This window comes from Pinus tabuliformis, chromosome 7 (genome assembly GCF_031772625.1).
Source record: "Pinus tabuliformis cultivar Carrire ecotype Pingquan chromosome 7, CPIR1, whole genome shotgun sequence".
Lineage (NCBI taxonomy): Eukaryota > Viridiplantae > Streptophyta > Pinopsida > Pinales > Pinaceae > Pinus > Pinus tabuliformis.
The window spans coordinates 648,806,033-648,878,121 of NC_142293.1; the positions used below are offsets into that span (position 1 = coordinate 648,806,033).

General features: G+C 37.1%; 2 protein-coding genes across 2 annotated transcripts; both read right to left on the bottom strand.

Moving 5' to 3' along the window:
- Positions 1–17,102: 17,102 nt before the first annotated feature.
- LOC149249115 (uncharacterized) lies at positions 17,103–18,032 on the bottom strand. The gene has a single exon (XM_089451983.1). It carries the CDS (start codon positions 18,030–18,032, stop codon positions 17,103–17,105), a length of 930 nt encoding a protein of 309 aa, XP_089308109.1.
- Positions 18,033–18,811: 779 nt separating this feature from the next.
- On the bottom strand, positions 18,812–19,216 carry LOC149249116 (uncharacterized). Its single transcript, XM_089451989.1, has one exon. The coding sequence runs from the start codon at positions 19,214–19,216 to the stop codon at positions 18,812–18,814; it is 405 nt and encodes a 134-aa protein (XP_089308115.1).
- Between the last annotated feature and the right edge of the window lie 52,873 nt (positions 19,217–72,089).

Below are 72,089 nucleotides of genomic sequence, written 5' to 3' on the forward strand. Positions count from 1 at the left end.
GGTCATCCACATATAAAACAACAAAACAAATTTTACTCCCACTAACCTTCAGGTATATACATTGATCCATAATGTTTTCTACAAAACCAAAAGAAGAAATTACATTATGGAATTTCAAATACCATTGGCGGGATGCTTGTTTTAAACCATATAATGACTTCTTGAGCTTGCAAACCAATTGCTCACCATCACTAGAGGGGAATCCTTCAGGTTGTTTCATGTAAACCTCTTCCTCTAGATCTCCATTAATTCTATCTATGGAGATATGACCTAGTCTCCGGTGCCATAATTTAGAGGAATCTTCATTAATAACACATCTTTTAGTGCCAGTGTGAACATGCATTGAATCATATGTGACATTGTTTTGTAAATTAATGCAATAAAGACCATTAGACAAAATACCATTCCCAACATAATCAGGTTTATAGAATAGACTGAAAGATTTTTCTGAAAAGTTTAAGGAATATCCAAAAAGTACAAGCCTTGAAACTGAGATCAAGTTTCTAGAAAAACTTGAAACATAAAAGGTCTTTTCTAACTTCAAAACAAAGCCACTACTTAAAGTTAAATAACATGTTCCTATAGCTTCCACATGCGAGTCCATCTTGTTTCCTGATAAGATGCTTTGCTCACTTCCCACTGGCTTCCTTAGGTTTCGCAAACCCTTTGTCTGCAAGCCATTTCTGAAACTTGGCGCATTCCTTCTTCATGTGTCCCTTCTTCTTACAGAAAAAACAATTGGAAACCTTCTTGATATCGGCTTGGGGAGGTACTTTACCTTTCCCTTTCCGATTGGCTTGAGATTTGCCCTTTCCACGCATTGCCAGCATTGCACTCTCTCCCAGTTCCATCACCAGTCTTTCTTCCTCTTGAACACACATGGTCATAAGTTCATTAATTGACCATTTATCCTTATGTGTGTTGTATGAGATTTTGAAAGGTCCATATTGGTGCGGAAGGGTGTTCAGGATGTAGTGCACTAGGAAGGACTCCGATATTTCAACCTCGAGTTTCTTCAATTGAGCCACAATGTTCCTCATCTGCATGATGTGTTCGTGCACACCTTTCACACTGGTGAGCCTTAGGGATGAGAACTTTATGATTAGGGTGCTTGCTAGTGCCTTGTCTGAAGAGACGAATTGTTCAGCAATGGCCTTCAACAAGTCTCGGACCTTGTCATGCTGATCAATGGAACCTCGAATACCAGCTGAAATTTTAGTCTTAATTAACATCATGCTTAGATGATTGGATCGCTCCCATCGTTCACAAAGCGCGATGTCCGTTGCAGTGCTGGTATTGGTGAGTGCCGATGGTTCATCTTTCCTGATAGCATAATCTATGTCCATCCACCCTAGATGAAGGAGAATCCTCTCCTTCCAAATCTTGTAGTTATCTCCCTTAAGTTCGGGAATGTCACAACGAATTTCAGAGAAATTTGCAGGTTGTACTACTGCATCAAAATAGAGAATCACATGCTTATGTTAAAATTGAGGCTTAATAAACTTTTATGTTTTACCAATGTAAATCATGCTAAAAAGAATTGAATCAAATGACATAAAAATTGCCTGTGGGCTAAATTTTTAATTCAAACAGATTCAATAAAACTTTATGATAAAACTTATTAATTCATAACTCCTGTGGGTAGGTTATGAAATTTTATCCTAATTAATTACATAAATATAATAAAGATTCCTGTGGGATAAAATTTATTATATTCAGTGTAAATCATGTTAAAAAGAATTGAATCAAATGACATAAAAATTGCCCGTGGGCTAAATTTTTAATTCAAACATATTCAATAAAACTTTATGATAAAACTTATTAATTCATAACTCTTGTGGGTAGGTTATGAAATTTTATCCTAATTAATTACATAAATATAATAAAGATTCCTGTGGGATAAAATTCATTATATTCAGTGTAATTAATTACAATTTAATGTCTAAATAATCTTTATGTGATTTTATCAAACAAAATATATAATTTTATTTAATTAAAGATGCTGTGGCTATTCTCTAATTAATTAAAATTATATGGATCACTAGACATTATTTTGCTGCATAAACAAAACTTAACCAGAGATAAAAAAAATGTTTACTGAAAGGAGTAAGTCAAAATGACATTTTAATAAACTCCATATAACTGTAATATTTTTCCAGCAAAATCAAAATTAAGGTTAAAGCAGTCAGCATTACCGAAAATGACTACAAATTGATTGTTCAATTTATAAACTTAACCCGGAGATTGACTGAAGCAGCGTTGATCTACTTTGCACTTGCATAGCAAATGCAGTTCGAAGGCTAGCTGGCTTGACTTCAGGCTCCGTCCTTAAGTTTATAAAACAACAAAAATTGACCAACAAACAAGCTATTTTGGTCACAAGATAAAATTAAAATCAAATTTACATTCCTTAGTCTAACTGTCCCATAATTTATTTAAGACTAATTCTTAAATTAATTACAAAATGGGCTCTAAATAATTTGCAAACAAAACTGCAAATTTGAAATATATTTATATAAAATTTCATGTGAGCCTCCATAATTAAATAAAAATTGAACCAATATGGATTTCAACCTATTGTCATTACATTGGATATTCATTAGTAAATGAACTAATGTTCATTTCAGCATTATGGGAATTATTTGCAAGCAAATCCAATTAATAACAATTTATAATTGATGTAATTATAGGCCCTCCTTTCACGAATAACAATAGATCATAATGCCAACATTTGACCTGAGCATGTTTTTCTATCCAACAAAATCTTTACAGAAAACCAAAACAGTCAAATTTGTCCAAGATTTCCTAATCAAGGATTTTTGCATTCTAATTCCGAATGTTACTATTTATTATGTGAAAGAGTGCATAAAGTATTTCCTTTAACATGATTCTAATTCTGAATGCGGAGCCATAAAATACCAAAATTTAACATAAAGTATTTCCTTTCAGAATCTGGCACGTTTCTTTAATGTGTGGACATAATTAAAAATGCTGAAGCACTTTGGGATTATAAAATGTTACTTCAACAGTTATCTTCGCATCTAATGGCACAATTTTATACTCTACTGCCGTTTCACGACTATTTCTCCTCTCACAGTAAATATAAAAACAATAGCCATTTATATGAAGAAATTGCGTAAAAATGGCGGTTTGTCTATCGTTTCTCTTTAAAAATGACCATTTCTTGATTCTTCCCAAGTATATAATCATAATCGAACTTATGAAAACACATAATTACTCAAGTATAAATTTTCTTTTAATAAAACATAAAAATAGATCATGCGAGAGAATGGGACTAATAAATACAAAATGCATATTCATTCAGTTTAGCGGGATTCATGCATCATTAAACGTTGATTCTGTTGCCTCCCACAATATCATGAATTGATAAGCACTAACTTCATTAAGTTTATTAGTTTAATTACCATATTATTGTTGTTTGTTTGAGGTGCAATGTATTGATTGCAAATCCCGTTACCATGAGATCTAATCAACAATTTTATTGCAGGTAAGTGAATCCTGGTAAAAGGCATGAAAGAGATCCCCAAAGCAAATAATCGCGGAAAGATAATGAAATCTCAAATAAGTCAAATTTAATGGCACGACCGTAAAGATCAAAGCCAGATAAAAGAACCGAAAACGAAAAGTTACACATGATCCAGAAAGATATGGCCGATAAAACCATGAAATCCGGAACATCACGCCATTTCTTATGGCAACCCCGAAAATTAAAACTTTAGTTCTGCTATGAATTTAAATAGATCAAGTGAAATAGATCAAGCAGAAATACAAAGTTCCACTTACTCAACTTGATGGCACTGGACACTCTTAATAAGAATGCAGTGAGACAATGCGTTGGGTTGGTAGGCCTTCCCAACTACCACCGTTTCCTTGAATAAAACTTTAAAACTTTAATTCACACCGCAATTTATCATGAAATGCACAAATTAACTATCAACAACACGCTTTGCTATTCAGGGGTAGGCAAAAATAATTTGATGGTCACACCGAACCGTAAATGCCAAGGTTACCAGTGGACGTAACGGAGAGACAATACTTCCACGGCCTTTGATAAATCTATTTTATGGGAGCAGGAGGAACATGCACAGGATTGGGATGAGGATGGATGGATGTGGGTTCGATCCGGTAGAAGCCCACTTAATTTTGGGCAAAACAAAGCGAGCACTGTCTCTGTAGTTCTCCAAATGAACCGGAAGCCAGAGAAAGTTTGGAACACAGTATTTGACATGTGAGAATATCCAGTTACTAGATTCTTATCGTAAAATCTCTTTACGCATTTGGCCAAACATTCCTATGCACATAATACACAATGCAGTATTTTTACAGTAAGCTTTATTTTCCTCGAGTGATCAAATGCATGCATATAAACACAATCAAATGCGTATGTCAGAACTAAGGTGCTATGGCCAACTACAGCAAGGCAGAGGTAAAAGGGCTCTGATACCAAATGTTAGAAATTCTACAGTTTCAACAACGATTCTTCATGCGGAATAAACTCAAAGAATCATTAAATCTTAATGCCCAGGGATACGAGTTACCTCCAGCCATTGGTGATGTTTTGATGGAGGCCACAGTCCACTTGCTTCTTCTTCAACACTCCAGCTTCTATCCAAGCAAAAAGAAAAGAACACAAAATTCTGAAGGCACTTCCAAGCTCTGCTATCTCAGCTAGATGGTGTAAAACTGAAGGGGGTTGAGAGATGAGCTTGGGGACCAAACAGATGAACATATAGCTAAGCTTCCATCAAGCTTCTCATAGCTATGTGTTAGATGTCCACAAATCAAGGCAGAGAACTCGAATCAAAGTGATGGACCACTTTAGTAGCTCCTAATTACAAAATTAGTAATTGCAGTTGCCTTTTCTTAACTTAAGGAAACTACTGCAGTTGGTTTCCATAAGTTAAGGAAAGACTGCAACTCCATAATTGTAGGTAGCAATTTGTGCAAAATTAATGGAGCTAACACAGCAGGCCATTCCAACAGCTGTATTTTACTGAGTAACGGATAAATAGGACCTCCAACGGCTAGGTTTGACCTTGATCCCTCCCCGTGGGCCTTGGTCAAACCTAGCCGTTGGAGGTCCTATTTATCCGTTACTCAGTAAAATATAGCTGTTGGAATGGCCTGCTGTCCCTATTTAACTTATCGCTCAGATTGGATCTTCAACTTGTCCTGACGATGAACCACACTGGTTGGTTCGAAACACGTCGACAAATGATTTTTTATGTGATTTTGCCGAAATTATTCTCACAAACATATTATGGATCACAGAAGTCTAAATTATATAATAGTTTAATTTAATTTAGATATTAATATTTATTAAAGGTTAAAGTATGTATATAATATTGTAAGTATATAAAATGTAAAGATGAAAAAGGAAAAAAAATATCATTTTAAAGAAAAAGGGAAACAATCAAAAAGGAAAACAATCACTAAGTACTGAGATAGGTAACAATGAAGAAATGAAGAACCTTATTATGGAGGTTATTTGGTGAAGATATATTCCATCAATCAAAAGAGGTTAAAATAAATAAAATTATAATAAATTAAAGAATACATATTTTTCTTTTACTGTATTTTCTTTATCTAATCATTAAATATTGATATTATCTCATTTTTCAAAAAGTCAATTTGATAGAAAAATATTGCACTATGTAACATTCACAATACTAATAATTTAAGACGAGACTTCAAAATAAGCATAGATTCATTTATAGTGGATTTTTGGACTTATTGGAAAAAGCTCGTTTTTGGCTTCACACACACCATATGATCCAACATTGCACACATTTAAGCATAAAGCAAGAGCATTAAAGCTTGAAGCTTAAAGGTTGAGACTCACACAACATGTCCACACCCATGGGCCATTGGTATTATATATAAAATATTGACTCGCTTTCTTGTTTATGTAGGTGAAATAGTTGTTTTTCATTTGATTTTGAGAGTTTTATGTAGTTTCTTTAGTGTTGGTACACTAGTAATAGATCTCAGCTTTTATAAAATAGGTATATTTGTTAGTTTGATTAGAAAACAAATATATTTTGTGGTTGGATATGGAAATCTCAAATGTGTGGTTACCAAGGCTATGATGCTTTTGATACATTCAAACTTGAATCTGAAGACAATTGGGTTTGTGCATTTTATGTGTTAGCCGATCTACCAAAAAGCTCTACTTTTATTCCTTGTTAAAACATTATGAATTTCTTTAAAATCCACACTTACATATTATTACTACTTGAAATGTTAGAATCCTCCTAAATTCTTATTTAAAAGGATCTTCAATCTTATATTATTATTTATAACGTTCTCCTTAAGTCCAACTCATCAAATTGAAAGTTAAGATGGATTATTCATCTTCAAAATATATTATAGTAAATATGTTTGACGAGACTAGCTAAGATGGATTATTTCTGTTCAAAATATATTATAACCACACTACTTGAAAACTTTTAAAAAATGGTTTAGCATAATTTGTTAAACCTTTGAAATCATGTAAATAATGACTATATATAATTGTGCCAAATCATTGGCTAGTTTAGTATTAGGAATAAATACGGATAAATATGTTTGATATTTGTAAAGTAATATAAAACATTATCACCCGATGCAATGAGTGTTAAATGAACTATTCAAAAATCATGAGAAATTAGTTACTTATGACTACCTCTCATGGAAATGGTCATAAATCAATGATGCAATGAGTGTTAAGTGAACTATTAAAAAATCATGAGAAATTAGTTACTTAAGACTACCTCTCATGGAAATGGTCATAAATGAATGATGCAATGAGTGCTAAGTGAACTATTCAAAAATCATGAGAAATTAGTTAGTTACAACTACCTCTCATAGAAACGATCATAGATAAATGACTCACTTAAAGCAGTGGAATTCCAAAATCATATCTAATATAAAACATATACATTTATGAAATTACTTCATTAACTTTTATTTTATAATCAAATCATAATTAAAAAAATTACCACACAAAACTTATATTAACAAAAAAATTATATTTACGATTAAAAAAAAAATAATAATAAATAATATATGATATTTAAATGATGAATAAAAACATAAGGAAGAAAAAAATAAATAAAAAAAATGATAGATATAGAAAATACTTGTTGAAAAGAAAACCTATCATAACAATCAATTGAGAGATAGAAGCATCTAGCAAATTTATACCAACGCAAAAAAAAACAAAAAACAAAAGAGTTGAGTGCACCGATGGAAATATATCCTTTGTCAGACCGGCAGTGTAATTACTGCCGTGTAACAGTAGGGAGGAGGAATACGCATCAGCGTGTGACACGCTGCGCCCATTGTCGGTTCAGACGACTTTTTTTTCTTTTCGTTTGAGAGTGAATGACGACGGCGGCCATCACAGCTCCAACGGAAGAAGAAGATGGGAAAATTGTATAAAAATGGCAATAGAAGTCCGTCGGATCAGAAGTCGGGCCGGGCACCCATGTCACGGACGGATTTGTTTGATTAAGAAAATAAGCGCAGAGATTCTGAACGCATCATACACGCCTTGGCCTGTCTGCCGAGTGCGCCCCATCTCATCTCAGGAATCATTTACTTCCCTGTTTGGTTCGTAATTTGCTTTGCTTTTCTTTTGTTTTATGGTCGTTATCATGCATGAATAAAGGAATGAGTGATGGAGATAGGTAGGTAAGTAAATATTTTTCATTTCACGTCCAGTCTGTGCACTGATGGATACGAGTAGAGGGAGACCCACTGTCCCCCTAGCCTTTGAGGCCTGGCCTGTCACGAGAGTCATGGGCATCTGTTTTTTCTTTGAGGACGTACAGATCCCTCTGCATGATCCACTCCTGTTGAAGTTGTTCCGCAATGATATTAAAGAAAGACACGCGGGCCAAGATGGAAATTCATAGGCCATGGAGGAAAATGTAGAAGGTGTGATGAGGATAAAATCTTATCACAAGTGAACAAGAATTTCCATGATTTATATGGGTGATGTTATTTCTGTAAAAAAGTGAGGTTTACTAGTTATAAAGCAGATCTAAAGCAGATCTATTAGTTTTTTAAATTACAAAGTTATTAGTTCTAAATTTTATAGGTAAAAATCAAGTCATGCTTAGGGTAGGTTTGGCTCAAGACCTATGCAATCTTTTGGTGATTTTGATGACTTAAATGCCACTAAGTCGTGGATACTCAAGCCATAGGTCTCACTCAATGAACCTCTGACATATCCTTGTGTTCGTGACATATTAAACAATACCCTTAATTTGACTACATAAAATACCTCTTAAAATCATTTTATTTAATTTTCTAATAATACAAACCCAATATACCTTCCCAATTTAAAAACCCCCTACTCTCACTTAGGTATCCATTTTTCATTAACATCTTTGAGTTTCAGTTTTTATACCTACCAATATAAAAACCCTTTACTCCTATTATATGCTCAATATATTATGTCTTTTTTTAGTTCCATTTTTTATACCTACCAATATAAAACCCTTTACTCCTATTATATGCTCAATATATTATGTCTTTTTTTTAATTCCATTTTTATACCTATCAATATAAAAACCCTTTACTCCAATGATATGATCAATATATCATATCTTTTTTTTAGATCCATTTTTTATACTTATCAATATAAAAACCCTTTACCCTTATTATATGCTCAATATATTATGTCATTTTTTTGAAGCCTTGTGTTACATTTTAGGCTTGCTAGTCATCTCACAATTAACATAACTTATCAAACAAAAGGGAAAATAACATTGCATGAGATTTTTTTATTTGAATAAGAGTGTCTATGTGAGAATAAATTTTTGGAATATTTTTTTTTTTAAATAAAAAATTAGTGGACTAGTGATTTAATAGAGAGACTATATATTCTTTGTAGTTCAAGAGGCTAGTTTAAACTCTAAGTTTAATCTTTGAAATTATGATTTTTTAGATATGTGGTATTTAAAAGTCATAGTATTGGCCCATAATATTGCAATAAAAGGTACATGTTAAAGAACCTCCATGATAAAGTATGAGTTAATCCATGATTAAAAATCTTATTACATTTTTTAGTGTCTCTCTCTATATATATATATATATATTGAATTTAAATTATAACTATAATTTACTTAATTTTTATGAATTTTTTTAATTTTGATGATGATTAAGGTGTATTGAAGCCAATGTGATTTACCAGATTTTAAGAAAGTAAGAAATAAATTGAAAACATTATTTCTATCTTTAGAGAAGTGAGAGAAACATTCTCATCTCAGCATAATTTTGCTATTTTAATAAGTGAAAAATATTGATAGTGTGAGAAACATTTTGAAAATTAAAATAGATTTAATAAAAATTTAAAATAAAATGTTTTTCATCTTTAACTTTATACATCATTTATTTTTTAGTATTATTAAATTTATTTATATAATTAAAATATATTATTTTAATAAATATAATATTAATTTCATGTAAAAATATTAGATTGCCAACATTTAATGCAAATAAGAAAAAAGAATTTATATTAATAAAAGTATGAAGAGGAGTTATTATTTTTCCTCATAAATTGTCATTTTGATAGTTATTACAATTAAACTTATATTTATATTTAGAATCTCATGTTAGATTGAGGTTTGATTTTGAGTTATATTAGATAACTCCATTTTCCTTTTTTTTCAATTGAAGTTGTGTTTAGGGAAAAATATTAAGCGTGGACATTATATTTAACCATGTTATCAAAATTTTGGGGTCTAATTAATGTTAAATAATTTTTAGGGATTAATGTTAAATAATTTTTAAGAATTAATAAAAAGTGTAAATATTTTATTAAATATAAATCTAGAGGAATATAAGTGTCAAGTGGATTTGAATAATTATTTTGGACGTTTTAGAAGGTGAAAGTAACCATTATAACTTATATATATTTATATATAGTTTATATTAATGAAATAAATTTTATTATGGAGTTATTAAATTCCCAGTTTATTAGTGATATCAAAGCTTAATGTAGTTTTGATAACTCATGATCTTTGAAGATTCTTTGTCTTTTTATTCTATAATCTAAGTGCATCAATTATTCTTCTACCACTCTTCCTCTACAATATTCCCTCCAATCCTTGCCTATGCATTAAAACTTGGCATAGAGAAGCCATAAAATGCCTCCATATTTTCAGTATACACTTAGCTCATTTTATAAGGAAAAGTAAGATCATTTGGCTCATTTGGTTGTGTGAGAGATGTTTTTGAAAATTAAAATGGATTTGAGTAGCAAGGGCATGAGATTTGAGAAGCCAAACAAGAGTTTGATATGGTAATTATTAATATGTTCAAATACTCAGCAACATCTTTTAGTCTTGAAGATGTGTTCCTCTACAAGACAAGTGTTAGGGTTATTCATCATGAAAAAACCACATCATAGTAAATATTCAAGTATAACATTCATAAATATAGGGTCACATGTAGCTATCCTAAACCAACCCACTTAATTCTAAGCACATAAAACATTTATTAAGCCCTATATAATGAGTTATTATATCTTTATTGTTATATTATTTTGTAGTCCAAAAACTATCATTGTACCATTTCATTATAATTGTTTCCTTTATCCTATATATATACCAAAGACACTAAAACTTAAGATCATTTTATCTTGTATTTTTTATTGGATTCATTGTAAAAGGAGGTTCCCCCTAGAAGTGGAATGTATTCATTAGCATTTTGTCATTTTTAAGATGCTTCAATAATTACATTTTGACAATAGAACATATGAACCTAGGGGTTTTCCTCGTACAATCAAGAAATCATCTCATTTTTGCTGTAACTTTAATATTTTTAGGAATCCTCAAACAACAAAAAATTGAGAGGGCTAAGAAGAAATAATAAAGTGTATGTGCTCAAAATTTTAAATTTTGCTTAGATACTTTCAGATATTATCCTATGGAAGTTGGGAATTATGACTATCTTTAAAATTAGTTTTAGAGTCATCTTCGCATATTCACCATAAGTTCGTTGCTTGGAAGCTTCAAACTATGAAAGAATGAGTACATTGAGGAGAGATACTACAGTACTAGTGGACAATATTATAGATTTTTTTGTAATATTTGGAATTTAGGGTTTGTAACTAGTACTAAAAATCATTTTTTTGAATGAATCCTCTTGGTAGGTTCGTTGTAACCTTGTCATAAAGGATTTTCATACTGTGAAATTTTTAGGGATATAAAGAGACATACTCAAATATATTAAATAAAATTTTCATAATCATATTTGAAATTTTTGATACATGGTACATTATACAACATAACTCCTGGGAAAAAGCCAAAAATCAACAAGTTTTAATAAATTCACCATAACTTTCACTTGGAACATCAAATTTTGATAGTACCATTACAATTATAAAGAAGACATATCAAAATTCTACATGTGAAAATTCTGGACTAAGAAGGGTTCAAATTTTAGATTTATATCAGGACAAAGATCAATCATCTAAACAATCTCCAAATTAGGGTTAAAAAGGCATGTACCTTACAAGTGGAATAGCTTTTGATTATTGGTGATAGAAAATTTGTGATAAATATGAGTATTATTATTTTCTCATATGGCAAAGGGGTCAATAAAAAATACTCAAACAGGACATTTGAAGAAAGTGAATATTTAGGTGCTCCCAACTAAAGAATAAAGTTAATGAAACGGAATGCCAATATCATGTTAAAATAAATGGTTTATCATGTTCACAGAAAAACCTTAAAAGAAAAGTGATGGAAGAAAAATAAATAAATAAATATCCATGATTAAAAAATAAGGAAGAAATATATAAGTACAAACCATTATTTTAGAATCCCCCTAAAAGGGAGATGGTGATCCAAGGAAATCATGAACATAAGGAGAAGAATGGCATTGGGACTCAATAACATATGAGGAGTATTTTATCAAAATTGGAGAGCCCAAATATTGAATCACAAAATCATGTTCAAGCGTCACTTCTAGTTCCACAACATCAAAGGTTCAACTTGGCACCAAGAAACTACTTCTTTCTGAAGATATCTATTGAGGAAGCTTGATTGTAAAGATACTATAACATGGATATTCTAAATGGATCAATACTCTAATTTACACCAAATGTAAGTCATACATAAGGTATATATTGCATCATTTTATTTAGAATAAGTTCAAATTGTATGGTATGAATGGATTTGTGAAACAGGAAAGGATTATTTTTTATCTTGGTCCATTTTTATGAAGAAACTAATAGCACATTATAGGGATATTAAGAGAAATAAATTCTTTAGTCAATTAGTAAATCTATGTCAAAGAGGTCGAAATAGAAAAAACATTCAACAATTCTAAAAGTTTTTTTTTTTCTACGTAAAACTATATCTATTATATTAACAAGGAGATAGTAAATTTACATCATGACCGTAGTCAAGCACTCTGCTCCTGTGGGAGGCAGTTCTTTCCAGAACAGGCATATTTGAAAAATGTTTATTTTTGTTTCCCACGCAATGGAATAACCTCTTAAACATGAGACAAATCAAAAACTCAAAAAAGACCTGTGGGGAATGATCACTGAAACATGAGACAATACCAGAAACCCATGACTGAGTTGCCTTAAAACCATGCCCAGTGGAGAGGGGCATCCTACAAAAAGGAGAAGCGTGGATGGCTTTTCTATTCATCAATGGGCTCTTCAGTAATTCGACACCAGACCATATCAGCTGGTTCCTCTATCTGTGTCACATTCTAAGCTTCAGGACCCAGATCTACCATCATCGCCTCCCGTGCGCTGCTCCTTTGTTCGTTTGTTTCCCGCTAAGGAGTGTTCTCCGTAGCTAGCTGAAAAGATGAAGAGGGGTCCGGGATTGCCCTCGAATTTTCTGCCTGAGTCCTTAAATCAACAGCTAAACTTTCCTCCTGAAAAACCACTGTAAAATAGGCTGTGATCCTGGGCCTGTTTAGAGCACTGTCAAAGGTGAATATGGCGGAACCAGTGGCAGGAATCGGACCGGGTCGAGAGTCAGAGGCTCGAGATCTTCCTCTTCTACTGTGAGAAGAGAGCCCTCTCCTTGGAGGATGATTCAAGTCGCTGGAGGATGAATCCGTTGGGGCTCTTCTCGGTTGCCCCCTACGACTGCCCACTCTAGGTCTCAATCGAGGCATCCTGCAGATGACAGTGGCCCAGATCCAGAAATGTAGTTGTGGGGCAATACCCTGGATGCGGCGATGCCTCCTAATTGAGCCTCCTCTGCCTAGTTTGAGCTTATCCTCTAGGTTTGCCAAATCCCTGCGCGCGTGCAATATCCAAAACCAAGCATAGATATCAGTTGCTAATAAATAAGAATGGGAGGGCCAATTTGCAATACCTGAGCAGTACTCGGGGAGGGGAGTGACCAGCCTTGCAGAGAAGGCCAAGATTATCAGCACCGGGATCCAAATCCCACCCTTCTCTCTGAATTTCTTTACATGTGCTAAGGTATGCTGGCGGAGCGGCAGAACCACCGAACTATCCATCTTCCTCGACCCTTCTCTGGCTTCAAAGTTACCAGTCTTGTCTTGGGAGTCTCCTCTCATTACTGCTCCCTTGATGGCTTGAGCCTTCCACTGCACGCTGGTGCGTGCGCGACTTAATTCCCTCGCTGTGAGCCTGGCATTCCAGCTGATCCGGTGGTATAGCGTACCCTGAATGATGTTCATGAAAATGTGTCGTGCGCTGTGTGTTATTACCCTTCCACGTTTCCTATAAAGGTCAAGCAAGTGGCTTTTTGCCCCGCCCATCCACTGTCCTATCATCTTAGCTCTCAGTGCTAACACCTGCATCCGGGGGAGCAGCTTCCTTTTGGACCTGAAGTTTACATTCCTGTGCATGATCATGGTTTTGGATTATGTCAAGCGTCCCTGTAATAAGAGTGTGCTTATACTCCACCCCTAGGTTGGCTAAGAGGTCCGCAACCTTATTGCCTTCCCTTTTTACATGAGTGAAGATGATAGCTCGATTATTGTGAAGCCATTGTTCTAAGGCCTCCAATCTAGCTTCAAGTCTCCAGCTTTTGGCAATTTTCCTAGCATGAGTCCCATTGAGAATTTGCTTGGCCATGTTGATGAGGATGAGGGAGTCGCCTTCAACTTCCAGGGGTTGAAAGTTGTGGATTCTGGAAAGGAGAAGTCCTTGCCATAGTCCCTCCAGTTCTGCTGAGTTATTGGTGTCCCATCCTATGTTGCCATAGTAGATGAGGAGGGGCGAGCCTACATGATTTCTGAATATTCCCCCATATCCAGCATTTCCGGGATTGCCTTTTGATGCTCCATCAAAATTGAGCTTGATAGTGTGCTTTTGTGGTGGAGTCCAGGTATCCTTCTTTTCTTTGCTGCTTTCTGAGTGGGCTTGAGGTGGGTTTCCTTGTTGGAGTGGCAAATTCCAATTTGCCCAAATGGCCTTCTCATTTGCCAGAGTAGGAAAATCATCTGGCATCCAAGTGCGAAGCGCTAATGTCTCCTTAAGGTTCAAGCAGAAGTTGCTCCAGATGATCTCTATGGGGGTTGTTTGGTCTTTGAATATATGCTTGTTCCTTTCCTTCCAGATACACCAAGTGAGGAGCCCTGGTATTAATCTCCAAAGTTGATTGAGTACTTCACTTTTGTATGGATTCTGGTGCCATTGGCGAATTGAATCGATGATATCTTCTGATACCCTGCATCTTCTTTGGCATCGAAAGCTGGCTTTCTCCCACATTTGGTTAGCCAGGGTGCAGGAGTCCAGAAGGTGCTAAAGAGTTTCCTCCTGTGATTTACAATTAACACATATTGATGGCCCATGGTAATTTCTTCGCCTGAGTTTATCCCATGTTAGTATTTTCCGATGCCCCACCAACCATAGGAAAAGTGATACTTTGGGCCAGTTACCAGCTGACCAAATTCTCCCCCATATTGGATCTAGAGGTGATGTAGTCGAACTTATGATCTTGTGGGCTTCTGCGGTGGTGAAAGTTCCTTTTGGCAAGTAGCCCCAGCGTAGGATGTCTTTGTCCTCGGAGTATCTCACTTGGCGTTTTTGGAGCTCCCCTTCCAGTTCCTTAATTGTCCTTTGATCAGCTCTATTGATTATCAATTCGCTATGCTGCCATTTCCTTTATCCTTGATCTATTTCCTGAGTCCAATGGTGCCATATTTCTTCTTGATGCTGCTCATCCCCTGAGTGGCTTGGGAGTCGACTAAGGAGGCTGCTGAGTTTTGGCATCTGGTTCCAGGCATCCATCTAGAAACGTGCTATCCTGCCATTTCGAACCTCCCAAAAACTGTGTTGTTGAATCATTAGAAAGTGTTGTTTAGCTACATTCCAAATGAGTGAGCCTTTTGCATTGGGCGTTAGCCTGATGAGATCCTCCTGTGGCCTGTGATTGGCATATTTAGCTGTCCAGATGGCCGCCCATGGTTTGTTGGGGATGGTTAACCATTGCCACCAGATTTTTGCGCACATTATAGCATTACTGTGGCTGGGGTCTCTCAGACCAATGCCTCCTTGCTCCTTAGGCTGGCATACGGAAATCCATTTGGCCAAAGCCCATTTGTGGTTTGTGCCCATCGATCCTAGAGAAAGTTGCACTGTATATTCCTTATTCTTTTTATCACCCATTTAGGAGCTGCAAGGATTGAAAAAAGATAGAGCGACATTGCATGTAGAACAACCTTGATTAGTACTAGTCTGCTGGCTATATTCAGAGATCTATGTGTCTAGGAATTGAGCCGGTGGTCAAGTTTCTCAAGAAGCAAGCGCCAAGAGGAATGCTTGATAGCTGAGTCAATGAGATGGGCTCCAAGGTATTTGGAAGGGAGGGAGTCAATGGAGAAGCCCAGAATACGAGCGATGGCCCTCTGAACGACAGGAGGAGTGTGAAAGAAAAAGATATGAGATTTTGAATTATTAATACTAGTTCTTGAGGCCTCGGAGAAATCATTCAGCAGGGATTTGAACATAGAATCTTCTTGGACAGAGGGGTACCCGAACAGCATGTTGTCATCGACAAACTGCTGATGGGTTATAGCAGGGGTGTTATGGATGGAAAGACCTTTGATTTGCTGGGCAAGGCGAGCCTGAGTAATGTGGCGACCTAATCCTTCATCCATGAGAACAAAGAGGAAAGGCGATAGAGGATCGCCCTACCGAATACCTCTTGAGGGGCTGAAGGGGCGGGATGGAATGCCATTGACAAGGATGGAGAAGAAAGTAGAGGAAATGAGACTATGAATCCATTGAACCCATATTGGAGAGAAACCAAAAGCTAACAACATTTTTTTTATGTATATCCAATTTAGCTTATCAAAGGCTTTTGACAAGTCCAACTTGAGTATCATACCTACTTGCTTGGTGCGCTTGAGAGAGTGTATAACTTCATGCGAGAGGATGATGCCGTCTAGGATTTGTCTTCCTTCCACATAGCCGGATTGTTTAGGTGAGATGAGCAGGGGCAGTAGCGGCTTTAATCTATTGGCTATGACCTTTGAAATCACCTTGTAGATTACATTGCATAGAGCAATTGGTCGGAACTTGTCTGGGGTAATGTTGCTTTCTTCCTTTGGAATGAGCACAATAAAAGTAGAATTGAGAGAGGGCAGAAGCCAGTGCAGGGTGCGCGACTCCTCAACTACTTGCCAGACTTCATCTCTGATTAATTCCCAGAAGGCATGGAAGAAGGTGGTTGTGAATCCATCCGGGCCGGGGGCTTTACCTTCCTTGAGCTGATGCATTGTTGTGTCTACTTCCTGTTGTTGAACAGGGCGAAGAAGGAGCTTGTTGTGATCTTCAGTAATGATTTTTGGCACGTTTCGTGTGATTTTTTCAATGGCCGACCTTCTGTCTTTTTGGGGCTCTTGGTGAACCTGCCGAAAGTACCTTGTGAATTCTTGCTCAATCTCATCATGCTCTTCTACTCTTTCCCCCCCTGCTTCTGAATGAAAGGGATAGTGTTGTGCATTCTCTGCTGTACAATTGTTCTGTGGAAGAACTTGGTGTTTCTCTCCCCCTCCTTCAACCATCTTATCCTTGATTTTTGCTTCCATAATATTTCCTCCTGCTTTCTCCTCTCCTCCAGTTGGTAATGAATGTGTTTCTCCTATTCCAAAGTTTCTTCATTGTGTCCCTCTGTGATTATTTTCTGTTGGAGTTGTTCCATTTCCCTGTTTAGATTCTGTTGCACCTGAAAAATGTTTCCAAAGGTTTCTTGATTCCAGAGCTTAATATGAGTTTTGAGATACTTGAGTTTATGTTGAAACTGATACATTTTGGAGCCTTCAGGTGGATGAAAATTGTTTCGGGTATTTTTGATGAAGTCTTTGAATGTGGGATGGGTGAGCCAGAACGCCTCAAAGCGGAATGGTCTCTTATTGGCATTACCCAGTCTTTGCCACTGAAGGGCGATAGGCCAGTGGTCAGAGCCTGCATAAGGGAGAATTGCTGCTGTTATGTCCCCTCCTAAGTGGAATGCGTTATCAGTCAGAAGGAATCGATCTAGCTTGGAGGTGATTTGATGCCTTCTAATCCTTCGATTTCTCCATGTGTGTGTTCTATTACAAAACTGGAAATTGATAAGGGCATTGTTTTGAATGAACTCCTTGAAGTGCTCATTTTCCTGCTCCATCCTTGTTCGACCTCCTTGCTTTTCCTCTAATTTAGTTATCATGTTAAAGTCTCCTCCAATGATCCACAGGGGGTGGACTCTATGTAGACTTAGTGCTTCTATCATGTCAAATAAAGCCATTTTATTGCTCGCCTCCTGAGGGAAGTAGACATTTGTAAGATGTTCGTGAATGTTGGTACATAGAATATGAAAGCTAGCTTGGATGATGTGGTGGGATGCGTGTATGTCTGAGAGCACTATCGCTTGCGGATTCCATGCTATAGCGAGCCCGCCAGAAGCCCCAGAGGCATCCACTGCCACTGAGCTACTACCTATCCAAGCTCTGGAGAGTATGTTTCCCAGAGTATCACTGCTACACTTCGTTTCCTGAAGGAAACAAATTTGTGGCCTTTCCCGCTTTATCATGTTCTTAACCATTCTATGTTTTCCTGGGCTATTGAGCCCCCTTACATTCCATGATGTGAGCTTCATCTTTCACTATTAATGGTGGGTTTGTAATACTTGGTCAGCTTCACATATCTTCCTGAGTCAACCAGGACTTTCCCCAATGCAATTGTTCGTTGAAGGTCGGTTCTTCTCCCTCTCTTCTTGGAATCTTTTGGAGTGAGGCTACCGTCCCAGTAACTGCCCGGTTGGATGCCTAACTGATGCTGCTGGTACACCTTGGCTAGGATGACTTCCAGTGTGTTGAGTTGGTGCTCCGGTATCTTGTCAAACTCCTTCTTTTTGCATGCTGCTTCAAGCTCTAGGATATCAAGTCCTCCTAGGTCAAAGCTTTCCGTCTCTTCATCCATCACTTGTGGCTGATTCATATCTTCTAGGGCTGTGGCTGTACTCATGGTATGGATGGAGGGGGCATCCACCTCCATATCCTTTGTCTTTCCACTCAAGAACTTTCTGATTTCTTTAGGAGGCCCAAGGTTCTTTTCCAGTTGGCTGGGAGGGGAAGAGGAACCAGGGGGTGGAGGGATAACAGAGGCTGAGATGGGCGGGAGCCCTGAGTTTGAGTGCAGAGGGGGATCTTCAGAGGTGTTGGCTAGGATTTTGAAGCTGTTGTTGGTTGAAGGGAAGGATGCAGCTTCTGGCTGGGGTTTCTTCCCATTTGAGGGTTTTCTATGCGATCTTTTGCGATTAGTAACCTTGGTGAACCCGTCTTGGTTTTGCATGTCAGAGGGATTGGGGGGTTAGTGTTTGGCATTCAGAGGGCAATCCCTGAAGAGATGTCCAAGTGCATGGCATTTGTGACAACGAAAGGGAACATGTTCATAATCCAATGGTTGAGTCCATTCATAATCGTCGTGAGAGAGACTTACTGAGTCTGGTAAGGCCTTATCCAAGCGCATGAAGATGTAGATGCGAGCATAGGATGTGTATTTGCGTAGCTTCGTTTCTTTTGCTGCTTTTATGTATTCCCCCAGCCCATTTCCTATATCTCTTAGCGATTCTTCATCCCAATATTCCTCTGGCAGTGAGTACATCCTGATCCATACTGGTGCCCAGCTGAGATCCTCCTTGTCCGGGTTGAATCTTGCTGCCCATTCCCTTAGATAGAGGCCAGCTAAGTTGAAAAAATATGGCCCTTCGTCCATTACTCGGTTCCTATCCTCGATGCAGAAAAAGATATCGTAAAGAACCCTTTTGGTCCTAGCTGTAGTGTAACATGGCCCTTGGGTTTCCATTTGGCCGAGATCCATCCATGCAATGCTCTTTCTGTTGGCCAGAATCCGATAAATTTTCCAATGAGTGCATGGTCCCTCATATACTGGATTCTCCCATTGATTCTGTGACTGGGTAGTTCTATTCTAGGCCTTTCAGCTGCTATGGGTTTGCATGTGTTCGAGGTTACCTTTGGTACTTCTGTGTGCATTGTATCTCTTTCTGGTATCTCATTGTTTCTTCCTGATTGGTTGAGGGGCGCATTTGTTTTGTCTTGCAGAGGGGGTTCTCTATTAACCTCATCCTCATGTTCCAACCCTGAGAGCATCGATCCTATTTGCGCCGACGGATCTCTTTCAACTTCTGGGGAGGGCTTTGAGGCCCCCCCCTGAGATTTTCCCATGCCCGTCCTCGCTATACCAGAATCTTGTTGTTGATCTTCGCTAAACTGCTACTGCGGCGCTGCTATGACAGAGGACTCTACACCGTCGCAAGGTTTGCTCAAACCCTAGTTGCAGAGCATCGAACCTGCCACCGCCCCGGTTCCAAAAATTCCAAAAGTTAAGTCTAAGGGTAAAGAGTATTTCAAAGGATAAAATGTTAGACCTCTTTATGGGACTTTTAAAGGAAGACATCCAACATGAGGTGCATCTCTTTGAACGTAAATTTGTAGAGAATGTTTTCAATTTTTCAAGAAAAGTTGAAAGTAAAAATATGGCTATTAGAAAAGTGGTCCATAACAACTATGTAAACATAATTATCCCCCACTGAACCTCAATCAACCAAAAAGGTTGACACCTAAACAAATATATGAAATAAGAGAAAAGGGATTATGTTTCAATTGTGAAAATAATTATATTAAGGAGAATAAATGTGGTGATAATAAGTTATTTTACATAGAATGTGAAGAGAGAAAAGATCAATTATTAGAATTGTCACAAGCTAGAGCTAGAAGAGAGTACTCCAAGAATGCATTGCCATGTGTTGGCAAGAATTGGTACTCCACAAACCCTCAAGATGGTAGAATATATCAAAAAGAAAAAGGTAACAATGTCAACTGATTTAGGTAGTACCAATAACTTTATCAATTAAAATTAGCAAAACTTCTCAATTGCTTTGTATTTATAGCACCAAAATTTCAAGTAATGATTGTAGATTGAGGTACCATAAATTGTTAAGGGAAATGTTGAGCCTCAAACCTGCACCTTCCTATACACCCTCTCAGCCTTCCTTTTCCACTTATTGCATCCACCCAGCTGTTAAATCATTGCATTGTAGTTTAAAAAGAGCTCTTTACATGGTTTTCTTACTATGCTTATGACTGTTGTTTGGTTTAGTTTTTTTGTTCATGCAGCTGCGGAAACTTGTCAGTTTCTGCAGCCAGCACAGGATTCCGCAGCTATTTTGTTAAAAGCTGTGCTACAGGTGTCCTATGAAGAAATGAGCCACATGGGCAAGCTCCAGGTGACGGATACATGGAACGTGTCCCTTCAAATCAGCCAAATCATCCATGGAAGGTCACGGTCAACGAAGGTCAAAGGCAGAGCCAACCAAGGAGTTCAGCGGTGGCACGTCTCTGTTTTGAGCACGTGAACGTTACGTGGCACAGTCCTCAGCTCACGAAGACACCGGCACACCTGGAGATCACTTCTGTAACCTGAATCTAACAGCTACCACTCCAGAGATTTAATAGACATGATGACAGTTACGCTAGATCTCGGCTGAAGGGATCTACGTGTCTTTGGCAACACAGTCAATAGCGTAGGAGTTAGTTAGCTAGTTTCAGCATTTTGTCATTATAAATAACGCGTCGATGAATGCTGTAAAGGAGTTTTTTTTGATATGTAAATTCTGAATTGTTGTGTTATCACCCCACTGTTTATATATGTTGCTGTTTTAATATATGAGAAGACTTTTCTGAGTTTATTCGTGTGACTACTTGTTGACTGGCTGAAGTGGCAGAGGGCCCCTGCGCGCTGAAGCCTTGTAAAGTTTTCATTTGGTTTTATTATGTTCTTGTATCATTAGCTTGTACATAACACACTGTTTGATGTTTCTTAACTCACTGCTGTTTAGATTTTCACCTCTGTTTTCTTATAACTGTCAACTGATTAGTGCTTTTCTGCAGGTTTTCTTAGGCAGCCCGGGAAAATTTTCATCTTTTTGATAACTATTGACATATGAGATCATCTTGTCCTTCCTGCTAACTTTCATTTTCTGAAGTTTAATTTCAGCACTGTCTTTCTCAAGTTGTGATTTTCTTACTTATTTTTTTTTGTTATTTAGATATCATACTGCTCATCAATTTATGGTTTCTTTCTATAGTGAAGTGACTCTATTAGCAAGAAATCAGAATATTACTAACTGTAGTGTGATTTAGTTATCATATTGCTTAAACTTATTCATGATTGCTTCCCACAAGGTAGATTGAGCTGAAGGGTAAAGGATCAGAAGAGTTGAAGTAGTGTGATTAGTTTCCTTTCTGCAACTTAATTTCTTGCAATTTAGTTATCATATTGCTTAAACTTATTCATGGTTGCTTCCCACAAGGTAGATTGAGCTGAAGGGTAAAGGACCAGAAGTGTTAAAGTAGTGTGACTAGTTTCTTTTATGCAATTTAATTTCTTGCCATTTAGATAGCATATTGCTTGACTTATTCATGATTACTTCGCACAAGGTAGATTGAGCTGAAGGGTAAAGGATCTAAAGAGTTTAAGTAGTGTGAATTAGTTGCTTTGCTTTTGGTTTGAGTTGCTTTAAGTTCAGTTTTTACTTTCTTTTCATTCAGTAGCAAGGATACTGGGCCATTGTCATTAGTTCACTGTTTGATGCATTTACTTTCTCTTAAGAATTGATTTCAGTTTAGCTGTTTTGAAGCTTTCTTCTTGAGCACTTTCAAGTTTGAGAAAATCACTGTAGAAACCACCATCACCATCCATACTCCATACTTCACTTTCATTTTCACCATCACACATTAGGGAAATATAAATCCAAAAATAAACTAAAAACTCAAAAACGACAAAAGATTAAGGAAATGGTTATCTAGTACATATAGTACACTTCACTTCGTCAGTTTACGAACCCTGGATTGACATTTTAAATAGCAATTTAGATCACACTAAATTGACCAAACAGGAAGTTCTATATATTAAATGTGGTGTTGGAAATAATATTGGGGGGGGGGGGGGGGGGTTGGGTTGAATCAATATTATCAAATCAATAACTTTTTTATTTCCATAATCAGATTCATATATGCTACTTCAGTTAAGGGAAATCGCATGTACATGCAACTGTGTTTAGAGGAACTAGTGTATATCCAATAGACTTATGATTTAGTTAGTTCATCATATATTGATCTTTAATCAGTGCATCAGAACCATATAAACAGTAACCAGGTGCAGTAAAAACAGAATAGATCATCACACACAAGAAACACACATGAACACCAAGATATAAGGTGGAAACCCGATGTGGGTGAAAACCACCTGCTGCAATCATCTTTGTCTTCTTTTTAATAATAAGAGAATTCTATTTACAATTTTTGTACTGGTGCAGCCTTATACCAGTACACAGGCTTCTACTATAGAAGGCTACAATCTTCTCTTGTTCTCCAGCTTCTACTGGAAGGGTGCTACAACCCCCTAGATCTTGTACTAGCTGATATGTTTACTAGTACATAGGTGCCAGCCTACAGAAGGCTACAACCTTCTATTTTCTTCCAGGGACCACGTTTCATAAATTTTCAGACTGGATCCATCAACATCATTCAATCATCAAATATATCTGCATCAACCAATCTCCTTTTTAACCAACCACAACCGAATCAATCAATCACTCTGATCATTCAGAATGTTGTCACGAGAATACAGTAACCAGAACCCAAGCAATAACCCAGAACACTGCACCAGCAAACAGAAGCAACTAAAACATATTTGATAAGGTATACGCTACTTCCAAGTGTTGAACATGCGTGTATACGCGCTTTCCTCAAGGCGAACCAGTGTACAGATCTGTAAATCAAATTTATGAGGTATACATAGTTTTGATATGTAGAACCAGCGTGTATATGCTTCTTTTCTGAAGTGAACCTATGTATAGATCTGTAAAAGATGATTTAAACATAATAGCAATTTCAGACATCAATCATACCCATATCATCATATTTACAGACTGCAACATGCTCCAGTTATTCAGATACATGATCAAACCATATGAAGATAATTCACTTCAAGCCTTAAGATCCTGATACATCATTAGATCTTATCCTTCATCAAGTGCTAAGGTTCTTCTTTGGTTCAGATCAAGCACGACACCATAAGCTAATAACCTACATATTAGATCTCACACTATATCAGATATTCGATACTTGCACACTTTGGGCACACTTTGGCCTAATGATCTTCTCCTCCTTTTATATTCTTAGGCCTTTCTCAATACCATGGACCAAAACCACTTAGGACCAATACCTTGGACCAAATACCTAGGGTCAATACCTCAGACCAGATACCTTGGACCAATACCATGGACCAAATACTTCGGACCAAAAATTTAGTTTTCCAAGGTATATGCACTTTTCCTTTTATGAAAGTGCATGTGTACATATGCATGGCTTGTATAGAGTGACCTGGAAGATCAGAAAGAGAATTATTAGCCCGACTTGAAGAAAAATAAAAAAAATGACATGCATAGAGCAAGAGATTCTAGGGGAAGGTTTTTAGCTAGAGCCAAGAGTTCGATTTTTACAACTCCATCTACTTCAAGGAATAGACAAGAGACACCTCCATCATCTCCAACTTATACTCCTAGCCCTAGGATTCCTGGAATTCAAGAGGTAGTAGTTGACTCTCCCACACCTTCCATCGAATCTGAATTAGAAAGAGATCCTTTCCTTCCTTCTACAGAGAGACAAATTGTAATTGAAGAAGTAGAATCATCAGAAGAAGAAGAGGGAGAAATTCCTTCTCGTTCACCTTTAGTAGAGGAACCAGAGGACTCTGAAGTCTCCAGGGAAACTACCATGACAGAGGAAGGAGCAAATGGATTTGGTAGAGGTAGAGGAGGAGGAGGAAATAATGGAGGAGGTAGAGGTAACATTGGGGGAAATAGGGATGGAGATAACTCATTCGGATTTCCTATAGTTGATGAGGACTCCCGAGCCACAATGAAAAACATCTCACCATCTGTCCTCCCAAACTTCCATGGGTTAAGAAATGAGGACCATGAAACATTTCTATTTGAGTTTGAGGTCGTGTGTCGAACTTATGATTATCTGGAAGACTCTCAAAAACTCAAACTGTTTCCTTCAACATTGAAAGGAGCAGCCTTGAAATGGTTCATGGGATTACTCACTCAATCCATTAGGACTTGGAATGATATGAAACAAACATTTTTGGATAGGTACCTAGACTATTGTATGCCCACCAATCACAAGGATGCGGTATTCAAAATGGTGCAAAGAGAAGATGAAAACTTGGAGGATTTACTTGAAAGATTCCAATACAATCTGAAAAGAGCAAAGATGAGTAACTTGGATGAGGAGACCTTGAAAGCCCTTCTATTAAAAGCCATTAGAGATGAATGGATAGATATTTTGAACATGATGGGGAAAGGAGACATATCTCAACTTCCACTTCATGATATAGCAGAACTGTGTGTCCATCTCTCAAGGGGGAAATCTAAAACTCAAAAAGGGCCTAGAGATCCTTCTCTCATCAGAGCAAACAAATCTGCAACTGGATCAGTAAGTAGGGCTGAGATTGGCAACAAGCTTGATGAATTCAAGACTGACATCTTAGGGAGTCTTAGTGAGCAACTAGACACTCTTAAGATTCACAATAAGCAGAAAGCAGAAGCTGAGGCTTTGGCCATCTTTTGCCCAAAGTGTAGAAAGAAACATGCTCTAAGGGAATGTCCCTTGGATGCAAAAGTTGTAGAAACATGTGTAATTTGTTCAGAGAATCATGAGACCAAGGATTGTCCTTCAATTCCTGGGCTCAAAGTTGTCTTTCAAGAAGATCCAAATACAATCGAGTCTCTCTGTTTTGTTGCAAGGAGACCTTGGCAGGGGCAACAAAATCAAGGGTTTAACAACTCTATGAATTTTCAACCCCCACCAAATTGGAATCCTTGGCAACAACCTTGGTCCCAACCTCAAAATCCTTTTCAATCATGGGTACAAGGTATGCAAAATCCTTATGGGAGATTTGCTCAATTTTATCAATATCCTCCATCTTTTCAAAACCAACAAGCTCCACAACTTCCAAATCAAAATCCACAATTATCATTGCCATTTCAACAACAACAACCTTCTCAATAGAATCCAAATTCTCAACTCTTGCTTCCATTCCAACAAAAGTCAAATCAACTTCCTTCTCAGCCATTGCCAAACCCCAATAACAAAAACCCTCAAAATGCTTACATGATGGAAGGTCAACAATTTCCTGCCTATATGATTGTTCCTCTCAATGATGTACAACTCAGATCAGGTAGAGTCCTAGATAAGCCTTCTATAGATGCTCAAAAGCAAAGCATTTCTGAGGAAGATTCTCTTGAAGCCAATAAGGGTTCTGAAGCATCTCTTCAAACCCAAGCACTCAAAAAGAAAAAGAAAAAGAGTTAACCCCCACAACTCCTATAGTTGAGCAACCTGCATCTTCATCCACACCTCCTTTTCCTGAAAGATTACAAATTGACAAAGGGGTGGAAAAACAAATCTTGTTGCCTGACTATGATTTTCTAGATGAATTGAAGAATGTCTGTATCAAGATTCCCTTGTTACAAGCCATTAAAGAGATTCCTATTCTAGCGAAAACAATAAAGGAGTTGAGTCTTAAAAGACCAGGAAGGAAACCAAGAGATACAAGAAGAATCCACCTGGTAGGAAAAATTGCAGATATCATGATGGGAAAAATTACTATGCAGAAGTATGTAGATCCCGGTAGTCCAATTGTCAAAACACATATCAATGGGGTAGAAATTCCTAATACTTTGATTGATCTAGGGGCTGCTATCAACATCATGAGTAGACAGACTATGGAACAGCTAAAACTTCCTAATCTTCTTTTTACACCTACTTTATTGCAACTTGCAGATCGATCAATTATTAAACCAGATGGTGTATTAGAAGACATTTCAGTCTCCTTAGACTCTTGGTAATATCCAGTGGATTTCATGATTTTAACTCCCAAGAGTAATTTAGGAGGACATCCTCTCATCTTAGGAAGACCTTGGCTAGCCACAGCTGATGCTTTTATCAGTTGCAGGTCTGGGGATATGTATATTTCTGATGGTAATTCGACAAAGAAGTTCAATCTGTATCCTCTAGCAAAAGTGATTACAGAAATAGGAGATAATGAGTGGGTTGATGATGAAGATACTATACAACCTGTCTTTACCATTTCTGAGATCAGTGAAGATAGTCAAATTCTGAACACATTAGAAAACTTTGAACCATCTTCAGAATATGACCACACACAATTTCAGTTGGATTCTGACATTGAGTGTCTATCATCTAGACAAATGTCTCTTTTCTCTATGGAAGAATTTGGTAGTTCTGCCATTGAGATCTTTTCAGGAAAAACATTGAATATCAACAAAAACTTGGAAAAATCACAACAGGAAGAGCTAACCAAAATCTTGCAAAAACATTCTATTGCATTTGCATGGGAGTATACCGATATGAAAGGTATTGACCCTAAGACTTGCATTCATCACATCTACATTGAGGAAAACAGTAGACCAATCAAACAACCTCAAAGAAGGATGAATCCAAACCTTAGGGAGATAGTGAAAGAAGAGCTCCAAAAGTTACTTAATGTAAACTTCATTTATCCAATTTCAGATAGCCAGTGGGTTTCTCCTTTGGTTATAGTACCTAAAAAGAATGGTAAATGGAGGGTTTACATTGATTATAGAGAATTGAACAAAGCAACTTTGAAGGATCACTTTCCTTTACCCTTTATTGATCAGGTATTAGATACTTTAGCAGGCAAAAAGTATTTCTCATTTTTGGATGGTTTTAGTGGTTACAATTAGATTCAAGTAGCACCTGAAGATCAGGACAAGACCACATTTACTTGTCCATGGGGAACTTTTGCTTACTGAGTACTTCCTTTTGGATTATGTAATGCACCCGCAACATTTCAAAGGGCAGTACTAGGAATCTTTTCTGATCTAATTCATGATTGTGTAGAGGTTTATATGGATGATTTTACAGTTTATGGTAATTCATTTGAAGAGGCATTAGAGAATTTGGAAAAAGTCCTTATAAGACGTAAAGAAACAAACCTTTCATTAAGTCATGAGAAATGCTTTATGATGTTTACTGAAGGGATTGCTTTAGGACATCATATTTCAGGGGATGGGATTAAAGTTGATAGATCAAAAGTTGAAGTCATCTCCAAGTTGCCTATTCCAAATTGTCAAAAAGATGTTAGAAGTTTTCTTGGATTTACTGGATATTATAGAAGATTTATTGAAAACTTCACCAAAATAGCATCTCCGCTCTTCAAATTACTTACAAAAGACTGTGAATTCAAATGGGATCCTGATTGTCAATCTGCATTTGAAACTTTGAAAACAAGAATATCTGAAGCACCCATTTTGAGAGGGCCAAATTGGAAACTTCCTTTCCATATTTCTACAGATGCTTCAGATACAGCTCTAGGAGTTGTGTTGGGTCAAAAGGATTTAGTTCCTTATGCCATTTACTACACCAGTAAAAATTTGACTCCCACTGAGTTAAATTATACTGTGACTAAGAAAGAGTTCTTAGCTGTTGTTCATGCAATCAACAAGTTTAGACATTATATAACAGGCTATGAAACTTTTGTCCATACTGATCATTCTGCAATTAGATATCTCATGAACAAACCTGTTACTAATGGCAGAGTTACAAGATGGCTTTTACTTTTACAAGAATTCAATATTACTGTGTTAGATAGACCAGGGAAACAAAATACAGTAGCTGATTTCTTGTCTAGAATCCAAAATACTAACGAAGATTCTCCTGTAGAGGATAAGTTTCCAGATGAATATTTGTTTGCAGTAACTACTAAGACTCCTTGGTATGCAGATATTGCTAACTATTTGGTTACAGGGAAGCTACCTCCACACTTATTTCCTAATGAGAAAAGGAAAATTATTCAGGAGAGTTCAAATTATTCATGGATTTCTAATGAATTGTTTAAGAAAGGGCTAGATTGTGTGATCAGAATATGTGTTCGGGAAGATGAAATACCTGACATCCTCAAGGCATGTCATGATGAACCATGTGGTGGACACTTTGCTGACAAGAGGACAGCCTATAAAATCCTTTCTTTAGGATATTATTGGCCTTCTCTCTTCAAAGATGCAAAACAATATGTCAGAAGGTGTGACAGTTGCCAGAGAGTGGGAGACCGACTCTTTCAAATGAAATGCCATTACAGCCACAGGTACTCATTGAACCCTTTGAAAAATGGGCTTTAGATTTCATTGGACCCATTAATCCACCATCTAGACAAAAGAAATATATATTGGTTTGCACTGATTATGTCACTAAATGGGTAGAAGCCAAGGCATTGCCTTCTGCCACTGAAAATTCAGTTGTTCAATTTCTTTTTGAGGATATTTTTACTCATTTTGGTGTCCCAAGAGAAATTGTGACAGATCAGGGAAGTCAATTCACATCTAACTTGATGGAGAAGCTGATGGAAGAATACAAAATCAAGCACAGAAAATCTACTCCTTACCATCCTCAAGCAAATGGTCAAGTGGAATCTACAAACAAAGTTCTTGAGAGCATCATCACCAAAACTGTTCATCTCCACAGAAGAGATTGGGCAGAAAGGCTCCCTGAAGCCTTATGGGCCTACAGAACTACATGGAGGAACACAACAGGACATTCTCCCTATGAACTTGTTTATGGGAAAGAAGTCCTGCTCCCCATTGAGTTTCAAGTCAAGACTTTCAAGATGGCAGTTCAGTTGGGGATGAATCTATCAGAAGCCCAAAAGCATAGAATGGAGCAGCTGAATGAGCTAGATGAGATCAGACAAGATGCAATTTTAAGGACTGATCTAGTTCAACATCAAAGAGCTAAGTGGCATGACAGATATATTAAAGAGAGAAAGTTTCAAGAGGGAGATTGGGCTTTACTGTTTGATTCCAAGTTTAAAGACTTCAAAGGGAAGTTTCAGACTCATTGGCTTGGGCCATATGAGATTGATAAAGTCTTTAACAATGGAGCAGTAAGAATCAAGACCATTGATGAATTTCAGACTCCTCTTACTGTGAATGGCCACTGATTGAAAATTTATCATAAGCCACTTTCAAAAGAGGAGTTTGTCAAAATGTTCCAAGAGAATTCTGCAATAAGGCTGGTGGAGAAGAATCCTTCTCTCCCACCAGCCTAATCTTGTTTCTTTCAGTTTTTGAAAAAAAAAAAAAAAAAAGAAAAAAGAAAAATGTGTATAAGCCTGAAAACCAATCCTAGATTGGCGGTCTTATGCAGAAAATCTAGAGTGAAAATCAGGGACACCTGACACTCTATATTTTCCAAAAAAAATCTCCTCTCCTTCTCTTTCCATCTTCACTTCATCTCACTTGTCATTTCACTTCACCTCCATCTCATTTTCATCTCCATTTCACTTCATTCCACTTCATTTTCACTTCATTCCACTCATTCCATTTCATTTCATTAATAAAAACCCCTTCCAGGACTATTTTCATTCAGTTAGTTCTTTTCTAACTATCTTTGTGCAGACAAGGGGGTGCTGTCTCAGTTTCCGCAGCTGGGAACCGTTTCCGCAGCCAGAAGCAGTTTCCGCAGCCAGAAACGATTTCCGCAGCCAACATCACTCTGTTTTCAAAAATACAATCAACTGTTAGTGCTATAATCATGAAATGTAGGTGTAATTGAGTTAAAGACATGGGGCATCTCCAAGATATCAAAGAAGAGCAACTGGTTAGAAGCCTTGAGCAAAAATTGACAAAGTTTCCAAAGGTATGATCAAAAATCTTTATCAAATAACAATTCAAGTCATAATTACGTATAGTTATTAAACCATAACAGGCTCTCCTATGTGCAATGATTTGATATATTAGCCCACTATCACTCTTATTCCGCGATGTCACTCCACACACCTCGCATTCATCTCCCTAACGGTCTCATGATTACTCCGAGTTTGAACTCAAGTATGACTGCACTTCTAGTTATTACTCGTACTCTTGAGACGTGACCTATTGTGTTACGGCTCTTCCCAGCTGTAATTTCCACAGCCGTCTGTTGAGACGTGTAAAATCTCATACACAGTCATCCGACTCGAAAGAATCTTGCCGTTACTCCACTCGCTTATCACTCCACTCATACTCCACTTATATCATACTCCTTGCATGCATCCACATTTCATTTTATGAACTCGTTTATCACTGCTCACCCACTGTTCCTCCCGTAATTCGGGTATTTCCATTCACTGTTCTCTATTTCCAACTGCAGTCACTACAGTTTGCTCTAAACCCTGACTACCGTCACTATAGTTTATCCTAAACCCTGTAACAGAGCTTTTTTTTCCCTTAACCCTCACACACAGAAGAACTCTCAGCGGAATTTAAAACAGAGGATGGGAAAATTACTGAGAGCTGAGCCGGAAGGACCGAAATACTTGGAGGGTTATCCTCAAGTTAAGGAATTGCTGAAGAAAGTCAGATGGCTATGATTTATCCAGAAGTTTAAAGGCTATAACAAGGAGGTGACCAAAGCTTTTGCAAGGTCCTTTAATGGACAAACAGTGGAGGTTGGAGATTTAAAATTCACAGTGACCGAGGCCACAGTAGCAGCTGCCACAGGCCTACCTCAAGAGGGTGAAAGGTGGTTTAAAAATAGAAGTGTGGACGATCAAATATGGAGAACCATGCTACAAAACCAAGGTATGGATACCACCGTATTCACAAGAGGCATCCCTGTTCATGTATTAAAAGAGGAATGGTCTAGTCTACTGTTAGTCATCCAGAAATTTATCATGTGTGAAGGTCGTTTTGGCTCTATGTATATGTATCATGTCAGGCTGATGATGAATTTCATAGATGGTCACACTCTTAATTTGCCTCTTTTTCTGCTATCAAGTATGAAAAAGATGAGTTTTACAGTTCAAAAACATGTAGGCAATATTGAACCTCATCTTTACCATCATGGGCTCATCAAAATTCTTATTGAGGATTAGTTGAAGAAAACTAAAGATACTTGGGGGAAATTCTTGACAAGAAACTACTTCCAAGAGCCATCTGAGGCCTCTGGAAGTAGTCCACCAAAGATTCCAAGGAAGAGTAGGAGGAAAGAAAAGAACATTACAATCCAAGACTCCCCTACAATAGAAATTCAAGAAACAGTCCAAAAAGAAAAAGAAGATAGAGCTAGAAGTAAGAAACAGAAGAAGGAAAAAGGTAAAAGAACCATCCAAGAAGTCTATCCATCCCCTGAGAAATCCATAGAAGAGGATTATCAACCTCTGTCAGAAAGATTAATAGATCTTCAAGCCACTGCCATAGCCAAGAAAAAGCAAAAAGGAAAACAGAGTGCACAAAAGAAGAGTACTAGTTCATACTTAAGAAGGAGCACTAGGCTAAAAGGGAAGGGGAATAAAACCAAAGAAAAATAGTCTCACTTTATTGATTTAGATGAAGAGACACTTGAGAAATCTCCAACTCAGCCAAGCATTGAGTCAAGTCCTCCACGTGAGGAAAGCCCTTTTCGGCCGGAAAGAGAGAGCAGTCCTCCTCCACCAGATTTTGAGTTTAGGCCGAGAAAGACACCTGAGGTAGATTCTAATCAGCAAGAGGCATACAATTACTTGGAAACCTTAGAACAATCAGCTGCAGGACCAAGTACCTCTCTGCCACCTGATGCACAAGTTCAGTCTTTGAAACAGGAAATATTTGAGTTAGAAGTCCTAAATAGGCATATCATACAAGAAAATGAAGCACTCAAAGAGCAGAGTAAAGTAGACAAGATTGTCCATGATAATACTATACTCCATTTAGGACTGTGGCAAAAGAAAAACAGAAAATTGAAGAAGAAGTGCAAAAAGTTAAGCAGAGCATTGATTAACCTCAAGTTCAAATGCCTAGTCAGGAAGCCAAGGATGATGTTAGCATCAAGGAAGAAGAAAAGAGGGCTAGATGTCCTTGCAGAAGCATCAGAACATATGGATTAGAGGGAAATAACTCAATTTTGGTTGCATGAGGACATGCAACACCTTCACAGTGGGGGTATGTTGAGCCTCAAACCTGCACCTTCCTATACACCCTCTCAGCCTTCCTTTTCCACTTATTGCATCCACCCAGCTGTTAAATCATTGCATTGTAGTTTAAAAAGAGCTCTTTACATGGTTTTCTCACTATGCTTATGATTGTTGTTTGGTTTAGTTTTTTTGTTCATGCAGCTGCGGAAACTTGTCAGTTTCCGCAGCCAGCACAGGATTCCGCAGCTATTTTGTTAAAAGCTGTGCTACAGGTGTCCTATGAAGAAATGAGCCACATGGGCAAGCTCCAGGTGATGGATACATGGAACGTGTCCCTTCGAATCAGCCAAATCATCCATGGAAGGTCACAGTCAACGAAGGTCAAAGGCAGAGCCAACCAAGGAGTTCAGCGGTCGCACGTCTCTGTTTTGAGCACGTGAACGTTACATGGCACAGCCCTCAGCTTACGAAGACACCGGCACACCTAGAGATCACTTCTGTAACCTGAATCTAATAGCTACCACTCCAGGGATTTAATAGACATGATGACAGTTACGCTAGATCTCGGCTGAAGGGATCTACGTGTATTTGGCAACACAGTCAATAGCGTAGGAGTTAGTTAGCTAGTTTCAGCATTTTGTCATTATAAATAACGCGTCGATGAACGCTGTAAAGGAGTTTTTTTTTATATGTAAATTCTGAACTGTTGTGTTATCACCCCACTGTTTATATATGTTGCTGTTTTAATATATGAGAAGACTTTTCTGAGTTTATTCGTGTGACTACTTGTTGACCGGCTGAAGTGGCAGAGGGCCCTTGCGCGTTGAAGCCTTGTAAAGTTTTCATTTGGTTTTATTATGTTCTTGTATCATTAGCTTGTACATGACACACTGTTTGATGTTTCTTAACTCACTGCTGTTTAGATTTTCACCTCTGTTTTCTTATAACTGTCAACTGATCAGTGCTTTTCTGTAGGTTTTCTTAAGCAGCCCGGGCAAATTTTCATCTTTTCGATAACTATTGACATATGAGATCATCTTGTCCTTCCTGCTAACTTTCATTTTCTGAAGTTTAATTTCAGCACTGTCTTTTTCAAGTTGTGATTTGCTTACTTATTTTTTTTTGTTATTTAGATATCATACTGCTCATCAATTTATGGTTTCTTTCTATAGTGAAGTGACTCTATTAGCAAGAAATCAGAATATTACTAACTGTAGTGTGATTTAGTTATCATATTGCTTAAACTTATTCATGATTGCTTCCCACAAGGTAGATTGAGCTGAAGGGTAAAGGATCAGAAGAGTTGAAGTAGTGTGATTAGTTTCCTTTCTGCAATTTAATTTCTTGCAATTTAGTTATCATATTGCTTAAACTTATTCATGGTTGCTTCCCACAAGGTAGATTGAGCTGAAGGGTAAAGGACCAGAAGAGTTAAAGTAGTGTGACTAGTTTCTTTTATGCAATTTAATTTCTTGCCATTTAGATAGCATATTGCTTGACTTATTCATGATTACTTCGCACAAGGTAGATTGAGCTGAAGGGTAAAGGATCTGAAGAGTTTAAGTAGTGTGAATTAGTTGCTTTGCTTTTGGTTTGAGTTGCTTTAAGTTCAGTTTTTACTTTCTTTTCATTCAGCAGCAAGGATACTGGGCCATTGTCATTAGTTCACTGTTTGATGCATTTACTTTCTCATAAGAATTGATTTCAATTTAGGTGTTTTGAAGCTTTCTTCTTGAGCACTTTCAAGTTTGAGAAAATCACTGTAGAAACCACCATCACCATCCATACTCCATACTTCACTTTCATTTTCGCCATCACACATTAGGGAAAGATAAATCCAAAAATAAACTAAAAACTCAAAAACGACAAAAGATTAAGAAAATGGTTATCTAGTACATATAGTACACTTCACTTCATCAGTTTACGAACCCCGGATTGACATTTTAAATAGCAATTTAGATCACAGTAAATTGACCAAACAAGAAGTTCTATATATTAAATGTGGTGTTGGAAATAATATTGGGGGGGGGGGGGCTTGGGTTGAATCAATATTATCAAATCAATAACTTTTTTATTTCCATAATCAGATTCATATATGCTACTTCAGTTAAGGGAAATCGCATGTACATGCAACTGTGTTTAGTGGAACTAGTGTATATCCAATAGACTTATGATTTAGTTAATTCATCATATATTGATCTTTAATTAGTGCATCAAAACCATATAAACAGTAACCAGGTGCAGTAAAAACAGAATAGATCATCACACACAAGAAACACACATGAACACCAAGATATAAGGTGGAAACCCGATGTGGGTGAAAACCACCTGCTGCAATCATCTTTGTCTTCTTTTTAATAATAAGAGAATTCTATTTACAATTTTTGTACTGGTGCAGCCTTATACCAGTACACAGGCTTCTACCTGTAGAAGGCTACAATCTTCTCTTGTTCTCCAGTTTCTACTGGAAGGGTGCTACAACCCCCTAGATCTTGTACTAGCTGATATGTTTACTAGTACATAGGTGCCAGCCTACAGAAGGCTACAACCTTCTATTTTCTTCTAGGGACCACGTTTCATAAATTTTCAGACTGGATCCATCAACATCATTCAATCATCAAATATATCTGCATCAACCAATCTCCTTTTTAACCAACCATAACCGAATCAATCAATCACTCTGATCATTCAGAATGTTATCACGAGAATACAGTAACCAGAACCCAAGCAATAACCCAAAACACTGCACCAGCAAACAGAAGCAACTAAAACATATTTGATAAGGTATACACTACTTCCAAGTGTTGAACATGCGTGTATACGTGCTTTCCTCAAGGCAAACCAATGTACAGATCTGTAAATCAAATTTATGAGGTATACATAGTTTTTATATGTAGAACCAGCGTGTATATGATTCTTTTCTGAAGTGAACCTATGTATAGATCTGTAAAAGATGATTTAAACATAATAGCGTTTCCAGACATCAATCATACCCATATCATCATATTTACAGACTGCAACATGCACCAGTTATTCAGATACATGATCAAACCATATGAAGATAATTCACTTCAAGCCTTAAGATCCTGATACTCATTAGATCTTATCCTTCATCAAGCGCTAAGGTTCTTCTTCGGTTCATATCAAGCACGACACCATAAGCTAATAACCTACATATTAGATCTCACACTATATCAGATATTCGATACTTGCACACTTTGGGCACACTTTGGCCTAATGATCTTCTCCTCCTTTTATATTCTTAGGCCTTTCTCAATACCATGGACCAAAACCACTTAGGACTAATACCTTGGACCAAATACCTAGGGTCAATACCTCAGACCAGATACCTTGGACCAATACCATGGACCAAATACTTCAGACCAAAAATTTAGTTTTCCAAGGTATACGCACTTTTCCTTTTATGAAAGTGCATGTGTACATATGCATGGCTTGTATATAGTGAACCTCCGTATACCTCTCTTTCTTCATTCTGTGAAGACTGATCTATAATTCTTTGCTATTTACCTATTATACTGTGATCTTTCATCTGAGTGAGTTGCCCTCTAAATTGATTCCTTGAAGCTGCCCTGCATTTCATCACATGTGTAAACACTACTGTGATGCATTATGTCACATCTGATATCTCTTCTGTAGATTCATCTACTTATCATATACAAGTGAGTTGTTCTGCTACAGGTGGGTTTCCATCAAGTACAACACATACATCATAATGCCAACAATCCCGCCCTTTGGACTTGATGGCAACTATGTTGGTGTTGATTACCGCAAGCTGTAGAAACTGTTAGAGATAACAAGCAACACCAAAGTACTCTCCCCTTTCGACAGCAAGGGCAAAGGGCTGACCAAAAAGTAGACTTCCATATCTGAACAATTGAATATAAACATTGATCAAGCTCCCCCTAAGCACATGCTGAATTTTCTGATTAAACTTCCCCTTTGTACATGCTGAGATGCACTATATCATCCATGCTCCCCCTGAGCACATGCAAAGTCTGCAAATATTTGCAAAAAGAATAACATGACTCTATCACTTGATTATGTGAGTTTGACCTTCCTATCGCCAATGACTCATACATACATCAATCTCCTAACCAAGTGGGGATATACCAAATTTGACTCTTCCATCCAACCAAGTGGGGATATATCAATTGTTTATACAAGTCAACAACAAGAAACATTACATAATTCATCCCATGCATAGTGGGGTTAAAAATTATGTCTTTTCATGACTGCTACATTAAAAGATATACATGACATATATAACAGATACCAAATGTCTTAAACATGACCATGATAGTCATCAGCAACTATCATCAACAACATTTGTCAACAACATCCAGACCTGTAACCTAGAATACCATTCTCTTGACCAACCATCAATCAATAGAAAGATGTATTTATAAGCATCATCACCAAGGACTTCTAACCATAATGCCAACAATGCATTATTTGAAGCATATGCTCCCCCTGAACCTGTTCCGTATGTTCACTGTCAAATATGATCATGCATATATCAGCAAGAAGTATCAAGGCATCATCATCAATCAGATATACATCAAGTTAATTTGTGAGGATCAAAAGTACTTCTAAATAGCAAGTACCAACACATTTCCACACATCATCAGCAGATTGTAATCATCATTAAACAGAGCAAATAATTGTTTGAACCATATCAGACCCTTTTTCTTGAGTCTGTCCTACTGCTTTTCTTTAAACCAACATATACGTGACTGTGTCCACAGAAACTCGCATATGTACGAAACTACACTGCAAGAAACGCGCGTATAACCACCTTTCCCTGAAAAATAGGATCTAACAGCAGGATGATGTAGAAACTACTCCCAACTTTTGTCTAAGATATTCAAATGTCTCTTTGGGTAGTGGTTTAGTGAATATATTAGCAACCTGTTCTTTGGAAGGAACATACTCCAATTTGACCTATTGTTCAAGCACCTGTTCATGTAGGAAATGATATTTGATGGGTATGTGCTTGGTCTTGGAGTGCATGACTAGATTTTTTGAAATACTGATGGCACTTGTATTATCACATAGCATGGAGATAGGTGGAGTACATGTGATCTGAATATCTTGCAAGGTTTGCATCATTCAAAGTACTTTTGTGCAGCAAGATGCAGTAGCCATGTATTCTGCTTCAGCTGTAGATAATGCAATTGAAATTTGTTTATTGTTGAACCAAGACACCAACCTGGAACCCATATAGAATGCACCACCACTAGTGCTTTTTCTGTCATCAACACTTCCTGCCCAATCTGCATCTGTATATGCATGAAGTGTAAGATCTGTATCTCTAGGATACCATAAGCCAAAGTTCTGTGTTCCTTGAAGATATTTGAAAATCCTTTTGACTACCTAAAGATGTGATTCCTTTGGATTTTCTTGGAATCTTCCAACTATTCCCACTACATGCATGATGTACTATCAGGTACTTGTTAGATAAAGCAGACTACCAATCATGGATCTATAATTTGGTTGATGTACTGCTGCTGATTCATCATTTGAGATGAGAGTACATCCCGTTACCATTGGAGTACAAACAGGTTTAGAATCTTCCATGTTGTACTTTTTTAGGATCTATTTGAGATATTTGGTTTGTGAGAGAAAATACCATCTTTATTTTGCTGCACTTGTAGACCAAGAAGGTAGGTAAGCTCACCAAGTAAGGACATTTCAAATTCTTACTACATTACTGAAGAAATATTCTAACTCATGGATTCTTCATTGCTACCAAAAATGATATCATCAGCATACATCAGTGTCCATCTTTGTATATAGATTACTATCTGCTGACCCCTTTGAAAAACCCTGTTGGTGGAGATATTTGTCAAGACCGTAATACCAGGCCCTTGGAGCCTATTTTAGACCATAGAGAGCTTTCTTGAGTTTGAATACAAGTTTTGCATCATTTCCAAGAATGAATCCTTTTGGTTGTTCAATATAGACTTCTTCTTCTAAGTCTCCATTAAGAAAGGCAAATTTTACATCCATTTGGTATACTTTGAATTTTTGAAAACTAGAAAGAGTAAGAAACATTCTGATAGTTTCAAGTCTAGCAACAGGTGAAAAAGTTTCTTCAAAGTCTATACCTTATTGTTGAGCATATCCTTTACAAACAAGTGTGGCCTTGTTTCTAATAACTTCTCCATTTTCATTCAGCTTGTTTTTGAATATCCATTTAGTTCCTATGATATTCTTATCATGAGGTCTAGGAACTAATTCCCAAGTATTATTCTTTTCAATTTGCTCAAGTTATTCATTCATGGCCTTGACCCAACATTCATCTTTGCATGCTTCATTTACATTTTTAGGTTCAGTGGAAGATAGTAATGCTAGATAGCTTGAAGCTTCGTCAATGGTTCTTCTAGTCTGCACACCTGCCCCATTTTCTCCTAAAATTTGTGCTTCTGGATGATTTTTCTAAACATACTTGGACGAAGTCTTTTCTTCTATCGTTATCTCTTCTTTTGGTGCTTCATTGGTTTCTTCTTCAGAATTAGTGTGATTTGATGTGGGAAAATGATCCTCATCTTCTTCATTGTCATAATCTTCGGTTTTTATCTATTTGGGATTTTTGCATGCTTCATCAAGCACAACATCAATACTTTCAATAATTTTCCCAAGTCTTTTGTTGTAACATTTATATCCTTTACTTCGGGAAGAGTAGCCAAGAAGAATACCTTCATCTGCTCTGGGTTCAAACTTACCAAGTTTTTCATCAGTACTTTTGATCTAACATTTGCTTCCAAAAACTTTGAAGTATTTTACAGTAGGAGTCTTACCATACTAAAGTTCATGTGGAGTTTGAGTGTTGTTTACTCGAACATTTTCTTGATTGAGAATAGTGACAGCGACGAATGCAACTTCACCCTAGAAGGTTGCAGGAGTTCCAGATTCATCTAGCATATCACGAGCCATTTTTTGAACAGTTCTATTCATCCTTTCTACCACTCCATTTTGTTGAGGAGTCCCTGTGGTAGAGAATTTCCTTTTTATTCCATGTTCTTCACAAAAGTCAAAGAATTCGTCTAAGGTAAATTCCCCTCCTCAATCAAATTTGAGGCATTTGATTATGCAATCTGATTCATTTTCAACCAAAGATTTGAAGGCTTTGAACTTTTCAAATGCTTCATCTTTATGCTTTAGAAGACCTATCCAACACATTCTGGAGAAATCATCAATGAACAATATAAAGTATTCTTCTCCACGGGGTGACTTTCTCCTTGATGGACCACATAAATCAGTATGAACAAGTTCAAGAGGCTTACTAGCCGACCCTTCCTTTTCAACGAATTGAAATCTGGTTTGCTTATCGAATTGACATGATTTGCATATAGTATTTTAAGGAATGTTGATATTTGGAAGATCACGAACAGCCTAGAATCTACATGCTTTTATTATTTGAGAAAAGCTTAGATGTCCCAATCTTCTATGCCATAGCCAGTTTTCATCATTTTTGCTTAGATAGCACTGTTTTTGTCCTCCTTTGTGTATGTATAGATTGTTTGGAGTTCTTGTCCCTTTAATCACAGTTTCTCCTATATCAAGCTCACGAATAACACATCCATTTGATCGAAACACTACTTCATTTCCTTGATCACACATTTGACTCACACTCAACAGATTATGCTTTAAGCCGTCAACATACATAACATTCCCAGCTTTAACTTTTTCTTTCAAGAAAACAGAGCCTTTACCTTTTATGACAGTAGCAGTGTCGTTTCCAAATGAAACACTCTTTTCCCTTTTTAAGGCATTATATGAGTGTAGTTTTTCTATGTCACCTGTCATGTGTTTTGAGCATCCACTGTCGATGTACCACTGGTTTTCTTGTCCTTCTGCATACAAGGCTATACCACATCTTTATGTTTGCAGTTCTTTCTTTCTCCATATTTTGGGATTTAATGGAGTTTACTATTTTTGAGATTTTTTCTAAAATTTACTCCTGCATTTAGATTCTTCATGGAAAAAGTTGTTATAGATTGAGCATTCTATTTCATTTTCAAGAAGAGAAAAGCTATTATATGAAATTTTCTTGATCCCTGTCACATTTCTTTGATTTTGTGCTTCTCTAGTCATGAAAGTTTTGTAAGAAACACATTGAGTAGCTCTATGTCCAAAATTATGACATGACAAACATTGACCATTAAAGAAGTTCCCGCGATCATCTAATCTACTGACCTGTTGATTGTAGTTGAAGTTCCTCCTACTGACCTGTCGATTGATATTCTTTGAAGCAAATTGAGTATGACTTACCTGAGGTTGATTTTTGCTTCTGTTCATCCTTGAAGTAAATTGAGCCTAATTCACCTGGTGATCTACTTTATGCCTTTGCTGACGATTGTCAAACTGTTCACTACTCTTTGCTACATCACAATAGCTTTTAGTAGAGGTTGACGGCTTCTATGATTGAGATGTTTCTTCAGCACCTATCTTTATCCAACACCTATCTTTATCAGAGGAGAGCGCTGCACTTTGATAATTTCATTTAAGGTTTCTGATCCTTTGGCAAATCTAAGATTGAGAACTTTTGCTTTCTCAAGATCCTTTCTTAGACCCACAATTTCACATTTTATCTTTTCATTGTGTTTTTCTCTTTCAGCAAGTTGGAATGTCAAGGTATCTATAATCATATTATTTTCTTCTAAACAGATTTTGAGTTTAGAGATTTCTTCATAAAGGTTATCTTCATCTAAAGCATCTAAACAATCATCATCTTCATAAGCCATCAGAAGTCTATAGCCATTACTATTTTCATCTTCATCACTATTTGATAAACCATCGCTATCTTCATGTGTATAGTAGCTCTTTTTACTTACACTTTGTTTTCTATTCCATTTTGAAGTTTCCTTCCCTTGATCATATTTATCTTTATGATGACATTTGGTAGCATAATGATTGACTCTACCACAGGCAAAACATTTGAAAGGCAGTTTACCTCTGAATCTACCAGAACCCCATTGAAGATTCTTGACAAAGTTCATTTCCTCTTATTCTTTTGAAATATTTCCTGATTCATTGATTTCTTCTTTTCCTTTTGCTGGAGCTTTAAATGCAACTTCTCTCATATCTAATGGACCTCCTTTTCTCATCTCAAAGGCAGTTAAGATTCCATGAAGCTGTGTCATAGTAATAGTATGTAGATCCTGCTTTTCTTCTATGGAAGATACTTTTGATTCAAATTTAGCAGATAAGGATCTTAAAACCTTTTCAACTAAGGTAACTTCCTTTATCTCTTCACCCAAATTCTTCATGCAATTAACAATCTCATCTATACATAAGAAGTAACTAGCTACACTTTCATCATTGTGCATCTTGAGAGTTTCATATTGAATTCTGAGAGTTTTCAGTTTAGCACGTTTTACCTAAGAGTATCCCTCGTAGCTTAGAATGATTTTGTCCCATATTTCTTTGGCTGATTTGAGCTGCATAAATTTGACAAACTCTGATTATGACAGACTTCCCAATAATGTATTGACAGCCTTAGCATTAGTTTCATATTTCTTTTTACCTGCTGCATCTGTAGGAATTACTGATGGAAAAGTATATCCTCCTTCCATGATTTCCCGACATCTGTTCTAAGAGATTGAAGATAGGATGTGGTTCTTACCTTCCAATAAACAAAGTTGCTCCCATCAAATATTGGCGGTCTGATGGATACCCCGCTTTCTTGATTACTCATGATGATGGATCTTCCTCTAAGCGATCAAGCTTCTTTTGGAGGACTTGCTCTGATACCAATTGTTGGAAATAATACTGAGGGGGGGGGGGTGAATCAGTATTATCAAATCAATAACTTTTTCATTTCCATAATCAAATTCATTTACACTACATCAGTTAAGGGAACTCATGTGTACATGCAACTGTGTTTAAAGCAACTAGCATATATCAAACAGACTTATGATTCAATTAATTCATCATATATTGATCTTTAATCAGTGCATCAGAACCATATAAATAGTAACCAAGTGCAGTAAAAATAGAACAGATCATCACACACAAGAAACACACATGAACACCAAGATATAAGGTGGAAACCCAACGTGGGTAAAAACAACCTCCTGCAATCGTCTTTGTCTTCTTTTTAATAATAAGATAAATTTGTTTACAATTTTTTCACTGGTACAGTCTTATACCAGTACGCAGGCTTCTACCTGCAGAAGGCTACAACTTTCTCTCATTCTACAGCTTCTATTGGAAGGGAGCTACAACCCCCTAGCTCTTGTACTAGTCGATATGTTTACTAGTACGTAGGTGCTGGCCCACAGAAGGCTATAACCTTCTCTTTTCTTCCAAGGACCACGTTTCATAAATTTTCAGACTAGATCCATCAACATCATTCAATCATCAAATATATCTACATCAACCACTCTCCTTTTGAACCAACCACAACCGAAACAATCAATCACTCTGATCATTCAAAATGTTGTCACCAGAATAAAGTAACCAGAACCCAAGCAATAACCCACAACACTGCACTAGCAAGCAAAAGTAACTAAAACATATTTTATAAGTTATATGCTACTTCCAAGTGTCGAACCTGTGTGTGTACGCGCTTTCCTCAAGGTGAACCAACGTACAGATCTGCAAATCAAATTTATGAGGTATACATTGTTTTGATATGAAAAACCAACGTGTATACGCTTCTTTTCGGAAGTGAACGTACGTACAGATCTGTAAAAGATGATTTAAACATAATAGAAGTTCTAGACATCAATCATACCCAAATCATCATATTTACAGACTACAACATGTGCTAGTTAATCAGATACATGATCAAACCATATGAAGGTAATTCACTTCAAGCCTTAAGATCTTGATACATCATTAGATCTTATCCTTCATCAAGCGCTAAGGTTCTTCTTCGGTTCAGATCAAGCACAACACCATAAGCCAATAACCTACATATTAGATCTCACATTATATCAGATATTCGATACTTTCACACTTTGGCCTAATGATCTTCTCCTCCTTTTATAGTCTTAGGCCTTTCTCAATACCATGGACCAAAACCACTTAGGACCAATACCTTGGACCGAATACCTAGGGTCAATACCTCAGACCAGATACCTTGGACCAATACCATGGATCAAAATACCATGGACCAAATACTTCGGACCAAAAATTTAGTTTTCCAAGGTATACACACTTTTTCTTCTGTGAAAGTGTGTGTGTACGTATACGTAGCTTGTATACAGTGAACCTGCGTGTATACAGAGCTTGGTCAATGGTGAACCTGTGTATAGGTCTCTCTTTCTTCATTCTGTGAAGACTGATCTGTAATGCTTTGTTGTTTACCTACTATACTGTGATCTTTCATCTGAGTGAGTTGCCTTCTGAACTGACTCCTTGAAGCTGCCCTACATTTCATCACATTTGTAAACACTATTGTCATGCATTCTATCACATCTGATATCTCTTCTGTAGATTCATCTAGTTATCATATACAAGTGAGTTGTTCTACTACAAGTGGGTTGCCATCAAGTACAACGCATACATCATAATGCCAACATGTGGGGGAATATTTATTGGATAGTCATATGACTACAATCCAAATGAGTGGTGCTAATGTTGTAACAAGGTTCCAATGGTTACACCATTCAAAACAATGACCCTTAAATTTCAAAATATTTTCATAAAATTTTCCTCAGAAGGGAAGACAAATGCTTGGAGGTATCCAAGGGAAATCTTGTAAAGTGATAAGATTTAAAATCATGAAAAATTTGCTCAAAAAGGATAACTATGGTATAATTTTATAATTTTTCTTATTATATGTTCAAACATCTATATCCCCTACTCTAGTGGATGTCCAAAAACTTATCAATGATCATTCCAATGTTTTTGATGAGACACTTGATGGCCTTCCACATACTCAAGATCATGATCAAGCTATTAATTTTTTATTTAGAGGTATACCACCTAACATTAGGCCTTGCAGATATCCATATTCATATAATAGTGCGATTGAGCATCTGATTCAAAAAATGTGAGAGGCAAGAATCATTCAACATATGCAAAGTGATTTATCTTCACGAGTGGTGATGGTTACAAAAAGGGATGGTTCTTGGTGTATGTGTGGAGATTATAGATGTTGGAAATATCTTTTTCAATGATGTCAAATATAGGAGGACTACATATGTCCAACATAAATATTGGAAAATGAAGATTATTGCAAATAAAGTTTTTAGGATTTTGATGCCTAGCTTGGATACTGTATTTATTAAGGAATTTTTACTCAAATTTCCTAGATAAAATTGGATCATAGGATATATGGTTGGAAATATAATTTTTATACCTTTCCAATGGTATATGGAACTCCCTATAACTCCATAGGAATGAGAAGATACGAATTATTTCATCATGATGGCCCAACCAAAGTACAAGTAGGCAAACCCAACTAGTTTTACAAGTTGGCCCCATAAGTGAATGTAGAAACATTGAAGTGCACAAGAGGAGTTTAGGAATACTTTTTGGGTGATTCTTGGAGTTTAAATGTGGAAGAAAAAATCTTATTCATGCACTGAAAGAGTCATCTTGGAATTTTGGTTATCTCTTCTTTTGAGACATTTCATATCCTTAAACTTGGAGGAGATAAAAACAAGATGATATTCATTTACTTGTGGTTAAAATTTTAGATCTTGTTTCAATATAATTTTAGAGATATGATCTGACAAAGTTAGCATTCCTTAATGCTCTTGAAACATGCTCCAAATAGGTCAATTTGGTAATTTTAATATGAATTTATTTTTGGGATGTCTTGGATTTTGAAATTTGGAGAAGAAAGAGAAGATACCTCAAGCTACCTATCATGAAAATTTCATACCTTATTTTGATATATTTTCAAAGATATTATCTAAGGAAGTTAATGTTCCTTAATGATCCTAAAACATGCTTCAAATATGTTGCCTTGATATTTTCATGATAACTTTATTTGTGTGATGTGTCATACTATGAAATTGGGAGGACATAAAAAAGGGAACACAAATTACATATAGTTGAATCTTTCTTCACTATAGTTTGGTAGATATGATCTTATGAATTTAGTGTTTTTATGAATTTAGTGTTTTTGGATGCTCCTAAAACATCCTCCAAATAGGTCATCTTTGAATTTTTTCTATAAATTTCTTTCTGAGATGTTTCAACCTGTGAAATCTAAAAGAGATAGAGAAGAGATATCAAGGTAATTGTAGCATAAATTTTAGAACTTGTTTCACTATAAATTTGGAGATATTATCTGAGGAATTTAGTGTTCATGAATACTCTTAAAACATGTTTCAAATAGGAGAGCCTGGAGTTTTTTCTATGAATTTCTTTCTGATATATTTCAAATGGTGAAATCTAGAGGAGACAAAAAAGATATTTCTACATACTTATGGTGTAAAATTAGGAACCATATTTGCAAAATTGAATATGTGGCATGTTGTGCAATTTTGTTCTTGGAGAGAAGTTGAAAGCAACAAGTTTTGGGAAAAGTAAACTTGGTGAAAGATAGAGTAGCAAGTAGGTTAGGTGATGGTAGGAGAAACATACCTCATGAAGGAAAATGTAGCAAGAAGGCTTGTTGAAAACATAAGCAACTAACAAATATTTTGTGGAAGAAAATAAACTCAGTGAAGTAGGTTGGTTCCTACAAAGTAGCAGAGGGGATTGGTGTCTCTTGTAGGTTGGTTCACACAAAGTAACAAAGGGGATTGTTTTCTCCGCTAGATTGGTGTGTACACAAAAACAAATGGGATTCATTTTTTCTCTAGGATTGTGCCTACAAAGTAGTAGAAGGAATTGATTTTTCCTCTATGTTGTTCCCTATAGAGTAGCAGAGGGGATTGGTGTATCTTGTAGGTTGGTGCATACAAATTGATGTAACAATAGGTTAGTTCCTACATGAAATTTCCCATATATGTTTCTATGTATATGTTATGTTACTTGTTCAATTTATAAAATTAAGTTTTTATGATGTTTGAATTTTTAAATAAGTAAAATTTTCATTATATGGATTCACCCCCACCCCCCCTCTAAGTATATTTGTGAATCCAACAATTGGTATAAGAGAAAGTTTCTTTAGAAATAGTATAGCCATTGGAAGGAAGATCTTAGAGGGATTATGGCTATCCATGAAGGTTTACTTAAATCTCCTATGTTTGATGGATCAAACTATAACTTATATAAGAAAAACGATGAGGGAATATGTGATGTATTTTGGTATTTATGCTTGGAAATTTGTATTTTATGGAAGGAAGCATGATAAGCATAGTGTAGAAGTCATGATTTCCATCTTGAATGACCTATCAAAAATAGATTTTGGTAAGGTGATTCTTTGTAAAACAACAAAATAAATATGGGATAAGTTGTAAAACACATATAAAGGAGGTGACATAGAAGAAATGAAAGATAAGGAGAATCTAAATATATATACAATATATGAAATATGAATATATAAGTTAGGTTATAGGGAATAATTTCTCAAATACTCAAAGAAAATCAAAGCCTATGATTGCTTGAGCTATGAAATTTATGAAGAAGAAGCTAAAGTTGTAAAAAATCTAATAAGATGATCTTGGAAATTCAAAGTTAAGTTGTTATCCAAATGTTTTAAGTGTGGTGTAATAGGTCATTATGCTTTCGAATGTCCATATTTGAAATTGGAAGATGGAAATGATGAATTGCCTAGCCATGAATGCTCAAGTTGTTGATCATCAAAATGAAGATTCATATTTAGAGGAAGAAGTTGAAGGTGAAGAAGATGCAAAATAAGTGCAATCCATAGGTAAGCTATTATTTATCATAATTGTAGAAGAAGAGGTCATATTTCTTTTAGATGTCCACATGTAATTTTGGAAATAGTAAGGATGAAGACGAACATGAGGATAAGATAAATTGTTATGAGTATAAAAGCAAAGGATGTGGCTCATCCAAAGAAAGTAATGTAGTTGAATCTGATAATGAAAAAATGGAATTCCTACTCATGACCATGGAGGATCGATACTATAATAAAGACAAATCAGATTCATAGGAAGAATATGTTTATGATCTTAAGGGAGAACTTAATTTTGCATTAGATGATATAAAAAGACTTAGAAGAAAGATTAAAATTCAAAAGGAGTTGTTGCAGAAACATGTGAAAGAAAGGAATCATGATATTGATGAATCGACAATCTCTCTCATGAAGTTATAAATAGAAGAGGGAAAGAAAAAAAAAAGAAATTTTAATGAGCCAACTCAAATAAAAGGAAGGACATTGTGAGAAACTAGAAGCGAAGGTGGCTTCATTGAGAAAGGATTTAGAAAAATCCAATGATCCACTGAATAAAAGTTTGAAGTTTGGAAAAGGTACTAAAATATTAGATGATATTATTAGTTACTAAATATATCTATTAATTAAAACATGCCTTGATTATCATGAAACCACCAAAGGAGAATCAAGCTCAATAACATCAAAAAAGAAATGCAAATAAGAACTTGAAAGGTAAGTTAATTTGCTCAAAATATGTATCAATGAAATCAACAATAGAAAATAGGGTGAGGACCAATAGAGATATAATTTTTAAAAGAAATAAAGTAGCACCAGGAAAGGAAGTAAAGATAAATCGAGACCCCAAAATGGATTTTAAATAATAATTCCCGAAAGAAGGACTTTTACATCTAGTTATCAAAATCTCTTTTATGGCTATTTCTTTTCATGCAAGAATTTTGTTCATAAGGAAATATATTGTATATCATATGTAAGAAATGACTATATCAGTAATAGGAGTATGGGATAATATAATATCTCAAGGAATGGTTGTGTAAGTGACAATCCTAGAAGTTTTATTGAGAATGATACAAAAATTATAGTCCATTTGCCCCCTTATTAGATCATGTTGAATGTATAAAGTGTAGTAATTTTGGAAACAAATATTGTGATTGTGGGAGTAGTATATTTAGCGCTCCAAAACAAAGTAGAGAAGAAGATATTAATAAATCAAATAATAATGGTATAGAGAATGAAGCAAAAGAAGAAATAAGAATGTGGTCTAGCCCTATTTGTTCAAAACAAAGAAAGCCAATGGTATATAGAAAATGGATGTTCAAGTCATATGACAAGAGATAAAATAAAATTTCTCTCTCTAAAGGAATTCAGAGGAGACAAAGCCACTCTTGGAAATAATAATTCAAGAAGTATAATTAGAAAAGGCACAATCAATCTTGATGATGGAAGGAAAAAAAAATATTTTTTTGCTTGTTGAAGATTTAAAGCACAATATATTGAGTGAAATTAAATGGTTGATTAAGGGTATGATATCACATTCCATTATAAAGGATGTGAAATAAGAAAAATAGGTTTAGGAAGATTGGTGGAAAATGTAATTGGGTCTCCAAACAATGTATATGTCCTCAATGAGATTAAAAGAAAGAAAAAGTTCTCTATGGGAGTAATATCTAGGACATCTCATTGGTAAAAGAGAGCATATTTCCAAGTGAAGCAAGAGGTAGAAGGTCTCATCAAGAATATGGATGCATTATAATGTAACCTACAAGAGAGGAATGATGAAATGCAAAGGTTGTAGGATATGAATTGACAACAAATGATGCGTTAAAAAAGTAAAAAAAAAATGTATTTCAATTAACATCAGTGCATAAGTTCAGGGGGGGAGCACCTTTCCCTTGATATCAAAAAGATGGAGACATTTGAAATAATAGGAATAGTTGCAAACAATGAAAATTTCAAATGAGAAGAAGCATATGTTCAAGGGGAGCATCCCTTGGATGACAAAAAGAAAAGTTATAGAAATTGAAGTTACTATCAAGGGGCGTTATGTTGCAGTCAAAGGAGTTAAATTACAAATGAAAGGAAGCATAAGTCCAAGGAGAGTAATCCAAAAATGAAGAATTAAGAGGAAGTTCATGTACAAAGGGAGCAGTCTCAAGCGAAGAGTTACAAATGAGGAAATTTTGCATGTAGGCATAGATAGACATAACGATGATAGGGGGAGCCTAGTTTCATACAAAGGAGAAGTAAGAAATAGATGATATAATTATTTTGTTGTTAATGTATTAGTGGAAGAAATTATAGCCACAAGTAAAAGAACCCATTTTCCATTAATGCCAAATGGGGAGAATATATAAATATAAGGAGGGATACCAGGAAGGGGGAACAATTGCAGTCACTAAGAGAATTCATAAACAAAGGAAAAGTTGTAGATATAAGAAGAGTTATAGATAAGGAGAAGCACAAGCTTAGGGGGAGCATCCTTTTTCTATTAATTTCAAAGGGGGAGAAATTGTAGGCACAAGGAGAATTGCAGACATGGGGATTTATTTAATATTATTGCAGACATGGGGAGTTCTTTAGTATTTTTGAAGAATAGATTAAGGGTTACCATCAATGAAAAAGGGGGAGATTATTGGAAATGTTTTTTTTCATTGATGTTAAAGATATGTGAATGCTACATATGTCCAAGATAAAGATTAGAAAATGAAGGCTATTGCAAATATTATTTTTGGGATTTTGATGGCCAATTTGGATACCCAATATTTGAAGGAATTTTGACTCAAATTTCCTAGATTAAATTGGAGCATAGGGTATTTGGTTGGAAAATTTATTCTGATATTCTTACAACAGTAGATGGAAATCCCTCTAACCCTATAGGATTTTGTTAGTATGACCCAAACAAAGTACAAGCAGTATGACCCAACCAATTTTACAAGTTGGCCCCATAAGTGAACATAGAGACACTATAAATAAATGATAAATGAGTTCATTTGATGCGTATTCGAGTAAGAAGAGATCTAAAGTGCACAAGAGAAGGTGAAGAATACTTTTGGGATGATTCTTGGAGTTTAAAGGTGGAATAAAATATGTTATTTAAGGGATAAATGAATCATCTTGGAAATTCTTCTATAACTTTTCTTTTGGGATGTTTTAGATAGTGAAACTTGGAGGAGCTAGAGAAAATATATTCGTGTACCTATGGTAATAATTTAAAACCTTGTTTCAACATAATTATGGATATATGACATGAGGAATTTAGTGCTCTTAAATTATCCCAAAACATGCTTCAAATAGGTCAACTTCATTAGGAGAATTTTGAGATCTCAAATTAGCCTCTATGGAAAATAATTAAATAATAGTAAAAATAATAAAATAAGAGTCATGAATTTTTAAAAGAAAAGAAATAAACTACATTTTTTTATTGTAATTTTTAGTTATCTCCTTGTAGGTTTACTCAAACTTCAAGTGTGTACACTTGACGGATGCAGAATTAGATTTCACATACAACAAGTACCCACTCTACATAATTTTGAGTAGTTCCACACCAAAAAAAAAAATACATGAAAAACTGTGTTTGAAACATGTGTTTTCATTTATTTGTTTGAAACATACTTTTTCATTTTTTTTTTTCTCGATGTGGATTTATTGAAAAGTAGGCTAAGTGGGTACTTGATGGATTTGAAATCTAATTGTTCATTCTATTGGGCATAGTGTTGTCATTGATGTAAAATGATATGTCAAAGAAAGGAGATTGTTAGACATAGTGTTATCATTTCATTGATGTCAAAGGAAGTATGATGTCTTAAAGGTATGATGCTTTGAAAACATGACTTGATTTTTATTTTTGAAGTTATGAAGATCAAATAAGTGTAGATGCTCTAGTTGGATAGTCCTCACTAAGAGTTTTTCAATGGTATTCTACACTTGGTCAAGCTCCTCTAGAATAAGAAGAAAGGTCGGTTTGAACATGACACTCTATAAACATAGCCTAATATTTATTGAGCATCTATTAGAATTATTTTGATCAAACATACCTGCAAATAATTCGATTAGATAGTGGACTAGTGTAAGCCTGCGATGTACCCAATACCCATGTGGTGTGGTGCATCCAGTGCAACTCCTATGTGACATGTGGAAAATATGACATATTACATGATAGACGTGGAAGAATCAAGACACATGGTAGGTTCTATATAACACAATTTTAACATCGACATCATAGAGTTGGATGATGTGGTAAAAGCAGAGATGGTTGATGTTGGCTTGTTGGGGCCTGACCCAGGTTCGAAAGAGTTATTATCCAAACAAATCCCGCACTACCGACCCTTTCAGCAATAGTCCACAGAGCGCGAACTGAAGTCTCACTCGGGTTAGTAGGGGAGGGCGCTGGAACCAGGTTTCCACACCCTTGGGATCTCTTAATGTGGTCTGGAGGGGTCATGAACCGTTCTACGGCCTCACGCCACTCTATACTGTCGTCGATCTTCTGTGTAGATCCACACAAATGAGCTTTCTTATTAATGAATTTATTACAGATCTGATCTTCCTCTTATAGTCTTTAAGCAAACATTTAACAATAAAAACCAGTGCACGCAATCATAATTAACAAAAAGGACAGTTCATAAATTCAGAACATAAGCAGCAGATAGATTCGCAATAAAGCACACAATGTTTCAGAACTTCTTATATTTATTTATCTTCTGTCAATACAACCAGAACTGCCCTGTGCACTCAGCTATAGGGATCCGCGCACATAGCTGCGGACTCTACCAAGCCTCTGTGCACACAACTGCAGAGCCTATATCTATCTACCAACACCCTTGACTCAAACTTATAGACGCAGAGAGAATATTGCCTTCATAAACCCATAACATTCAAGATCAAAAACCAAAAATTGACTTCTAACCATAGAGCCTTACTCTATTTATACATTTCCATGGTCCGCAGACCATGGGTAGGCTGATTCACTTTCTATTTTCTTACATTATTTTCGAGCGGACAACCCTTTGACTTGACTCATTACAATTCACGCTCTGTGTACCTCACGAAGCTTTTACCATACTTTTACCCAAAATTGTGGGCTTTGAGCCCCAAAACCGTTACGCAGGCCCTCTGCTACCCAACAGGCCCCCAACACAATCATCGTGACTCGTCCCTAGTCACTTGGCTGGTGCAGCAATATTTGTGCAGAGTTCATTCAACAACTTCTATGCTTCGCTTACATTCGCAACAAAATTTTCCGCCATCTGCTGTACCCATTCTATGTGAGCCACTGATGCATCAGTATTAGTTTTCGTTGCTTGTCCAGGTTCATATACTGCCTGCATGTGTGCTAACTTTCCTTCGATGTTGGTGGAGACCGCGAATGCCTCATCAAGCCACGGCTGGATGCATTCTTTAAGCACTGCTTCCTTCTACTGAGCAGCGTCAACTTGTGCCTTGAGAACCTGAGCCTCCCTCATTTTGGCCAATCGCTGCGTGATGGCGACCATTTGCATAGTTCCCCAGACTTTGTCATAAGCCTACTGTAACTCCCACACTTTTGCCTCTACCTGTTGTAGCGTTGGGTCTTCCTGGAGGGATGTGAGCGTCAGGAGGGACTGATCCAACAATTCTGAGCAATCTTGGACAACACGCTTTATCACTTTCAGTCCTGCTTGAATTTCCCCATGGCATTACTCTCAAACTTTCGGGGGTGTGGGTGGCTGCGCCTTCAGTCTTAGCTCTACAATTTGTAAATTTAATTCCCACTGGGCTTTTGTGGCCTCCTCTTGGGCCGTACAGAATCCTGTGGCCATGTGATGAATCTTGTCAGCTATAGGAAGTTCTGCTGGGACAACCAACTCTGGTACCTTGCTGCAGGCCTCTGCCATGGCCTGTTCCACTTCCTGGTTGTGTGTGACCAAGTCATCACACTGTAGATTGACCTGCTCCAGAATTTCCTTGTTCTCCATTAAGATTTGGAGAGCGCAACCTTCCCTGGCATGAAGCTCGGTAGTTACCCCATCGTGCGGTTGGTATAGGGTTTCTCTACGAAGGGCGGCCAAATTCAACCCCCAACTTCTCATGTCACCTTCGGCTTTTGCTAATACAGTGCTTGCTGGCAACACTACAATGTTCATTTTGTGGGTGTGCACCATCTGCTGGGCTGTAGCTATGTCATCTTCTAGGTTTGGTATTATCCCTCCAGGGGATCGCACCTGTAATGCCTACAGCTGCGCTCTAAGCTCCGCCAACATAGTTATCTACTCTATCATTAGCTCCTCCAATGCACCTGGAGTGACATTGCGTGCTGATTTGCTACTGTCAGGAAACTCTTTCTCCAAAGTCTTTGTTATCTTTGACTTTTTGCATGTATGTGGCGATTCCTTGATGCATGGCCTCTTGCCTTGGGTCAATTTTGTGGGAAAGTCCGTGTGTTCCCGTGTCTCTGTTTCCCTCTGCATGTCCTATTCTGATGACATTTCCTAATCTTCTGTGATCTCCTCGACTATTACTTCCTTGGTCACCTCCTACTGCGAAGCTGCCTTTTGTCCCTAACGTGTCCTTTCCGCCAGTTTAGTGAGTCACAGCTGGATTTCCTTCTTTTGCTATTGTGCTACCATCCTTTCTAATATGGCCATGTCCGAGGCATGCCACTCTGGAGGCCATGCTACTAATACCTCGTAAATTGCATCGTCTATTGCAATGAATGAAAGCTTTACCCATGATTGTTTTGGATCCTTTCGCGGCTGGATATATAGGTTATGCATGTCCACTTTGAACTTGGCTGTGCTTTGCAAATTGTTGTATACTATCGGGGATAACTGCGGTCTACGAGCGATCCATGTCCGGATACTCACCTCCATGAATATCCAAAATACCTTGATGTCATGAACCCTTGTGGTGTCCTTTGTAGCCTAGAGCGAGTTATACCGCACTGCTTCAGGTAGGTTCTTCTCGATGCTGGGAAACTGGCTACCCTGTGGCAGTTCTCCTGCAACCAGAAGGATTGATAGTAGCAACCATGCATAATGGAAAGTCTTACCTTTCTCCTGTGCTTCCTTACAATTGGTCAAAAATTCGTCGCATAGAAACTATGGCCAGTTGAACTGAATCCCTTTTGCACACTACTCTGCAAGCGTAATGACAGGGGCTGGCACCTCATCTGCGCGACATTTCCTTATGAGTTTACTAGCCAGTAGTTAGGTGGCGACTTGCACCCCTCGGTCTTTGATGCTCACTATGGAATACCCACACTTCTGCTTTTCCAGCTTATATTTAGCCTTCATTGCTTCGGCAAGACCCACATCGCTACTGGTGCTGGCTATGTCTGCAGGGTCATTCCCTTTAGTAGGCAGATGGGTAAGTCGGTGTACTAAATCAGCCGTGATGGGAATTGGTTCCTCCAACCAGAGATACCCATCATGTACCAGACATAGTAACTGTCGGATAACAAAAATGGTGATGGTCGTGTGGTGATAGTGGGGTATCCACCTCAGATTGAGTAATCCCGCCTTTTCCACACCCCTTAGCCACTTCCACTGCAGTAATTTATCTTCGACCAACTGAGGGAACTTCTTGCTATCCGCAAGATCCCAATATTCGAACTTGATACTTGGTATTCGGCCTAGCAGCAGACTGTCAAACCTTATCTCATTCGGGAGAAGCGGGGTCTGGAGCGTACTCTTTATGGCGTCCAGGTCCTTCGGTATCTTGGTCATCCCATGCCATGGAGAGATATATGGTGGTAGTGACGGTATTTGGACAGAATTCTCTACTTCCTCATGCTATTCTTCAATCTAAGCGATCAAGTCCTGAAAATCTTCCTCATCCTCATCGATTTTAGTGGTGATTGCTTTTCCCTTTTTTGCTATTGACAATTTACTGAATCTCGGTGATACCCGGACTGGCCCCATAGTCTGCTTGTCTTTTCGAGGTCACGGTGTGTGAGGGGACTTTGGAACCTTGGGGGCAGTAGCTACTTCTTCTGGGTCCTCCTGGGCCGGATGAAACACTTCTGTGAACCTTGCTCATGTTCTAGCCATGGTACACATCAGAGGCCTGATAGCTGGGTGGTTACTGTTCTATACTAGCTCAAATCTCAAATATCCTAGTGTTGGCCAAGGGTTTTTGTAGGATCACATGAGTTTGAATGTAATCCTTCCCTCCACTTTCAACTCATTAAAATCTTCTTGGTGGCAGATCTTTTCGTATCTATCTCAGAACTCCTGTCTTAATGGCCCACCGCCCGCTTCTCTCTATCGTAATCTGGGACCATTTGTTGGCTTGTGGGGGCCTGACCCAGGTTCAAAAGAGTTATTATCCAAACAAATCCCACACTACCAGCCCTTTTAGCAACATTCCATGGAGCACAGACTGAAGTCTCACCCGAGGTAGTAGGGGAGGGTGCTGAAACCAGGTTTCCACACCCTTGGGATGTCTTGATATGTTCTAGAGGGGTCGCGGACCGTTCTGCAACTTCGCGCCACTCTGTGTTGTTGTCGATCTTCTGTGTAGATCCACACAAATGTGCTTTCTTATTAATGAATTTATTACAGATCCAATCTTCTTCTTACAGTCTTTAAGAAAATATTTAACAATAAAACCCAGTGTGCGCAATCATAATTAACAAAAAAGACAATGCATAAATTCAGAACATAAGCAACAGATAGATTCGCAATAAAGCACACAATGTTTCAGAACTTCTTATCTTTATTTATCTTCTGTCAATACAACCAGATCTGCCCTGCGCACTCAGCTGCAGGGGTCCGCGCACATAGCTGCGGACTCTACCAAGCCTCTGTGCACACAGCTGCAGAGCCTCTATCTATCTACCAACACCCTTGACTTGGACTTACAGATGCAGAGAGAATATTTCCTTCATAAACCCATAACATTCAAGATCAAAAACCAAAAAATGACTTCTAACCATAGAGCCTTACTCTATTTATACATTTCCATGGTCCGCGGACCATGGGCAGGCTGACTCACTTTCTATTTTCTTACATTATTTTCAGGTGGACAACCCTTTGACTTGACTCATTACAATTCGTGCTCCACGCACCTCGCAGAGCTTTTACCATACTTTTACCAAAAATTGTGGGCTTTGAGCCCCAAAACCGTTACGCGGGCCCTCCGCTACCCAACAGTTGATATGGTAGAGATGGTTGATGTGGCAAAGTTGGCTGACATGGCAGAGGTAGAGATGGTTGATGTGGCATATATGGATGATGTGGCAAAGTTGGTTGATGTGGTGAAAGCAGAGATGGTTGACATGACAGAACCCTGACACATGGCACCTCGATGATGTGACACGTGGCATGTAAAATAGCTATTTTTGAGTGGCTAACAGGATAATTTTTTAGTGACATGCGACACCACCCAAAGAGTGCCACATGGGAATAATAACACCATCCTTTGGTCAAAATTAGGTTTCCCATCAACATATAGGGTTTTGGTCAATTGGTGAGCTCAAATTGGAAACAAATTTTAGCCCCATGGTCCCTGGGGGGTCCTCTGGTCATGTCACGGTTACATGGGTCGAAGTTTATGTAGTCAACTCTAAAAATTATGAATGAATGGTCTCATCTTCCCAATGATGGTTAGTATCAACACACACACACACACACACATATATCAACCTCATGTTGATTTGGGAATGGAAAGTATGCTTGAACACCAACAAATATTTTTATGTATCTCTATGGCCTCGTGATCAAGTTGGAAGCATATTGTTGTGGTTGTATGTTGAGTTGTATCTATGTTGAAGATGTATCTCTTTGGTGTATCTTTGTGGTCTCATGATAAAGTTGAAGGGGTGACTCTATGGTTAAATTTTGAGTTGTATCTTTTTGGTCTTATGATTGAGTTAGAGGCATGGCTTTGTGGTGGAATGTTTGAGTAGTATCTCTTTGGTCTCATGATTGAGTTGGAGGCATGGTTTATGGTTTAAAAAGTTATATGGAAGGCCCATGTTTTGGTTTGCAGTGGTTATAGGACCTGGCTAAATAGAATAACAAAGTTGGTACTAAACTCATTTTCAACCAATGGTGGTCATAGGCTTGAGTCTAATCAACAAGGTGTTTTTAGTCTGAGCATTGACAACAAACACGCGCACACACACACATCTCTCTCTCCCTCTCTCTCTATCTCTCTCTCTCTCTATATATATATATATATATAAGAATGTATGTATGTATGCATGTATTTGTCATAGGTCAGCAATGAAATTCTACAGTCAAGTTGACATTGGCTTCGGTTTAGTTCCTAGTGGTCATGGGTTTGAGTTTGAGGTTAGACAATTTTGGCATTTATAATTACATGATAGAAAAGTGCCTATTTTTGAACTAGGTTAGTGCATTTTGTCGAACTAATGGGTACGTTTTGTAGAACATGTATGTATGTATGTAATTATGTATGTATGTATTTATGTATTTGTCAAAGGTTGGCTCTGCAAATGTAGCATACTGTGAAGTTGGTATTGGCTTCGATTTGCTTCCTAGTGATCAAGGTTTGAGTTCGAGGTTAGACCATTTTTGCATTTATAATTATATGATATAAAAGTGCCTTTAGTTGAACCAGGTTAGTGCATTTTGTCGAACTGACGGGTATATTTTGTAAAACACACATGAAATAATGAATTTTGTAGATCGAGGACCTAAAAGGTACATTTTTTCAATCCAATAGGATCATTATGTTGAATTGTTAATATTTATAATGTTTTGTGGGTCGTTTTGATGCTCAAATTAAATTGTTTTTAAAAGGGGAAATGGATAGAATCCTTTTGTGATAAAAAAGGGGACACGAGAAGTCATGAAGACAAATTCTTGAGAATAGGAGGTCATATTTATTTTGTTATTATCAAAATTTTATGGAGCTCATGAATAGGTTTATTTTTGGTATGAATAAGATGTTGTAGATTGATGATTGAAGAACAAGTTGAAGTTGTATTAATATGATCAGACTTTTTACGGGTAATTATTGTGTTTTGAGCTTGTGGATCCAGTTTGAAAGATTTTGAAAATAGGACTAATATAGTTTGATGCAGGAGGTGGGTGTATCAATTAGGTTGGAGCCTACAAATTATAGAGGTTGGTGCCTTAATAAGGTTGTATCCTACATATTATAGAGATTGGTGCCTCAATCATGTTGGATCCTATTGCACGTTAATGCTTACATATCTTTGGGGGTTGGTATCTCCTTTAGGTTTGTGCCTGCAAATCTCTTTTGGGGGTTGGTGCCTCTAGTAGTTTGGTTCCTACAAATCTATTTTCAGGGTTGGTTCCCTTAGTAGGTTGGTTCCTCTAGCAAGTTAGTTCCTACAAATGTTGTAATCAAAGATTGAAGAAGATAAGAAGATTGTTGTTTTCTACTGCAAGTGTTTCCATGTGCATATGGTGTTCTCATGTCTTGATGTGATGATTGTCTTCAATAATATATTGTTATGTTTTTACTTATGATTAATAGAAAAATTGTTTAATTTTGTTAAAATTACTCATTGCACTAATTCACCCACCTTTCATGTGTAATCATAATTCTAACACATCCAACAGGTGTACACACTTGAAATTTGATTAAACCAACAAGGATATAAGTCAAAAATAGGACTAAAAAGTAGTTTTCTTCTTTTCCCTCCAAAAATTTCTCCCCTGGGGATGAAGTCATCATATTGAATCCTTTTGGTTCTCTTAAAGTTGATTTTGTTAGTAAAATTTTCATTTTGAGGCCCATTTTTACCTAAAGGATCCTCTAATGGGTATTTTTGCTATTTTTCTTGTTGAGATGTTTTATATTGTGAAAAGGAATAGAAAGAGAGGTCATAAGGTATCCGTCATTAAAATTTCAAACCTTGTTTTGTTGTAATTTCAATGTTATGATATTATGAAGTTAGTGTTCTTCAATTCTCCTAAAAGATGCTTCAAACAGACTATGAAACCTAGAGGATACCAAGAAGAGATATTAAGGTACCAATGATAGAAATTTATTACCTTGTTTTGCTATAATTTTGGTAGATATGATCTGAGGAAGTTGGTGTTCATGAATGCTCCTCAAACATGCTTGAAATAGGTCATCTTGGTAATTTTGTTGTAACTTAATTTCTCTGTTGTTTTAAACTGTGAAATTTGGAGTGAAAAAAACAGACTTTCAAAGTCCCTATAGTATAAATTTTATACATTGTTTCTCTATAGTTTTGAGGATATTATAAGGAAATTAGTGTTTTTAAATGCTCCTAAAACATGCTTCAAATAGGCCATCTTATCATTTTTTCTATAAAAATATTTTTTCAATGTTTCCGGTTATGAAATATGCATGAGACAAAGAAGAGATGTCAAGGTACCTATAGGATAAATTTTAAGCCTTGTTTCACTATAAATTCAAATATATGATTTGAGGAAGTTAGTGTTCATGTATGCTCATATGACATGCTTCAAATAGGTCAAATTTTCATTTTCTCTATAAATTTCTTTATGAGATGTTCCAGACTGTGAAATTTGGAGGAGACTAAGAGGATATCTCTAGGTACCTATGGTGGGAGTTTCAAAACTAGACTTGAAAAATTGAATATGTGGCATGTTGTGTAAGTTTGTTCTTGGAAAGAAGCCAAAAGAAACATGTTTTAGGATAAGTATCCCTAATGAAGGAAGAAGTAGAAAATAGACCTAATGAAAGTATAGACAACTAATAGACCTAGTGAAGGAAGAAGAAACAAGTAGACTTAGTGAAAGTAGAAGAAGCTAGCAGAAATTATGAAGAAGAAAACAAACCAAGTGAAGTAGGTTGGTGCCTACAATGAAGCATAAAGGATTGATTTTTTTTATAGGTTGGTGCCTACAAAGTAACATAGGAGATTGGTGTCTCCTATAGTTTGGTGCCTAAAAGTCAATATAGGGGATTAATGCCTCCTATAGGTTGGTGCCTACAAAGTAGAAGAGGTGTTAAGTTTAGGTATGTTCTATGCTAGAGCAATTTATTTAATTTTCACAGTTAGCAATCACATCAGCATTAAGATAAACTGCAGATAGAACATAAATATAAATCGCAGAAGACAAGCCAAGGCAAGAGGACACAAGATATGGCGCGAGCCAAGGACAAACCCCACAATGTGTGGGGAAACCCTTTGATCAAATCTTCTTTTATCTTCAAAGTTCAGCAGAGAAAGAGAGAGAGTACATCAACAAAAGTCAACACATTGACTTATCTAGATCTAGCATAGATCATTTCATAAAATGATGAGATCAGTTGAAGACATTCTGCTTCAACTGATTCTCAAGGTGACTCCTTCACCTATCATTGTGCTGGATCTCATCCATTTGTTGCACCTAATTGTGTAGCACCATCATGATGCTGCCTGTTGCATCATTATGATGCTGCCTGTTGCATCATTCATCACAATTGTACCATTCTCATGATTATATTTACTATGATGTTGTTCATGCTCCATGCATCATTGTTCTACCCATACACATGATCTAATTCATTATGATGCACATGATATATGCATTATGTTGCTTCATACTACCCATATGAATCAATCATTGTGCTGCATCTCATCCATTTGCTGCACCTAACTGTGTAGCACCATCATGATGTTGCCCGTTGCATCATTCATCACAATTGTACCATTCTCATGATTATATTTACTATGATGTTGTTCATGCTCCATGTATCATTGTTCTACCCATACACATGATCTAATTCATTATGATGCACATGATATATGCATTATGCTGCTTCATACTACCCATATGCATCATACTTCTCATACTGCCCATGCATTATTATATCATAGTTGCATCCTTATGATAATACGTCCTTCTGCCTACATAGATATTTATTGCCATAAACTGCATATACCTTGTCATGTATATATGAGCATAGTTTAGAATATATGAGCATACAGAGTATAACTTGTATCACCCCAGCGTATATATGTATATTGTTGTCTTGTGATCATATGTACAGTCTTTATTACCTTGACTACGTTCACATGTATACTACCTAGTGTATATACAGGGCTATCCAACGAATGTATATAACCATAACTGCAATGTATGACTGTGCGTTCTTTGTATGGACCTGTGCATACCCAGAATGGACTGCGTATGACTGTGTTCTACAACGTATATATATATGTATATATATCTGCTATGACAGTCATATGAGCCACGTGGCATATTAACCTACATTCCAATATATATTATGTTGACTGCATTTCCATTTATATATTGCGTTGACAGTCTTTATGCTTCATGACCAGCGTATTAATATTTATGCCCTGCGTAACCCTTGACTACATATAACCATGAACAGTGTATAATGATTCTCATTTAATGTGTTTTGTATTTCATTCCTTACTGCGGCTAGGGTTTGACAGTGTTTGGGCCTCCATCTTGAGCGTATATGACTGTGTGTAAGCATTCAGGAAGCCTCCTTGGCTTCCGTAGATGAGGGCTGTTGATTTACTACGTTCATTACTCATGTGTTGCCTTAACTGCATTCAATGCTTACATGCTGCCTTGACTACGTTCAGTACGCTGTGATCCTTACCTTGCTGCAACTAGGCTCCACTACAGCATATAAGCTAGGGCATGTATTGATTGTGTGAATATCTCCCATGACTCCATCAAACCAGCGTATAATATTCATAGTGTATCCACCATGAACAATGTGTATTATGAGCAACATATATCTTATAAGACTGCATTGAATTAATCTAGGCCAACGTACTCTTTTTGTGACTCTCCTTCCAAAAACCCAAGACGTGGAGAGGAGATCACATGAAGAATGAGTGTTCCAATTGACATCAAAACTCTTCTATCTATACTAAAGTGAGGATGATGAATAGACACGTTGGTTGGGCTTCTAGAACCTACATAATAGTTGGTCAACTTTGATAATAATTTCATAAACAAAATAAATTCATATCTCCATAAATACTTATCGGAATCGGATGATCTTTGGATCAATCCTACACCTCTCGATGAGAGGGATCCAATAAAAATATCAGTTGCCATAAATAAGCTGATCCACATGGAGTTTGGCCCTAGTTTCCAATTTAACACTCCATCTCAACTAGGGAGAACTCCATCCGTTGATCCATAAGTCCGACTGTACTATCTCTGCCATCAGTGCCCTGCACTGTTCTACCCAACTCTGCTCAGCTCTGCTAGCTCTGCTCTACTCTACTGGATTTGTTCTAGTCTGCTCAGCTCCGCTAGCTTTACTCTACTCTGCTCAGCTCTGTTGGCGCTGCTAGCTCTGCTCTGCTCAGCTCTGCTGGCTCTGCTAGCTTTGCTCTGCTCAGCTCTACTAGTTCTGCTCTTCTCAGCTCTGCTGGCTCTGCTAGCTCTGCTCTGCTCAGCTCTGCTCTGCTTTGCTCAGCTCAGCTCTGCTCAGCTCAGCTCTGTTAGCTCTGTTAGCTCTGCTCTGCTTTGCTTAGTGCTACTGTCTCTGCTAGCTCTGCTCTGCTGAACTATGAAGAAGAAGAATTGATCGAGAATGTCTCATACCATTCTCCACTGACCCAAAGTCAGTCTTAGAGTGCGCACCACTGGTCCCAGACCAGTCTCAACCAACCCGAAGTTAGCATCATAGTGGGTACCACTCCTACCACTGGTCCCAGACCAGTATCGCAGGCTCAAAGAGTGTACTACTAGTCCCAGACCAGTCTCAACCAACCCGAAGTCAGCGTCATAGTATGTACAACTCTCACTGGTCTTAGACCAGTCCTGCACTGACACAAAGTCATTTTCGGAGTATGTACCATTGATCCCAGACCAGTCTCAGCCAACCCGAAGTCAGCATCATAGTATGTACAACTCCTACCACTGGTCCTAGACCAGTATCGCAGGCTCAGAGAGTGTACTACTGGTCCCAGACCAGTCTCAACAGACCCGAAGTCAGCGTCATAGTATGTACGACTCTCACTGGTTCCAGACCAGTCCTGCACTGACACGAAGTCAGTCTCGGACTATGTACCACCGATCCCAGACCAGTCTCAGCCGACCTGAAGTCAGCGTCATAGTATGTACAACTCCTACCACTGGTCCTAGACCAGTATCATTGATCCTAGATCAATGGAGGTCATCCTAGCATAGGGAGTATGGTAGATACAACGATGTGTCCATCGATACTACTATGGTCCCTAACTTCATTTCCCTGCTCATTGATCAGATGAGAGGTACTTCCCATGAGTCCCAGACTGCATGGGTAGGATGCCTCGACAGGAGAACTTAATCAATCATGTCCTCAGGAGAACACATCAATCCTGTTACAATCGCCTTGGAGAACACATCAATCCAGGCCTCACAGGAGAACTAATCATCTTGCTACATAGGAGAGTGAATCATCCTGTTCCACAAGAGAGCGAATCATCTTGTCCCACAAGAGAGCAAATCATCTTGTTCCAGTGCGCACCACCAGGGGAGGGTGAGTCACCCTGTGGTCGTATGTTGCTTCAGTAGAACTACAAGCCCCCCAGAGCTCCTAGAGCTCAATGTATGCAACATGCAGGACCTTTTTACAAAGGTCTCTCGATGATCACAAATTTGATCTTTCCTCGGGGCTTTGTCCTGTACATCATCTCAGTGCGATGGAGCTTCCTTGATCATCGACTTACCATATCCCAAATAAGGCAGTATTCGATGTCTATCTGCTGGAGCAATTGTCGAATACAGGATTCCTCAAAAATCGAATCCCACCTCTGGTTGTCACAAAGAATCACAGTGGTATTCATCATGTGTACAAATAGCTCACTGAAGAGCTTCAGCAACCCGACTGCCTCACAGAAGGCCATACTATCAGCAATGTATTTTGCCTTGGTGGTGCTCAGAGTCACTGATTTCTGCTTCCTACTCATCCAGGATATCGAGGAAGATTCCAAAGAGAAACAGCACTGAGAAGTGCTCTAGTGATCCTCCACACTGCCTGCCTACTCATCATTCGAATAATCATGTGGTTTCATATTTCGGCAGTGTATCTCAATCCATGGGAGATTGTGCCCTGAAGATATCTCGGAAGATTCTTGGCACCAATCCAGTGAGGCTCAACCAAATATGAGCTCACCATGCTAACTGAAAAACATATGTCTGGACAAAAGTTCACCAAGAACATCAACACGAATGAGTTTTGGAAACACAAAGGCATTTCCCAAATCAAGTCCGACATCACTACCATATAACCTTTGAAAGTTAAGATCCTTGAGGTAGTCACAGGCTAGCAATTTATCTTCCCATATTCAGAATCCAACTCCCTCTGTCTTCTACAAATGAGAGGGTCTGCACCTGTCAGACATAGGTGCCGGTATGAGAGGTTCATCATCCATAACCTTCGAGTAATGGTTTGGATCGGTTTCACTCCTAGTGAATCTCAGCTGCATTAGATAGTTATCAATCGTCTCATACTATGCCCAAGGTGTTTTTCTTCAAGCCATAGAGAGCTTTCTTCCACTTGTATACATGAGATTCCCTGATCATGATTCTCAAACTCCTCGGGTTGTTCCAAGCCTGTGGACCTACTGCATGAGGGGAATGGTCCCCTTATAATATTTTCCTTCGGTACATTTTAGACATGTACCTCATGCTCCCTTTTGAATTTAGGCATCCTAGTCACTAGCTGACTCGTAGACCTCCGGTGTTGAGTCAATGGACATGGTCCCCAGTGGACTTCCTACAACTTGGTACAACCCTGAACTCAAAAACATCTTTGAAAGATCTATTTTTAAACACGTACCTTTCCATTGATAAGTGCCATCTTGTAACCTTTGACTTCCATTTCTAAGATGGTCATCAGGCTCTTCTTGAGATGAGGTACATAAAAGCGATTCTGGGGTTCCTTGCTTTTGTGGAAGAGTCGAGCATTTCCTTGATGACCTGCATTACCAGTCATTCCTTTAATCGAAGATGTCCCAGGAATGGTTGTTGTCTTCATCAAGAGATGTGTCTCTGCCATTCCGGCACTCCTTCACATAACGGCTGAACTTATTTCAATAAGGCATCTGCCTTTCCTTCCACCCTTAGATCTGAACTTCCCAATGAAGTGATCTTTACATGGGTCATCGGAAACCTCTGCTACACCATTCTGATAACATTCTCTGATTCGACTTCACCCTAGGTGAATTATAAGGAATGCATTGATCCTTCTATCTTGTCGCAACTGCCTTTGGTGATTGCTCTTTCACTCTTGCTTGGGCATTGTATTTACCTCAGCTCTAATACCATGTTAAGTTTAGGTATGTTCTATGCTAGAGCAATTTATTTAATTTTCATAGTTAGCAATCACATTAGCATTAAGATAAACTACAGATAGAACATAAATATAAATCACAGAAGACAATCCAAGGCAAGAGGACACAAGATATGGCGCGAGCTAGGGACAAACCCCACAATGTGTGGGGAAACCCTTTGATCAAATCTTCTTTTATCTTCAAAGTTCAGCAAAGAAAGAGAGAGAGTACATCAACAGAAGTCAACACATTGACTTATCTAGATCTAGCATAGATCATTTCATAAAATGATGAGATCAATTGAAGACATTCTGCTTCAACTAATTCTCAAGGTGACTCCTTCACCTATCATTGTGCTGCATCTCATCCATTTGCTACACCTAACTATGTAGCACCATCATGATGCTGCCTGTTGCATCATTCATCACAATTGTACCATTCTCATGATTATATTTACTATGATGTTGTTCATGCTCCATGCATCATTGTTCTACCCATACACATGATCTAATTCATTATGATGCACATGATATATGCATTATGCTGCTTCATACTACCCATATGCATCAATCATTGTGCTGCATCTCATCCATTTGCTGCACCTAACTGTGTAGCACCATCATGATGCTTCCCGTTGCATCATTCATCACAATTGTACCATTCTCATGATTATATTTACTATGATGTTGTTCATGCTCCATGCATCATTGTTCTACCCATACACATGATCTAATTCATTATGATGCACATGATATATGCATTCTGCTGCTTCATACTACCCATATGCGTCATGCTTCTCATACTACCCATGCATCATTATATCATAGCTGCATCCTTATGATAATATGTCCTTCTGCCTGCATAGATATTTATTGCCATAACCTGCATATACCTCGTCATGTATATATGAGCATAGTTTAGAAGATATGAGCATACAGCATATAACTTGTATCACCCCAACGTATATATGTATATTGTTGTCTTGTGATCATATGTACAGCCTTTATTACCTTGACTACGTTCATATGTACAGTCTTCAATACATGATTGCATTCCATATATGTATGTGACTGCGTTCACATGTATACTGCCTAGCGTATATATAGGACTGTCCAACGAATGTATATAACCATAACTGCAATGTATGACTGTGTGTTCTTTGTATGGACATGTGCATACCTAGAATGGACTGCGTATGACTGTGTTCTACAACGTATATATAGATATATATATATATATATATATATATATATATATATATATATATATATATATATATATGTATATATATTTGTTATGATAGTCATATGAGCCACGTGGCATATTAACCTGCGTTCCAATATATATTTCGTTGACTATGTTTCCATTTATATATTGCATTGATAGTCTTTATGCTTCATGACCAACGTATTAATCTTTATGCCCTGCGTAACCCTTAACTGCATATAACCATGAACATCGTATAATGATTCTCATTGACTGTGTTTTGTATTTCTTTCCTTACTGCGGCTAGGTTTTGACATCGTTTGGGCCTCCATCTTGAGCATATATGACTGTGTGTAAGCATTTAGGAAGCCTCCTTGACTTGCGTAGATGAGGGTTGTTGATTTACTGCGTTCATTACTTATGTGTTTCCTTAACTGCGTTCAATGCTTACATGCTGCCTTGACTACGTTCAATACACTGTGATCCTTACCTTGCTGCAACTAGGCTCCACTACAACGTATAAGCTAGGGCATGTATTGATTGCGTGAATATCTCCCATGACTCCATGAAACCAGCGTATAATATTCACAGCATATCCACCATGAACAACGTGTATTATGAGCAGCGTATATCTTATAAGACTGCGTTGAATTAATTTACGCCAGAGTACTCTTTTTGTGACTCTCCTTCCAAAAACCCAAGACGTGGAGAGGAGATCACATGAAGAATGAGTGTTCCAATTGACATCAAAACTCTTCTATTTATACTAAAGCGAGGATGATGAATAGACACGTCGGTTGGGCTTCTAGAGCCTACATAATAGTTGGTCGGCTTTGATAATAATTTCATAAACAAAATAATTCATATCTCCATAAATACTTATCAGAATCGGATGATCTTTGGATCAATCCTACACCTCTCGATGAGAGGGATTTAATAAAAATATCAGCTACCATAAATAAGCTGATCCACATGGAGTTTGGCCCTAGTTGCCAATTTAACAAGAGGGGAATGATATCTCTTGTGGGTTGGTTCTTACAAAGTAGAAGAGGGAATTTCCATATCCTATAGGTTAGTACCTACTAAGAAACAGAGGGGATTGGGGCCTCCTGTAGTTTGGTGCCTACAAATTGATCTAAGAGTAGGTTGGTTCTTACAAAATATTTCATATAAGGAGGTTTTGTGGTCTTCTCCTATAAGGGTTTCCATGTATATCTTATGTTACTTATTTAGTTTATTAGATTGAAATTTTATGATGTTTGAATGTTTAAATAATTAAAAGTGTCATTATAATGATTCACTCGCCCATCTCATTGTAATTGTGAATACAAAAACAAATATCTCAACAAAATGGTTATGAAAGATAATTTTCCTATCCGTTATTCATGAATTATTAGATTAATTGCAAGGATCAGTTTTATTTTATAACAACCTTGGTAAAAATCCATGTAATAAAGTTAGTAAAGGAAAAAATAATAACAAGGTCATGGGACACATACTCCAAGCTGAATGTTGGGGAAAACATCCTAGTGTGGGTGTTCATTTGGTTTATTATGCCTAAGGGAAATTGGAAAAGGAAATGTAAAAGGTTTTGGAAAGGAAAAAAGGCATTATTGGCATTTGTTTATGAAAATAATGGAAATTAGGAGAAAAGGAAGGTGAAAGATCACAGGTTGCATGTAAGGAGGAAAATGAAGGAAAATAATGGAAATTGAATAAAATGGAGACCTCAATAATAAAAAGGCCTATGAGGGTCAGCTAGTAGCTTTTTGTCAATGTTAGCCTTTTCTTAGCTTAGTTTTAGAGTGAGTCTCGGAGAGGAGAAGAACACCAGGAAGAGAAGGAGATAAAGCAAGGAAAGGAAGGACAAGGAAAGAAAAGGAAAGAAAGGATCAGGTAAGGAAAAGTTGGATCAAGAAGATTTAGGAGTACTTGTAGATAATAGGTTGCATGTATGATTTCCTAGTTGGTTTTGACATGCATGGTATGTCCATGTTGGTATTTGGTTCGTTTGTTGTCATTGGCATGGCTTTTTCCAAGTTTCGACAATGGATTTTAGCCTTGCCTTTCCATTTCCAAATAGACATGGTGTGATGGGACTTTTCTCAATTTGAGATTTGGATTGCTAGAATATTTTGGATCCGGGTAAGGTGGTCTTAGGAAAATTCCCAAAGGCCTAGGAATCCCTGGACTAGTAATGGTGGGATACACGTTAAAGCGTAAGGGTGGAAATGAGAAAATTACTCAAGGTATTGGAGAATAATTATAAGGGATCCAATCTTGGTTTGGTTTGGTGATCTCAATGCCAGTTTAGGACAGGTCACAGTATAGTGAGGTTGGAGGTGGTTTAACCACTAGTCCCTTGGTTGTTTATGGATTGGTTTTTCCCATGAGATCCCACTTTCAAGATTTGAATATGGCACGAGGGTGATTGGCTAAAAGAAATATTTGTTTCAGCTGATTTATGTTTGGGTGGTACGTGGAAGTCTTGAACCTAGTTCAATTTTTCTTATGTTTAATAAGAGCTAAGTTTCTCTTTCTTTTGATGAGTAAATGTACTTGTTATTATGTGGATTTAATGTTTGTTCTCTCATTGCTATTTATCTAGTTATATGTTGGTTATAAGCATGGTTATTTGACAACTCTTAGTCATGGATATTTCCATATTTTTACTTGTAACTAAATGAATAATGAATGCAAGACCTAATTCATGTTATGAAAACTAATTTGAGAAGGCATTGATCCTTCTTGTTAAACCTCAAACAATTTTTCGTCTCCTTATGTTCAAACTTGCATTCATGACCTGTAGGTTGCATATTTAACAAGTGTTTGACAAAATGAAAGTTATGGTTAGATAGAATTAGGTTAAGTCCTTGATCAAGTGTGTTATAAAAATAGTTGTATTCATGTCTTTTATGAGTTCTAGAAGTTTTTATGGAGTTTTGGGGAGTGACTAGGTTATAGCCCTAGAAAATAGCCTTAAATCTCACAGTCTCTGACTTCACACTGGCAAAAAAAGGCTACAGTTCCACCTAGGCAGGCTCATGGGAGCGATGGAGGCTCTCACTCACTTGGAGGGCTTGGTAAGGGAGCAACTCAGGCTCTAGTTAAGAAAAAAGGTAATTTTTGTCAAGGACAAAGGTCTAGGAAGTTTGGATCAGCCCTTGGGGAGTCTTGTAGCATCTCAGGAAAGACAGTAATGTCTTGTTGTGTTGAATCCATTTCCTTAAGGTCATCTAGGAGGTTTAGTCATATCATTGTAGCACTCTATTTCACATTTACCTAGAGGGATTTTAAACGTGGGTAAATGAGGGGTAAGGGCATTACAGGGTGGTATTGGAAAGGGTTTCACTCTCTTTTGGTGGTGTCTAGTTTCTATTCTCCTTATGTGATATGTGATACCATAGAGAGGTATCAGATCATGGTTCAAATACTTGGACTAAATGGGCTAGATGCATGTTGTTATGCATACATTGTCATCATTAAGGTTTTCATGGATGAGGTCATTTCATGTAGTTTGTGTCATCATGATGCTATTGGTATGTTATTATCATGATGTGTTGGCTGAGGTGAAGCAAGAGATGGATATCATTAAAGCAAGGTTGCAGCACTGGACTTCAAGGTAGAGCATATAATCATATAGCTTTGTATGTTTGCCATGCAGGTATGTGGTTAATGGTTGTTATAAGCATTAGGGTTACTTATATGCTCGTCATTTTGTGGTTGTTATGGATATAGATATGATAAATACGAGATGATCGATGTAGTCATATGCACATGTGTTAGATAGTCATGAATGATAGTAACTTCTTGTTGTATGCATTGTGGTAATATGCCTAGTGATTATGGTCATTGTAGTTGAGGTCTTGATGTTATTATGTTTTGTTCTATTTTTATTGACCTATGTAGATTATTATGATTATGACATTCAGGTCTGAGTTAATATATTATGATATTATGTCATACTAATTTAGATTGAACGTGCATATGTGATTATTATGCATGAACTACAATTATTTATGATTTTATGATGTGAACATGTTAGCTAGTTACTACTATGGATATCATGACCTTATTTATGTTTGAGTTGATGTCTTGTGAAGTTATATTACGCTAATCTAGATTGATTGTGCATACAAAATAGCCTCCCTTGAGATCTCTTAAGATATGAGTTTGCTTATGTCAGCTATTTCGTGTTTTAATGTTTGATTATGTCATCTATTTGATGTTTGAGTGTTTGGTGTCTATTATGTCATCTATATGTTGTTTGAATGTTTGATTAATTGCATTATATGAGTATGTGTCTACAAGATTTCCTGAAGGAATCATATTGTTCCAAGATGGTTGTACTAATACATATGTGTTGAGACAATTGATATGTACTTGAGTGTAAGTAGGTGATAGTTGTAGCATTATGTATTATGACTAACGAATGTGAGTTGATTGTTGAATATGACATGGTTGTTGGAATTGGTAAAGGTTGATTTCATATTTATAGACATGATGTCTTGATCTTTGGAATGTGTGACTGACATAGTGAACAGTGGCAAGGCAACATGCTTAGTATTAGTGTGACAACATAATAGTTGAGATGTTTATATAACTAACAATTGGGTGATGTGATAATACATAGTAAGAATTGATTGCAACAAGGTAAAATGGTAAAAGAAAGGAATTGGGAAAGAATTCTTTTAACTATGTTTGGGAACCACATTTCCAAATGAATGAGTTCTTTGCATATAGGAAGTGTTCTTAACCTATATTTTATCTGGAATTATGTGGATATATGTTATATTCCTGAACATGTATTTGATAGGTATAATAGTTGCTTTCCATTTATAGTTGGATCTATCAAGGGAATTGGAATCCCTTGAGATATGGCATGGATTTGTTCAGTTACAAAGTAGTGTGCTTTCCATGACAAGGTAGAGTAACTAGTATATTGTACATTTATATATGCACTAACAATTGTGTGTTTATGGTAGTATGATGCACGGGATTGCATGGAAAACGAGGCTACCATGAAATCATGAAGAAGGATCAGGTAGAGATTTTCCTTGGAAGCATTGGGAACCATGGGATTGAGTCATGGTGTTTGTTGGGAATTTTGTGACTCTGGTATTTTATGATTTGTTTGAGCTCGATTTATGGGTTTTGATTGTTTCTAGTGCAAGGCCTTGCCACTTTGTTTGTGGCATTGTATTGTTATTGGTTTTTATTTTTCTTTTTAAATTTTTCTTTCCTTTTGTGTTTTGAGGGTCTTGGGAATTAGTTGGGAAAGAGGAATTTAATGGAGCTCAGGAAGGACTGAATGGAACTTTACGGATAATTTTAGACTTGGATGAAGCTCAGTGCATCTATCAAGGCTGCTAAAGTTAACAATATGATAG

Coding starts and splice junctions, on each gene's coding strand:
- LOC149249115 (XM_089451983.1), bottom strand. CDS start 18,032: ATGATAAAGCGGGAAAGGCCACAAATTTGTTTCCTTCAGGAAACGAAG.
- LOC149249116 (XM_089451989.1), bottom strand. CDS start 19,216: ATGGACGAAGGGCCATATTTTTTCAACTTAGCTGGCCTCTATCTAAGG.